The sequence below is a fragment of the Loxodonta africana genome, chromosome 2, assembly GCF_030014295.1.
Source record: "Loxodonta africana isolate mLoxAfr1 chromosome 2, mLoxAfr1.hap2, whole genome shotgun sequence".
In the NCBI taxonomy this organism is placed as follows: domain Eukaryota; kingdom Metazoa; phylum Chordata; class Mammalia; order Proboscidea; family Elephantidae; genus Loxodonta; species Loxodonta africana.
In genome coordinates, this window is record NC_087343.1 from 218897880 (window position 1) to 218969968 (window position 72089).

Consider the following 72089-nt stretch of genomic DNA (forward strand, 5'->3'; position numbering starts at 1 on the left):
AGGAATTACAGAAGGCAGTGGTGGTTCGGTGGTACAATTCTCGTCTTTCATGCAGGGGACCTGATTCAGTTCCTAGCCAGTGCACTTCACAGGCAGCCAGCAGCCAGCTCAGTGGAGGCTTGGGTGTTGCTATGATGTTGGACAGGTTTCAGTGGTGCTTCCAGACTAAGACAGAGTATGAAAAAGGCTTAACAATCTACTTTCAAAAATCAGCTGATAAAGGAAAACCCTATGGATCACAACAGTTCAATCCCCAACCAGTCATGAGAATGGCACAGGTCTGGGCAGCATTTCATTCCCTTGCAGATAGAGTCACCATGAGTCAGAGCTGACTTGACAGCAGCTAACAACAAGGAATTACTACCCCTGACCCTGGACTAACCTAGCAGCAGACTCAGAACTCACCTGAGGGTCCTCAAGACAGGGAATCAGCTCCCAAAGTTTCCAGGGACCCCACCCTCCTCTTATTTCCCCTTTTTACCACCTGCCAAGTCCAAGTGGTCTTTGTAAAACTCAGTTCTGATCACATGTGTCACCTGCTTAAAACCCCTCAACAGCCTCTACAGGAGATAGCTCAGATTCCTTCACAGGAGGTACAAGACCCTCTACTATTTGGCCCTGCATTTCCAGGCTCCTCTGCTACTGAAATTGGCCTCCTTGACTAAGACAGTGACACACCAGATGAGTGCTGACCCTTCACACTCAGTGCTCTGCTGCATCTCCACGTAGGGCATGGGCTATTGGCTTTCCCTGAACACCCTTCCTGGATTTGACTCCTACTTCATCTTTAAGACCTACCTTAAGCACTACTACACCTGAGAACCCCCCTGACCCTCTCCATCCTCCAAGTCCTTTCTCCCAACCTTTGCTCCCATTTGTGGAATATTAGGTACCCTCCACCATCCTCCACTGAGCCCTGGTGGTGTAGTGGTTAAAAGCTCGACTGCTAACCAAAAGGTCAGCAGTTCGAATCCACCAGCCACTCCTTGGAAACCGAATGGGGCAGTTCTGCTCTGTCCCATAGGGTCACTATGAGTCAAATCAACTTTATGCAAACAGGTTTTGCTTTAGTTTTCCATCTTCCACTAGTGTTGTCTACATTTCTCAATCTATTCTGTTCTTTTCACAGGGTGATATAATTATGCTTTTATATTTAACAAGCTGAGATATTAAGAAACTAATTATTGTTCTGCTTTCATTTTTTACAGGAAGTGGCAGTTAGTACATAAACGAGGAGTCAACAAACTATAGCCCACAGGCCAAATACAGTCCACGGCCTGTTTCTGTAAATAAAGTTTTCTCAGCACATAGTCACGCCAGTCATTTATGTATTGTTGATGACTGCTCTTGTGATGGCAGAGTTGAGTAGTTGTCTAGATGGCTTACAAAGCCTAATTTACCATTTGGACTTCTACAGAAAAAGTTGCCAACCCCTACTGTTGTTTGTTAGTTCCTGTCAAATTGACTCTGACTCACAGTGTTATACATAACTCACATGACTCACAGTGTTATACATAAGTATAACAAAACAAAATATTGCCTGGTCCTGTGCCATCTTCATTTGAATCCATTGTTGTGGCTATTAGGTCAATCCATCTCATGGATGGTTTCCCTCACTTTTGTTGACCCTCCACTTTATCAACCATGATGTCCTTTTCTAGCGATTGGTCTTTCCCAATGACATGTCCAAAGTAAATGAGTCAAACTCTCACCATCCTTACTTCTAAGGAGCATCCTGGTTGTATTTCTTCTAAACTGATTTGTTCATTCTTCTGGCAGTCTGTGGTATATTCAATATTCTTCACCAACACCACAGTTCTAGTGCATAATTTCTTCTTCTGTCTTCCTTTTCCATTGTCCAGCTTTCACTAGAAGATACTTTTCCTCCAGCCTCTCTCAGGAACATCAGGCAGAGCAGCAGGCTCTTTAGTTCTGGAATACTTTGTCGCAAGGAGGTAAACAATAGTTTTGAAGCTTCAAGGACTACTTGTAAAGAGCCTCCAACCCAGGCTTTTGTTGGGAAGAAGCAGCCCAAGAAGGAAAAAGTGCTTCATGGAGAAGGAAAAGGGACCCCACCCTGGAAGAGGCAGAGTCCTAGATTTGGAGGCATTCCCAATGTTTCTTGAAGTCTATGTCAATATAGTTTAACTGCTCACTCACTTCTTATGGCTTGTGGCCCTCAAGAGAACTCTTTGGAAAAAACTCTTCAAAAGTAGAAGATTTCTGTCAAGGACTTTGAGATTCATAGGAATCCAGTGTACGAAAGAGGAGATTCAGTATTTGTTCCTCAAGGAAAGGATCAGCCCACAGAGAGCCAAAAGAGAAAGGCACAAATATGAGCCCTTCCATCTTCAGATACCCAAGTCTCTGGGTGGGGGCACCAGCCTCTGGGGTTGGCTCTGTCTTTGTAGCCAGAGGCTCCATGAACAGGATTGTCTACCCACAAGAAATCTCAATTCCACCATGACAATAGCCAAGATCCAAATAAAGAGCCATTCAGATATCACTGCTCCCATTAGAAGACGTTCTGCTTTCCAGGTTAGTAAATAACTACATTAAACCTACAAAAGTTGGAACCTGTGTAAGGAGGACACCTGTCAAAGAAGGAAAACTCAAATATTTTCCACTAATAGTAAGCGATAGAAAAGTGATAAGCCTGCAACCTGCCAAAGGTGGAAAACTTGTGAGATCTGGAAAAACAAGACAGTCCCACCTAGTTCCAGCTCTCACAAGGTTTCACCGTAGCAATTTCAAGTCAGAACAAGAGCCTCCAGGAACTCTTCCTTTGGCTACCCGAAAAAAAAAGTCGTTGTCATCAAGTCAATTCTGACTTATGGCGACCCCGTGTATTATAGAGTAGAACTGCTCCATAGGGTTTTCGCAGCTCTAATCTTTACAGAAGCAGATTATCAGGCCTTTCCTTCATGGAGCCACTGGGTGGTTTGAACCACCAACCCTTAGGTTACTAGTCCAGTGCAAGCCATTTGCATCACCCACGGACGTCATTTAGAGGCTACACCGGCAAAATTGCAGCTCTTTGCCAACTTTCTGGAGTCCAGATTGCATAGACAGAGCCACATTTGCTAAGAGCAAGCCTTGGAGGGTGAGTCCAGCCATCTCAATGGCTGAGTCAGATCAGTCAACATTCTCAGCTTAAAACCAAAAACTCGTTGCCGTCGAGTCAACTCCAATTCATAGTGACCGTATAGGACAGAGTAGAACTGCCCCAAAGTGTTCCAAGGCTGTGATCTTTACAGAAGCAGACTGTCACATCTTTCCCCTGTGGAGCAGCTGATGGGTTTAAGCTGCCAACCTTTTGGTTAGTAGCCGAGCTCTTAACCACTGTGCCACCAGGACTCCTTTTCTCAGCTAAAGCATGAGCTTATTGGTCTGTCCTTTCTAGATGCCTGCCTAGAAATATTTGGGGGTTATGATGGAGAACCCATTCATCTTCAAATATCCTGTTCCCAGGGAGGGCATGCAGCCCCTGTCTTCCGGCCAACCCAAGAGCACTTCCCCAGGATTTCAAATTATTGACAGACACACGGTCATTTATCACATCGATGCCATCTGCTCTGAAGCTTTTTACGCAAGGGAATCCCACAAATTCACACATTGCTCAACAGAAGAAAAAGTATCCCATCTTCCCTTTCCCCAAGGGAAACCAGAAACTACGCTTGTTTTTCTGAAACAGTCATACCTGAGGGCTTTCAAAGGAACCGGAAAGGTTTCTCTTCATAGGAATTCAAGACAATGACAATTTTCTACATGATAGGACTTGAAACTGCAGATATGACTGCTCTGTTATTCAGAAACTTCTTAATTGCCTTGGCTGTTCTTCACCCTTGCTTCCAGTAATTTTATTATTATTGTTGTTTTGTTTTGTTAGAAAATGTTTTGGTGTGTTTTCAACAGTTGTCATGGAGAATTGGCACCACAGAGACCTTCTGGGGAAAAAGTACTTCAAAGACTCATGTCCTCAAAACAAAACAAAGTGTGCAGGAGAAAAAGAAAGGAAATTTGAAGACAAAAATATTGTGATAAGCTCTATAAATTAACTTCTCTCTTTGGCAACTATCTTGATGCCCACCATCTGCCATCACCTACAAATTATTGGCTTTTCTTACAATGTTATGATTAGACGGATACAAAGTTTTAACAAACTAACAAAGCATAATTAACACAAGTGTTAAGTACTTGAGAAACAGCTGCAAATGAAAGCTCTGATAATTGGGAAATGCACCGAAAATCACGTCTACACACGAGTGTTTGGAAGCACCTTCGTATGGAGACTATTTAACAGCTCAAAGGCACAGGCTGATTACCAGTATCAAGAGACTGTATTTCATAACTTCTAAGCAATTCTAGACAGGATGACTACTGAATAATCCACAAAGTCATTCAACAAGTACATACGAGTTCCATAATGTTGGCCATGTTTTCCCAAGTTAAGATCAAAGCATACTGCATTTTTCACAAATCAAATACATTCAAGTATAAGGTCATGAACTCTATCTCTTTCAGCTGTAAGCATCAGCTGTATATTTGGAGCCAAGCTAAAAATGGCATTCTTTGTACATTAAACAAAATGGCACCACGATACCGTGCTCTGGAAGAAAATGGAACTTATGCTCCAAGATTTTGCAATACAAATTAATAAAATTACTATTCAGAAAGTTCTAGAAAGATGGTGCATAATTCCAAAAGTCATTTGCTCTTTCTAATATGATACAGCTTTAAGAAAACACACCGAATAGATGAAAATAGAAAAATCATATGATGATGTTTGTGAATCACGCATCCCTTCCTGATGTTCTTAGCTAGCGTTGAGTTGGCCCCCAAGTCATGACGACACCACAGAAAAAAATGCTGCTGTTACGGATGATAACATTTTGAGCTATAGGGTTTTCATTGGCTGATTTTCAGAAGTAGACAGCCAGGCATTTCTTCCTAGTCTGTCTTAGCCTGGAAGCTCCGCTGAAACCTGTTCAGCATCATAGCAACATGCAAGCCTCTGCTGACAGATGAGTGATGGCTGCACATGAGGTGCATTGGCTGAGAATCGAACCCAGGTCTCCTGCATGGAAGACAAGGATTCTACCACTGAACTAACCACCACTGCCCGGTACATCCCTTCTTATGCCTTTCTAAATGTTCATGGGAAATACACAGTCTTCCTTTTCTTGTTGTATGTCCATCTATCTGCCTGTCTTGGACAGACAGGAGTCACCTGCACGTTATATATGCTCTTCTTTGGGGCCCTTCGCTTTCTTTCCTTCTCTTCCCAACTCATCCCTGACTTTTCATGGCTATTGATTAATCTCAACATTGATTTTCCTTTCATTTTTTTCTCTTCCTTCTCTTTAAGAAGTTACTCGAACATTTTTCCTTATTTACATTCTGCTTTTAGAAATTTATATCATTCATTTCAAGTCTCACCTGACCTTTTTTTTTTTTTTTCCATTAAGTTCCAAGTCCCACTGGAAAACCATGAGGGAGAGGCCGGCAGGAGAAGAAAAGAATGTTAAAATAGGAAGTGAAAAAAGAAAAAGCTAGAATATAGCCAGGAAAATAGGCCTCATACAAGCTTTCTAGATCTTCATCACACCGACGTGAGACAATTTGGAAAGTCACAGATAACCTACCAGGGGAAGAAAGATCATTTTCTCACACTGCCACAAGAAAGGGTTTGGTTTTATTGAACCACATAGCATTGGGTGCTAATTTTAACTTCTTTCTTCCCCACCTGTCCCCAAGCCCTTTGATACAAATTGAAGACTCACAGTAACAGGGATGGAGGAGCCAGCACACTCCCTTCTGGCTCCTTTTCCAGCCTAGGCTGGAAACCTCTTCAGAGACTTTCCAATCTCTGTTCTTGCCCACCTACTAGCTATCCATTCCCCGTCGGGCTCATCACACCAACGGAAACTCTCAGGTGGGTGGCCACACATCACAGCATCAGCCAGATCCTACCAGCAGGGATAGTTCTGGTGAGCCCCGCTCTCTTCTCCCCAGGTGTATTCGTTTCCTGTTGCTGCTGTTACAAATTACCACCGATTTAGTGGCTTACGACAACTCAAATTTAGCCTTTTACCATCCTGAAGGTCAGAACTCTGAAACAGGTAACTCGGGGCTAAAATCAGGTATCAGCCAGCCTGCGTTCCTTCTGGAAGCTCTAGGGGAGGATCCATTTTCTTGCCTTTTCCAGCTTCTAGAGGCTGCTCATGGCCCCTTTCCCCATCTTCAAACCCAGCAGCAGCAGGCTGAGTTCTCTTATCACATCTCTCTGGCCCACCTTTTGCCTTCCTCTTGCACTTTTATGGACTCTTGTGTGGTAAAAATGGTTAATGTGCTCAGCTGCTAACCAAAAGGTTGGCCGTTCAAGTCCACCCAGAGGAACCTTGGAAGAAAAGCCTAGCAACCAACTTGCAAAAAAATCAGCCATTGAAAACCCTATGGAGCAGTTCTACTCTGGCACTCATGGGGTTGCCATGAATAGGAATCGACTTGACAACAACTGATTTGGGTCATTTGGGTTTATTTGTTTGTTTTTATGATTAGATTGGGCCCATTTGGATAATCCAGGTTAATGTCCCCATCTCAAAGTCCTTAACCTGCTCGCATCTGCTGAGTTCTTTTGCCATGTAAGGTCACAGGTTCTAGAGATTAGGACATGAATGTCTTCTGGAAGCCATTTTTCAGCCTACATAAGAAAGGCTGGGTGATTTACTTCCAAAAATTAGCCAGTGAAAACCCTATGGATCACAATGATTCAATCCATAACCAATCATGGGGATGGCGCAGGACCAGGCAACATTTCCTTCCTTTGTGCATGGGCTTGCCGTGAGTCAGGGATTGACTCCACAACAGCTAACAACAATAACAACATTTTGTCTGTTATACCAGGCCCATAATTTAGCCAACTCGGGACAATTTATAAAACCACCAAGCGAAGAAGAGCAATAATAAAAAATATTCCTTTGTGGGCTGTGAAAATAACAATGCTATTTACCCGTTGTCTTAGCTGTCTAATGCTGCTATAACGGAAATACCACGAGTGGATGTCTTTAACAAACAATTTATTTTCTCACAATTTAGGAAGCTAGAGCCCAAACTTAGGGCACTGGCTCCAGGGGACGGTTTTCACTCTCTTGACTCTGGGGGATCATCCTTGTCTCTTCAGCTTCCGTTTCTCAGTTCCTCAGTGATCTTCATGTGGCATGGCGTCTATCTTCTCCTGTCTGTGCTTGCTTGCTTGTTTGCTTTATCTGCTTTTTTAGATCTCAAAAGTGATTGGCTTAAGACATACCCTACACTGACATGGGCCATTAACATAACAAAGAAAATCCTGTCCCCAAATGGGATTACGTCTATAGGTATATTGTTGTTATTAGGTGTCATCGAGTTGGTTCTGACTCATAGCGGTTCTGAGTCAAAGCAACCCTATATACAACATAACAAAACACTGCCCGGTCCTGTGCCATCCTCACAACCATTGTTATGCTTGAGCCCATTGTTGCAGCCACTGTGTCAATCCATCTCAATGAAGGTCTTCTTCTTTTTCACTGACCCTCTACTTTACCCAGCATGATGTCCTTGTTATCCCTCCTGATAACATGTCCAAAGTATGTGAGCTGAAGCCTCACCATCCTCACTTCTAAGGAGCATTCTGGCTATACTTCTTCCCAAAAAAAAAAAAAAAAACCCAAACCCAATGCCATTAAATCAATTCTGACTCATAGTGACCTTATAGGATAGAGTAGAATTGCCCCATAGGGTTTCCAAGGAGCGGCTGGTAGATTTGAACTGCCAACCTTTTGGTTAGCAGCCATAGTTCTTAACCACAACACCACCAGGGTTTCCATATTTCTTCAAAGACAAATTTGTTTGCTTTTTGGCAGTCCATGGTATATTCAGTATTCTTCACCAACATGATATTTCAAATGCATCAATTTTTCCTTGGTCTTCCTTATTCATCACCTAGCTTTCGCATGCATATGAGGCAATCAAAAACACTATGGCTCGAGTCAGGAGCACCTCAGTCTTTAAAGTGACATCTTTGCTTTTCAACACTTTAAAGAGGCCTTTTGCAGCATATTTGCCCAATGCAATATGTCGTTTGATTTCTTGACTGCTGCTTCCATGAAATCCTTTACCACTTCAATCTTTTTTCTGTTTATCATGATGTTGCTTATTGGTCCAGTTGTGAGGATTTTTGTTTTATGTTGAGTCTATCAGCATAGGGGTAAGGATTTACAACACATATTTTTTTTGGGGGGGGGGGACACAATTCAATCCATAACACTCCCTGAAGCTACACACTTCAAGGTATTTTAGGCTTCATGAGCAAGCTGCTTTATGCTCAGATGAATTCTTCTCTCATTTTTGTCTTTCTGTTGGCCTCAAGTGGCCAGATTTCCATAACTGCACAGAGGGGGCAAAAACCCAAGCTCTGTGTGCTGGAGTGAAACAAGCTAAGTTCTGAGCCCCTCTTTCACTGGGTCCAAGGTAAGCATGGCCTCAGCTCTTGTGGTACCTGGCAACTGCCCAGGAACCCAGGAGGCCACCTGCTTATAAAAAGGCCTGATAGGGTTGCCAGATAAAATACGCAACTCCATAAACTATTTGGGACATACTTACACTAAAAAGTAATTCATTGTTTATCTGAAATTCAGTTTTAACTAGATGTCTTGTATTTGTATTTGCTAAATCTGGTAACCTTGCGTGGGGTTTCTCAGTGAGCCCCTGGTGGATTTATTCCAAAGCCCATGTAATAGAGCTTCTATACTCATCAAGTACGAGAAAGGAAGACCCTATCTTAGTTTCCAAAATGTGGTCCACAGTACAGTCCTTCACAGGGACATTAACAGGTGATCATGAAATCTGGAAAAGGCTGGATAAAATCATACTAAACAGGTTTCTTAATAAGTGACTTCTCTGAGCTACTACTATGCTAAGGTACCTGGTGAATTCCAGAGAAAGGAATAAATACACTATGCATTAGTCCGGACTCTGGTGGCAAGTGACAGAATACAATTCAAATCACCTTTGGCAAAAGGGGGATTTATAAGCTGGTGAGGAGTCCCTGGGTGGTACAAATGGTTAAGCACTCAACTACCGGCTGAAAGGTTGGTGGTTCGAAACCACCCAGAGACATCTCGGAAGACAGGCTTCCTGGTGGTCTGCTTCTGAAAGGTCAGTCATTGAAAACCCTATGGAGCAGTTCTAGTCTGCACACATGGGGTCACCATGTGTTGGAATCCTCTGGAGGCAATAACAATAGACTGGAGGGTTCAAACCAAGGAAAAGGCTGATATGCAGATGGCCTGAGGGCCACTTCCAGAACTGCCCTCACCATCCCCACCTTGGCTCATCTCTGCTTGTCAGCCTCCTTTTCTCCTCCTGCAGACCAGCCGTTTCATATATTGGGACAACATGGCCACCAGAAGCTTCCATGTTTGCATCCCACTCAGTATCCTCAGCATAGTGGAGCTGCCTTCCTTTCTTAATTCCCACTCAGTACATCCCAGGAGAGGACTGGACAGGCCTGCTTAAATGAAGGGACCACTCTTGCAGCCAGGGTGTTGGCACTGGGATTGACAGTCTCCATTAGAACAGTGTGGTTGAGGGAAGGGAGAGCCAGTACCCCAGAGAAAGAGCTTGCTTTTCCGGAACAAGAGTTCAGAGTGCTAAGAGAGAAAATAATCAAGGTGCAAGGAAGAAGACCAACACTGAGCTTCTTGTTGTCACCATGTGCCATCTACCCAACTGAGGCAATGGAGTGAAGATCGTTGCTGTCATTAGTCACGGTCAAGCCAGTTCCAACGCATAGCAACCTCATGTGTGTAGAGTAGAGTTCCTCCATAGGGTTTTCAAGGCTGTGATCTTTTGGAAGCAGATCACCAGGTTGGTCTTCTGAGGCATCCAGCTCTGTCTGGGTGGCTTCGAATGGCCAACATTTTGGGTAGTTGTTGAGTGCTCAACCATTTGCACCACCCAGGGACTCCTTGGAGTGAAGATAAAAGGATCAATTTACCAAAATGAAAAGGGCCCTTATAAATAATTAATCCAAATATAAAGAAAAAGGGCTGTTCGGGAAGAGGTGGGAGTCCCTCTTATGGTTTTTTACTACACTTTCCCCACTCCTTTTGTACAGCACTGACCACATGGCAGGATTAGGGGTAATAATCTGATTCTTTTGCTCACGCAGGGGTTCAGGCCAGACACTCAGACATCATTCAGGCTGTACTTCTTTCTTGCTTCCCCCACAATCACCAAGTCCTACCAATTCCACTTCTTGGAAAGCTCCCGGCCAGTCTACGTGTCTCCATCTGCTCTGCACTGACTCAGCCAGGCCCCACCAGTGTCCCCCAGAGACAGCAAAGCCTCTCAGCAGCTCACCATGGGATCGGTCTTCCCCTCTTCACCCAGGCTCCACATTGACGGCCAAGTAAGATCCCTCACGCAATCAGGAAATTTTTTAAAAATCCATGAAACCAAATGTTCTTCATAGCTCATTTGATCCTACAAGCTGACTGGAACTCATATGAGGCTATTTCTGGTCTTTATTCCACTTAATGAAATTATATATTTTACTAGGGAAACATTGATATGTTACAGGGCATTGCCCCAGACCCCAGGAGGGATGTCATATTATATAAAGTATATATATGGGAGCCCTGATGGTGCAGTGGTTAAGGGTTACAGCTGCTAACCAAAAAGTCAGCAGTTTGAATCTACCAGCCACTTCTTAGAAACCCTATGAGGCAGTTCTACTCTGTCCTACAGTATCATTGTAAGTTGGAATCGACTGGACAGCAACGGCTTTTGTTTTGTTTTGTTTTTCTGGTATTGAGGGCATTGGTGGTTCAGTGGTAGAATTCTCACCTTCCACATGGGAGACCAGGGTTCGATTCCCAGCCAACACACCTCGTATGCAGCCACCACCCATCTGTCAGTGGAGGCTTACATGTTGCTATGATGCTGAACAGACTTCAGTGGAGTTTCCAGACTAAGACGGACGAGGAAAAAAGGGTTGGCTATCTACTTCTGAAATCTGGTCGATGAAAACCCTATGCATTACAAGGGTCCAATCTGCAACTAATTATGGGAATGGCGAGGGACTTGGCAGCATCACTTCCATTGAGCATGGGGTCTCTCTGAGTTGGGAGCTGACTTGAAGGCAGCTAACAACAACAACATGCTGTATAACTTTTCTAAGATCCAAAATTCGGAATTCCCAAACACATCTACCCCAAATGTTTCAAATAAAATATTTTGAACTTATATTCCTAAATTGTAAAGCTGATCACATCACTACCCTCACTCCTGGCCTCAGAGAACCCCAGCTGCTTACAGAGTAACATCTATACCCCCTTCTTAAGGCTGCGATATTCTTCACAGGCAGGCAGCTGCCAATCCCTCTAGCATCCTTCCTCTTAACTCCAAGCCGACTAGAGCATTGAGATCTTGTTTCCCAAAGTGTGGTGTGAATACCGATAGAATCAAGTCAACATTCACTGGACACGGAAGGAGTATCTTTTTAAACAGTTAAGTATGTGCTTTCATGTAGGGGTGGTGGTAGTTTAGCGGTAGAATTCCGCCTCCCATGCAGGCGACCCAGGTTCTATCCCCGGCCAATGCACCTCATGCGCAGCCATCAGCCATCTGTCAGTGGAGGCTTGCATGTTGCTCTGATGCTGAACAGGTTTCAGTGGAGCTTCCAGGCTAAAACAGACTAGGAAGAAAGGCCTGGAAACCTACTTCTGAAAATCAGCCAATGAAAACCCTATGGATCACAACAAAACATCATCCAATCCTCAAGCAATCATGGGGATGTTGTAGGACTGGCAGCATTTCTTTCCATTGTGCATGTGGTCACCATTAATTGGGAGCCAAATCAACGCAGCTAATAACCACCATGTGTTTTCATGGCATGCAATAGTTGAGAGTGGCCCTTGGGCCACTGAGAGCAAGATGATATCCTTCACTGAAATAGGTGGACACAGAGGGAGGAAGGGGTTTGATGAAAGTAGGTCATAATAATATCTATTATTTACTTATTCGTTCATTCATAAATATTTATTGAGGATTCTATGTACCATGTAGTATTCTAAGCACTTGTATACAGCAGTGAACAAGACAGATAAAATCTCTGACCCGGGAATCTCATGTCTTCTCCCAACATCCATCCATGAAACTGTGACAAACTAACTTGTTAGCTTAAAAACAGGCTAAAGTCTCAGGCTCTTCACAGTTCTTAACAGTATTTTTAAAAGATGTCTTTCTTAAGACCTTTATACAGAAAATTTAAATTTGGCCCATGGAGCCTTCCCAAATGCTGAGAAAAAATTTAGTAACAAGATAAAAAAATAATTTTAAAAACCTTCTCCCTGAGTTGAAAAGCAACTGAATTCCGAAGAAATATTGTAGAAATTAACTTACTATCTTATGATTAAATACAATATTTTTTTCCCGTTTCTGGGATGGTTTGATTTACCAATTTGTGGGTAGATCAGGCTGACAGAGAATGTCCTGTGTCCACACATGTTCCTGTCATGTGTTCCTATGCTTTTTAAGCACACAGCCAGACCAAATTTCCCAGTCAGTCTTGCAGATAGTTGGACATGTGATTAAGTTCTAGCCAAAAGAATGTGGGTGGAAGGATTATACGCCACTTCCAGGTCTAGCCCACAGAAATTTTCTATGTGAGCCTCCATCCACACTCTTCCCACATTTATTGCCTGGATAGAGAGGATTCTAAGGCCCTAGAGGATGGCACCGCCATTTGACAGAAGAATTACTTGAATTCCTTGAATTACTGTGTGGAGCAGACTTCCTCCACCTGCCCCCCCCAAATTTCCACCACCAACACGACTTCACATGAGTAAGAAATAAACTTGTATTGTGATAAGCCACTGAAATATCTGGGTTGTTGGTAGTGGCCTAACCTGACTAATTCAAACAGTTGCTATATGTGGATCTCAGAATTGGCATTCACACACACACACAAATACATCCTCATAGATAAGTGACACAGAGCGTTGCAGATAGAGATGCCAGGACACACCACCATCTGCTACTATAATTAGTCTTCTCCCCTCAAATATTGCAGGTCCCTTGAATATACTAAAGAATGTCCCAGATAAAGGTATTATACTTTCTGTTATTTTTGGCAAGTTATTAAAACAACTATAATTTGGATTACAGAGTTTCCATAAGTGGCCACTCTTGCCTAGGGAAAAATACCATAAAATGCTGTTCAGATTTTCAACAAGGAGGCTCGAATTTTCAATGAGAGGAGATACTCATGCCCCAAACCCTTCTCATAGATATTGGGAATTCTGTGTCCATGGATTTTGTTTTGGAGCTTTATGCAACAAAGCATTTCTTGGCATCTTCCTTATTGATTAAATGGTCTCCTTTTTGGAAGCTTCAGTGAACATCTGGTGTATGGGTTGAACTGTGTTTCAAAAAAAGACATGCTCAACTCATCAGACATGGAAGGGACTGGACAATGGGTTGGAGAGAGATGCTGATGAAGAGTTAGCTACTTGTATCAGGTGGACACTTGAGACTGTGTTGGCATCTCCTGTCTGGAGGGAAGATGGGAGGGTAGAGAGGGTTAGAAACTGGCAAAATTGTCACGAAAGGAGAGACTGGAAGGGCTGACTCATTAGGGGGAGAGTAAGTGGGAGTATGGAGTAAGGTGTATATAAGCTTATATGTGACAGACTGACTTGATTTGTAAACATTCACTTAAAGCTCAATAAATATTATTTAAAAAAAAAAAAAAAGACATGCTGAAGTCCTAACCCCCAATACTTGTGAATGTGACCTTATTTGAAAAATTGGATCTTTGCAGATGCAATCAAGTTAAGATGGAAGTCATTAGAATGGGCCATAATCCAATGACTGGTGTCCTTAAAGAAGAAAAGAAGAGGCACAGAGACAGAGAGGGAAGAAGACCACATCTACAATCCAAGGAATAGCAAGATTGCCAGGAACTATCAGAAACAAGGAAAAGGTAAGGAGGACTCTACCCCTAGAGCCTTCAGAGAGAGCGTGGCCCTGCTAACACCTCGATTTTGGACTTGTAGCATTCGGAACTATAAGAAAATAATTTTCTGTTGCTTTATGCCACCCAGTTTGTGGCTGCTTTGTTACAGGAGCCACAGAAACTAACACACCTGGCTAAAGGTAAAAATGAACTACTTATTTGTCAGCTTGTCCTCCTGTGATGATTTGCATTTTGTTATCATGCTAGAAGCTATGCCACCAGTATTTCAAATGCCAGCAGGGTCACCATGGCGGATGGGTTTCCCAGAGCTTCTAGACTAAGACAAATTAAGAAGAAAGGCCTGCTAACAACTTCTGGAAATTATCCAATGGAAACACTATGTATCACAACACAAAATTGTCAGATATAGTGCTGGAACACGAGCCCCCTAAGTTGGAAGGCACTCAAAAATACACAATGGTTGCAACAATGGATGCAAACATACTGACGATCATGAAGATGGAGCAGGACGAGGCGATGTTTTGTTCATAAAGTTGCCATGAGTTGGAGCAACTAACAACAACAACAACAAAGGTAAAAATACAGCCAGTCTCCAGTCCCAAAGGAAAACTTTTGCATGCTTTGGTATTTATTTAAACCAGGCCCCTTAGTCCAAATTCTCTGAACCAAAACACATCTTGATGAGTGGGAAAGACACTGACCAAGTGCCTGGTCTTTAGTCCTACAGCTATTCAAGTAATCTTTCTAAAATGGAATTAATAAAAATGTCATGCAGCAAACACTTACTGAACTTATGCTACATAGAAGGCCCTGTCCTCCCCATTTGGAAAGATACTAAGATAAGAACTAAGATAAGTCCCTGCTTTTTGAGAGAGAACACCAATCTATCTTGTACTTTGCAATTTACAAAGCATTTCTCAAATGTTCTCTGGTTGTCCCATTCCCAAAAGTGCCATGAAGTAGGCAAGTGTTGCTATCTGTTTTTACAGGCAAGGAAATGAAGGTTTAGAGAGCACAAGGGACCTGCCAAGGCCACATGGCTCATGAATAGCTGAGCTGAGACAGAAAACAGATCTGGCTCCATCCAATTCAATGCTTCTCCACCTTTCTACATGAACATGGACACCTCGTTACGACTAATCCACGGTACATTAGTCAGTACACCTACACCTCACTTACCGACTATCTCCTTACCTGCCTTTGTGTAAAAAATCTACTGTCTGACTATTCTGTGTATTAATGAGGTAGGGTCTGGCAGTAACAAAGTTCAAGGTGCAAGTCGAGGGTAATGTTTGCTGCAGTGGCATCACTAGGATTGGTGCCACCCAGTGTGGAAACTCATGGTGCCACACACCCCTATGAACCTTCTCCGGTACCAACCCCAGCCTGCGCAGAGGAAAAGCCCTGGGCTCCTGGGACTCAGCTCTTGCAAGCGAGCGCAGGTGTCCAGCTCCCAGCGGCTGGCGGGGGCTTCCAGCTCAGGGTGGTGCAGGGTGGCTGGTGGCGTGGTGGTGAGGGGCAAGGCAGGAGGGCTGGCAACCCATCTGAGAGTGGGGCAGACGAACAGGACCGGTCTCTGACCTCCGGTTGGTGCTTCCATGCAGTCCCGCCCTGGGCCTGTGCTCGCTGTGTTCAGGTCCCTCCAGTGTGTCCGACCTGCCAGGCTCCGCAGAGCTGTGCTCTGGAACCAGCCCAGTGCTCCAGCTAACTCCCAACTGAGTGCGCTCGAAAGCCAGAGGGAAGAGGAGCCGAGGGAGTAGAAGGAAAGAGGGAGAAGCTGTGGATGAGGAGCTGGGAGCAAGGAGAGGGAAGGGGGAGAACAAGAGCAAAAAGGAGGCGGGGGTTGGAGCGGACCTACTCCAAGGGGCACATCACCTACCAGCCAGGTGGGCAGAAGAGCGCAAGGGGGCACCCTGCACCCCCACATCCCCGTCATCTTCTATTTTCACATAACAACCTGGTCCCTGGAACTTAACCACGTCAATGAGTGAGAAGTGGGTATAATCGAAAAGAACTTAAAATTTTAAAACCATACTAATCATATCTCAACCAACAAAATCCAAGACGTGAGGTTTTGTCTGTGTATTTTACACATACACACACTCACACATACATATTCCCTCACACATATTTACACACACATACACAGACACCCATACACCCACATATGTACTGTGATTCATACCTATACAGACACTCATATAGTCACACACATACACTCACACACGCTGACACATACTCACACATACACACACTCACACATATACACAGATACATACATACACAGTCACACATATATGCACACGTTCACACACATGCATACTACCACACATACAACATACACACACTACACACATACACACTCATATACACATACACACACATACATAGTACAAACACATACACACGCACACACACAGACATACACACTCACACATATACACATTCACACATATATACATACTCACAGTCACACACATGCTTACACATACATGCACACATTCACACATACATACATACACACGCCCTCACATATGTTGTTGTTAGGTGCCGTCGAGTCGGTTCTGACTCATAGCAACCCTATGTACTACAGAACGAAATATTACCCAGTCCTGCACCACGCTCACAATCGTTATGCTCGAGCCCATTGTTGTAGCCACTGTGTCAGTCCATCTCATTGAGGGTCTTCCTCTTTTTCACTGACTCTCTGCTTTACCAAGCATCATGTCCTCCTCCAGGGACTGGTCCCTCCTGACAACAAGTCCAAAGTATGAAAGATGTAGTCTCACCATCCTTGCTTCTAAGGAGCATTCTAGTTGTACTTCTTCCAAGACAGATTTGTTCATTCTTCAGGCAGTCCATGGTATGTTCAATATTCTTCGCCAACACCACAATTTAAAGGCATCGATTCTTCAGTCTTCCTTATTCATCATCCAGCTTTCGAATGCATGTGATGCCATTGAAAATGCCATGGCTTGGGTCAGGTGCACCTTAGTCTTCAAGATGACATCTTTGCTCTTCAACACTTTAAAGAGGTCTTTCACAGCCGATTTGCCCAACGCAATGCATCTTTTGATTTCTTGACTGCTGCTTCCATGGGTGTTGATTGTGGATCCAGGTAAAATGAAATCCTTGACAACATCGATCACATACACGTGGACACATTCACACATACATACACACACTCACACATATACACAAATACACACATAAACACACTCAGACATGCATACTCACGCACTCACATATACACGCACACACACACATACACATATACATCCATACACATACACTCACGTATATATACACACACTCACACACATACACACTCTCACATACACACACACATATACTCATGAATATACATACATACATATTTACACGCACAAATACACACTCAAGGAAACCCTGGTGGCGTAGTGGTAAAAAGTTACAGCTGCTAACTTTTTGGTCGGCAGGTGGAATCCACCAGCCGCTCCTGGGAAACTGTATGGGGCAGTTCTACTCCGTCCTGTAGGATCGCTATCAGTCGGAATCAACTCAATGGCACTGGGTTTGGCTTCTTCATTTTTGAACACACACTCATACACACACACTTAGTCAGGGAAACATAACCCCCTCAATCCCACCCTTTGAATTTTTTAGAAAATCGCCTCAACTCTTCACTTTATGCAGCACATGTTTGCAGTCCCTCTTGGTGTGGAAACACAGGGTTAAGTCAGTGTGTGTTTCTTCAGTGAGGATCCCCATAAGATGACCTGCAGCTAACATCTCTTGCTGACGTGCTGCCAGCTTGGTCATGCAGTGACACCTTGACTTGGGATTCTGACTTTCCCTGGGGACGAGCTGTGGCTTGCAGGTTTGCTGAAAGACACAGATGATGGCAATGACGGGGCACTTACAAGGCCAGCACCTTCCCTCACCAGAGCCGAAGACTTCTGCTCATCCACTTCCGCTCCAGCGCCCGCAAAGCAGACCGGGGCCTGTTCATGCTGACGAGATAGGGCAGCGGGTCACTTGGCTGCAAGCCCAGAAAGGGAGGGTGCCTGAGACATTCTCCACCATCAGCCACAGGAGCTCATAAGAGGGATTTCTTGAAGCAGGTAGATGGCTGCGAACTGCCCAGGGATAGGGGAACATACCTCATCAGCAGCACTCTTTTTCCTGCTTTCCTCAGTCTTCTCTGTACAACCACCTACCTCTCATCCCAATCTTTTAGCCCATGATTCCACATCCCACCAAGAGAGTTTGAGAACCTTTGATATTTGGTACCAACAGTTTGGTTTTCCAAGCTGGGAAGCTTGTAACTAATGATCCTGGGTTAGAAATGTCACCACAAGCTGAATTAAAAGGCATCTAGCCCAGAAGTGGCCAAAATCAATAGCTCGATGTGTGCTAGAACTGAAGGAAGACAGAATTGAGTAATAGATGCATCTTCCAATCCATAGAGGACTGTCGTGTTATTCAGGCAGCAGAGTCTACCTTAGCCTCATGGAGGAACAGGTCACAGAGGTCATACCTGCAGGACTACAGAATGAGGCCTTAGCTCCTTCAGCTGGAGGAAGAGGCCGTGAGCCAAGGAATGTAGGTGACCTCCAAAAGCTGAAAAAGGCCAGGAAACAGATTCTCAAATAGGGGAACTTGGTAAATGACAGTTGGTTTTATAAATCAGAAGGGAAAAGTTGGATAGTTACATAAATAGGGCTGGGATAATGAACTATACATATGGAAAAAGATAAAATTAGATCCCCAATTCACATCATACCAATGCCAAAACAAACAAACCAGTTGCCATCCAGTGGATTATGATTCATGGTGACCCCATGTGTGTTAGAGTAGAACTGAGTGCACAGGATTTTCAATGGCTGAGTTTTTGGAAGTAGGTCACCAGACCTTTCTCCTGAGATGCCTCTAGGTGAGCTCAAAGCTCCAACCTTCATCCTCAGAAGCCAAGCAGAGCAAGGGGGGAGTGGACAAGTGGAGCTGGTTGAGGTGTGACCCACTGTCCTGAGACTCCTCAAACTCGGCATCTTATTTGACCTGTTACACGGTCCTTCTTTTTGTCCTGTATTTGGGATTGGAACTCATTGACTCATTTGTATCTGTAGGCCCCTGAAGGCGTTGTCCATTCCTGGGACAACTCTTGCCACCAAATGAGTAGCTTCCAGCAGGACAGACTTTCCGAAAAATTGAGCACTAGCTGGAGAATTTCTACACTGCTCTTCTTTACTGCTCTTTAACTCCATAATGAAGGCAGGGACATCACCTTCCGAAAGAACCTGAGCCCCTTGAAGGCCAGAACAATGCAGTCTACTTTTTATAAGCCTGCACCTCCTGGCACAGTGCTGCTCAGGCAGGGTGAAGGCAATGGATTCCCAAGGGAAGTGCCCCAATCTCACTCCCCTCCCCAACCTCCTCACCCACCTAGAGACTCAGGGGCCGGCCAGGAGGTAGCCCACTTCTGAGAGGGTTTCCACAAGTGGGTGGATATCCATGCCCCATTCCATGTGACCCCACTGCCCTGGTCACCCCAAGGCAGCCATGAAGGAGTGAGCCTGGTATAAGAACTCCAACCAAAAGGAACAGCTGATACGGAGGAGGGCCAGTTGGCCTAGTCATTCCTTCTCTATGGGCGGGGAAGGGAGACTCACAGAAAGGCACTGACACGACTTTTAACCAGTTGCTGTTGAGCCAGCTTCACTCATGGCGACACCATGTGTCTCAGAGTAGAACTGTGCTCCATAGGGTTTTCAGTGGCTGATTTTTCAAAAGTAGATCACCAAGTCTTTCTTTTGAGGCACCTTTCAGTTAGCAGCCAAGCACGTTAGCCATTTGCACCACCCAGGGACCAATACTAGGGGGAGCAAAACAGAGACATGCCCACAGTAAGGCCAGAACTGAGACCACTACGCCCAAGCTCCATAGTCTCCTATATACCCCTACAGCCAGTTTCCTCTCACATAGGCACCCTGGATGAGCCCCCACTCCTTCCTGACCACATCGTGAAATAAGAAAGGCTCTCGTGCGGCAGTAATACTGAAGCAGTGACGTGGGCAGCAGGGAAAACCCCAAGGAAGTCTTAGAAACAAGAGGTGCTCAGCCATCTGAGGAGTTGTCAGCAGCTCCAGGGGGAGGGGCATGTCAACACTGTCAGCTGAAGTACTCTGAGCATGTTCCCTGTAGCGGGTTGGAGAGGGCCCTTCCCAAAATTCAGGTCTACCCAATACCTCAGAATGTGGCCTTATCTGGAAACAGGCTCTCTGCCGATGTCACTAATTAATGTGAGGGCACACTGGATTAGGGTAGGCCCTAAATGCAATGAGTCCCTGCATGTACAAACAGTTAATGCACTCAACTGCTAACCAAAAAGTTGAAGGTTCAAGTTCACCCAGAGGCACCTCAGAAGAAAGGCCTGGTGAACTACATGCAAAAAATCAGCCAGTGAAAGCCCTATGGAGCACAGTTCTACTCTGACACATGTGAGGTTGCCAAGAATCGACTCAACAGCAACTTGTTACTGGTTAAATTCAACGATCGGTGTCCTTATCGCGAAAGGAAAGAAACAGAAACACAGAAAGGAGAAGCCTACGTGAAGACGGAGGCAGATATGGGAGTGACGCATGTACAAGCCAAAGGATATCAAGGATTGCCGGCAACCACCAGATGCTAGGAGAAAGGCATGGGACAGATTCTCCCTCAGAGCAGCCAGAAGGAACCAATCCTGCCAACTCCTTGAATCAAGGCTTCCAGCCTCCTGAACTGCGAGAGGATGGATTTCTGTTGTTTTAAGCCTCCCAGGGTGTGGTAATTTGTTACGGCAGCCACAGGGCACTAATACACTCCCTGTAATTGGAAATCACTGGGCCACAACAGTTGCAGCTCACTAACCTCGCTCTTCATTTATCTCAGTCCTCCCCCACTTCCCACACAGCTTACTTAACTTGTAAATGCCTCACTAGATCACTGTACTTAAAACAAGGGCAATTCCGGAGTTGTGCTCCGGCCCCACACACCCTACCTCTCCAATGCTATTTGACGTTGCTCCATCCCCTCGCCCGCCAGCTGACAGGGCAGCTAAAAGAGAAGCTGATGCGTGCTGACACAGCAAAGCCGCGAGACGAAGCATCACGAGTTGCAAATGGTGGCACTTGGCCCCCAACCTCTGAGCCAGTCAACAACATTAATCAAGAACCACCAGGCGTGATGTCCAGAGGTAGAGAAGAGCAGCCAGAAGAAAACCAGCACTGTGAGTGTCTTCGAGGGACTTAGTCTTCTGAGGGTGAATGCCCGACATCACTTCTTTCTCATGACATCATCTTAAAATATTGTAAATGTGTGTCTTAGTTACTTAATACTGCCATAACAAAACAAAAATACCTCAAGTGGGTGGCTCTAAAGACAGAAATTTATTTTCTCAGCGTTCTGGAGGCTAGAAGTTCAAATCAGGGTTTTGGTCGTGTCAGTTCCTTCTATGGGACTCTTTCCTAGTTTCTGGTGACTGTCAGCAATCTTTGGTGTCCCTTTACTTGCAGATGGAGCCCTGGTGGTGCAGTGGTTAAGAGCTCGGCTGCTAACCAAAAGGTTGGCAGTTTGAATCCACCAGCTGCTCCTTGGAAACCCTATGGGACAGCTCTACTCTATCCTATAGGGTTGTTATGAGTGGATATCTACTCAACAGCAATGGGTTTGGGTCTTTTTGGGTGTACTTATAGATGGGTCCTCACTTGGCCTGTTTATGTATCAATTCTGCTCTCTTTATAAGACACCACTCAGAAGAGATTAGGTTTCGAACCCACCCTACTGTAGCATGACTTCATTAAGAAAACCCTTATTTCCAAACAGGCACAGGGGTGAGGACTTCAACATAAGTTTGATGGGGGAGGAGGGACACAATTCAACCCATAATAATGTGTATTCAAAAAGAGTAGAAAGACACGGCCATAAGTACGGATGGTGAGCGTTAAATACTCACCTGTAGAACCAGAGTAAACGATGTTATAATGAATAGAATGTAGCATACAATGGCTATATGCTCTGATGATGAAATACAGTGCAGCTATAACAAAGAGAGGAATGATACGGGACGTGTATAGGAAAAATGGAATAAGCTTTCTGATTGCCTTATGGGTACTAACTAGGAGTAAAAGGATACTAATTCAAATCAGATTCTGGGAAAGAGGGAAGGGGGAGGGAAGAAGAGGTTAATAGCTAATTTGATATTGCTCAGAGTAGTAATTTTAATATTGCTCAGTATAAACTGCATGGTAACAAAAGAGACAAATGTTGTTGTTGTTGTTGTTGGGTGCTGTCGAGGTGGCCCCACTTCATGGCAATCTTATGTATAACAGAACAAAACGTTGCCCGATTCTGCTCCATCCTCACAATTGTTTTTGTTTGAGTTCATTGTTACAATCTCATCTTATTGTGGGTCTCCCAATTCAAATAAGCCAACTCAAAAAATAAAATTTCTAAGACCATCAGGGAAATGTAAACACTGACTAGATATTTGCTAATATTATAAAATACTATTAATCTTTCATAAGAGTTAAGAGCATTATAATCTTCTTTAAGTTCTTGTCTTTTCTTAGCTTTCAGATATATATTGATATATTTACAGATAATATTTCAGTAAAACCTGTGAAAGCCAGAACCTGTGTAAGGCGGAAATCTGTCAGAGAAGGAAGACTCAAACATTTTCCACTAAAAACGAGTGATAGAAAAATTGTAAGACTGCACCCTGTCAAAGGCAAAAAACGTGCAAGACAAAGAAAAACATGGCAGTCTCGTCGAGTTCCAGCTTTCACAGGTTTCACTGTATATAATTTCTGGACCTGTTTCAAAATAACTTTTGAGGTGGAGGGTGGGGGATCGGAGGGGTTAGAAGACATGAGATTGGCCATGTATTGATAATTCCTGATACACCGCTCTCTAATTTTCTACGAGTTTCAAATTTTCCATAATAAAAAAAAATTTTTTTAATCATGCTTAACAATAATTTTCAGTGACATGAAAGATGCTCATGACACAGTATTAAGCAGGAGAAAACACTAAGAGCCAACCTATGCAAATCAATATATTCTATACCAAAATGTTCACTGTGCCTGTCCTGGATGGTGGATTATTGTGGGTAAATGTCATCCTTACGCTACTCTTTAATTTTTCCAGCTTTCTACAATGGGCATGTGTAACTTGAACAGTTATGAAAAAATAAACATTTATGTTAGTTTTTATGAATAGATTAACTTTGCCATCTGGAAATACTACTCTGGGAACCTCAGCAATGGCTAGTGCCATCCCAGGTTGCATCTTAGCGCTTAGAATTCACATTTGACTTGACTGTTCAGCGTGTCACTTATTTTTAACATGAGACATTGCAACATGTACTGAAGGATGTATTTATTTATGTTTCCAGAATTCCATGCAGTATTACCAAAGGATTTTTGTTGTCTTGGTCTGGGATTACCAAAGGAACACAAAAAGTCCAATAATTTCACACCTTTGACTACCTGAATGTCCCCAAAGGAACCAGTTGCCATCAAGTCAATTCCAACTACTGGCGACTACCTGTGTGTAGAGTAGAACCGTGCTCCATCGGGTTTCCAATGGCCGGTTTTTCAGAAGCAGATCACCAGGTCTTTCTTCCATGGCAGAGCTGGGGGGGTTTGAATGGCCAAACTTTCCATCAGAGATCTACCATTTAACCACTTGTGCTGCCCAGAGACTCCTCCCCAAAGAAACAGAACCTGACAAATAATTATTATTGGGTAAGGAGACTTGGTGACACAATGGTTAAGCGCTCAGCTGCTAACGGAAAAGTTGGCGGTTCAAACCCCCCTGCGGCTCTTTGGGAGAAAGACATGGTGATCTGCTTCCATAAAGATTACAGCCAAGAAAACCCTATGGGACAGTTTTATTCTGTCACCTGGGGTCGCTAAGAGTCAGAACCAACTCAGTAGCACCCAACAACAACGAATCACCGTTCTAGAAATTTCATTGCCAGCATCGACTTCGGCATTTTACCTTTTTTATTTTGATAAGAAATATGATCCAGAGAACTCCACACGCCCCTCTAACGCCTTCTCCACAGTTGTTGCAGCATGGGTGTAATATGCCTGGCAGTGGCTGTCCTGGAGGCTACTTCCTCAGAGATCTTGAGCCGCACCAAGCTCCTACGAACAGGGAACATGTTTTCCAGCAGTGTGTTTGTAGAGAAGGAATTTTTATGTCAGTAACGATCAGTGGTTTAAACTCACCCAGTCATACTGCAGAAGAAAGGCCTGGCAATCTGCTTCTGTAAAGCAGCCAAGAAAACCCTATGGAGCAATTCTACTCTGTAACACATGGAGTCGCTATGAGTCGGAATCCAAGTGATGGCAACAGGTTTGGTTTTGGTTTTTGGTTACCTTCTTAGGAATCTTTCTTTAAAATCACATGAAAGAAATGCTGATAGTCTTATGTTACCCGCCAGACTAGAAAGTTCCGGAAGGGTTCAAAATGTTAATAAAGCTATCACAGTACCTTTTCCACTCTCAAGGAGTCACTTACACCCTGGGAGGATCTGGCTAAATATTTTGCTCCATAATCTCTTGGATTTCTTTATGGTTTTGTTGTTTTTCCTATTTCTTCTATACTCTCTGAGGATAACTTGATCTTTCTGGTAAAATCGTCTTCGCTTGTGAATTTCTTGGATTTCCTGCTTGGAGATTATCGCCCCAGCATTTCCATATCACATCTGCACATTGGTGTTGTTCCCAATGTTTATATTTCTTTCCTTCTCTCCCCAGTGGCTCTCAAATGTCTCTTCCAATCTCAGCAAGCCACCCTCTGGAGCTTTAAGTTCCTTTTTATCCATGGGAAAATAGAGACACCAAGAGGATAAGTGACTCGCTGAGAAGCTGGCCTTCAAATTCATTTACGTTTTCCTCTAGCACATGTCTGCCTCTCCTTAACAATGATAGCTCACACTCGACCCAGCATGTTCCGTGCTGACATCTGAGGAGGCCTCCTATAAACACACTCGGTCATTCCAGAGGGGAGGCCAGCTAGCTCCCCCTACCGGGCTCTGTTCCCAGCCACAGGCATGTCTGTGGTTGGACACATCTACTCTGGGATCAGCAAGGGGATGAGTCAAAGTCGCAGACTTGGAATGTCTTTCAAAATAAATTTCACAAGGTGGAATTGCAATTTACAGGGGTCCCATATATGGGAAGCTAAACTTACAAAAGAACAACTACCTGTGAAGGTAAGAGAGAAGATCATCACTCTTCAAGACACTGGAAGAAAAGCTTAGACACCCCCTCCCACCTCCCTGACTTTCACCCAATGTTATGGGTTAGATTAAACCCGTTAAAACCCATTGCAATCAAGTTGATTCCGACTCATAGCAACCCTATAGGACAGAGTAGAGCTGCCCCAGAGGGTTTCTGAGGAGTGCCTGGTGGATTCGATCCGCCAACCTTTTTGGTTAGCAACGATAGCACTTAACAGCTACACCACCAGGGTTTCCTGGGTTAGATTCCAAACCCAAACCAAACCCAGTGCTGTCGAGTCGATACCAACTCATAGTGACGCCACGTACAACAGAACGAAACACTGCCCAGTCCTGCGCCATCCTTACAATCGTTGTTATGCTTGAGCTCATTGTTGCAGCCACTGCGTCAATCCACCTCATTGAGGTCTTCCTCTTTTCCACTGACCCTGTACTTTGCCAAGAATGATGTCCTTCTCCAGGGACTGGGACCAATCCCTCCTGACAACATATCCAAAGTACGTAAGACGCAGTCTGGCCATCCTTGATTCTAAGGAGCATTATGCTTGTACTTCTTCCAAGACAGATTTGTTCATTCTTTTAGCAGTCCATGGTACATTCAGTATTCTTCGCCAACACCACAATTCAAAGGCGTCAGTTCTTCTTCAGTCTTCCTTATTCATTGTCCAGCTTTCACATGTATATGATGTGATTGAAAATACCATGGCTTGGGTCAGGCACACCTTAGCCTTCAACACTTTAAAGAGGTCCTTTGCAGCAGATTTACCCAATGTAATGTGCCCTTTGATTTCTTGACTGCTGCTTCCATGGGTGTTGATTATTGATCCAAGTAAAATGAAATCCTTGACAACTTCATCTTTTCTCCATTTATCATGATGTTGCTCATTGGTCCAGCTGTGAGGATTTTTGTTTTCTTTAGGTTGAGCTGCAATCCATACTGAAGGTTGTGGTCTTTGATCTTCATTAGTAAGTGCTTCAAACCCTCTTCACTTTCAGCAAGCAAGGTTGTGTCATTTGCATAACGCAGGTTGTTAATGAGTTTTCCTCCAATCTTGATGCCCTGTTCTTCTTCGTATAGTCCAGCTTCTCAGATTATTTGCTCAGCATACAGATTAAATAGGTATGGTGAAAGGATACAACCCTGACACACACCTTTCCTGACTTTAAACCACTCCGTATCCCCTCGTTCTGTCCAAACAATTGCCTCCTGATCTATGTACAGGTTCCTCATGAGCACAATTATGTGTTCTGGAATTCCCATTCTTCGCAATGTTATCCATAATATTTTATGATCCACACAGTCCAATGCCTTTGCATAGTCAATAAAACACAGGTAAACGTCCTTCTGGTATTCTCTGCTTTCCGCCAGGATCCATCTGACATCAGCAATGATATCCCTGGTTCCATGTCCTCTTCTGAAACCAGCCTGAATTTCTGACAGTTCCGTGTTGATATACTGCTGCAGCCATTTTTGAATGATCTTCAGCAAAATTTTGCTTGTGCGTGATATTAATGTTATTGTTCTATAATTTCCACATTCAGTTGGATCACCTTTCTTGGGAATAGGCATAAATATGGATCTTTTCCAGTTAGTTGGCCAGGAAGGTGTCTTCCATATTTCTTGGCATAGACAAGTGAGCACCTCCAGTGTTGCATCCATTTGTCAAAACATCTCAATTGATATTCCATCAATTCCTGGAGCCTTGTTTTTCAACAATGCCTTCAGAGCAGCCTGGACTTCTTCCTTCAGTATCATCAGTTCCTGATCATATGCTACCTCTTGAAAAGGTAGGCTTACAGATTGCTTTGTATCTGTTTCACTCTCCCTTGAAAATATACACAAGTTTCAGCCTGCCAAAAGGTCTTGTTAACCCATCTCTTCTCACTAGGAAGTAGAAAAGAAAAGAACTAATGGAAGCCAGATACTAATCTGCACAAATTGTCCCACATCCTGCCCAAGGCTTTCTTTGAGTCTTATCATGGTGGTTTTTGATTTAATATACCTAACTCCAGGTACCCTTGTTAAAACTGCCATTAAGTTCATCCAACAAAATAGAAAGACTTGCTATCACCCCAGTTTCTAAAAAAAGTAACAAATGTAATTAGGGTCTTGTGATCATTAAGGATGTGTGTCAACTTGTCTGGGCCGTGATTCTCAGTGGTTTGGCAATTGTGATGTAGTTTGGCAGTCATATAACGATGTCATCACCTCCATGATGAGATCTGGAACAGTGTGGTCACCTCCATGATAGGGCCTACTGTGAGTAGCCAATCAGTTGAAAGGAAGTTTTCTTGGGGGTGTGGCTTGTACCCAATATGGGTGGACTTTCTGGCAAGGCTCTCAGGCTTTCGTTCCCGCTGGCTCCTGTTCGTCTGACCTCCAGTTCTTGGGACTTGAGTTAGCAGCTTAGCTTACCTGCCATCTTTCCTGTTGATCTTGGGATTCATCAGTCTCCACATCCTGTTGGCCGGAGCCCTGCTGTCTGACCTGCCGATCTTGGGTTCAATAGCCCATGCAGCTATATGAGTCAGAAGCCTCCAGCCTGACCCATGGATTTGGGACTTTCCAGCCTCTACAACCACACGAACCATGTCCTTGATATAAATCTGGAGCCCTGGTGGCACCGTGGTTAAGAGCTCAGCTGCTAACCTAAAGGTCAGCAGTTTTGAATCCACCAGCCGCTCCTTGGAAACCCTATTGGACAGTTCTACTCTGTCCTGTAAGGCTGCTATGAGTTGGAACCGACTCAACAGCAATGGGTTTTGTTGGTTTATATATATGTATCTCTATGCTTTACTGGTTTTCCTTCTCTAAAGGACCCAGCCTAAGACAGGTCTCAAGTGATTGCTTAAGCAACAAGATTCAGTCATATTTTTGTTGTTGTTGTTTTCTAACTTTTTATATCTTTTTCTCTAATGATACTTTTTCTTTCAGCTGCAAATAGCTTTCTCATTAGCAGACATTTCTGAAATAGAAGGGTTGTTTGTTTCAGGCTGCAGGACAGAGACAAGCATTAGTTAAAAGGCTCCAAAGGATTTTGCAAACAATTTCCACCCATTCTTCCAAAGCCAAAGGCTGCTTGTATAACATTTGTGCAGAATGCGTGGGCTCCCTACACAAACGTTTCCAGAAATGTTTACTTTGCAGAAGTAAGAGTGTAGGTGCACAGCTCCCAACTGAAAAGTTCCACATGTCCACAGGACTGCTGGATTGTTGAGCAGACCCCCATGCACCCCTCTGTAGACAGCCCTGCTGTCTCCGAGCCTGAGTCCTCTGACGAACTGTTCTGCTGTGATTCAGTTCCTCTCCATTGACCACTGCTTCGGTCCCTGAGTGGGATCATATGAGTCCCTGGGTGGTGCTAATGGTTAAGCACTTGGCTACTAAATGAAAGGTTGGAAGTTCAAGTCCACCCAGAGGTAGCTTGAAAGAAAGACCTGGCAATCTGCTTCCGAAACATTGGTCATTGAAAACCCTGGAATACAGTTCTACTCTGATACACATGGGGCCTCCATGAATTGCAATTGATTCAATGGCAACTGGTTGGTTACTGGTAGTCCTTTTGAATTGTCGTCAGAGTCAGGACTAACAGATTAGTCAAAGGCAGAGTACAGATGGGTTCTCCAGCTCTTTAAATGTAGGCAGTCCAACCAAGTCCAAGAACGGAAAGGTCCTGGACAGTCTTGGGGCAGGAATACTGACAATTCCATAACTGGTTTGTTCATCATGAATCAAACACGCCACCCAGATTGTTCTCCAGATTCGCTTCACTTATAATCCCAGTGTTTTAAGAATATTTAGATCTACATGTTGTTGTTAGTTGCTGTTGAGTACACCAAAACAAAATGTCAGCCGGTCCTATGCAATCTTCATGATCATTGGTATAGATCCACCTCTGTATGTCAGTTTGTCATACTGTGGTGGCTTGTGTGTTGCTGTAATGCTGGAAGCTTTGCAACCAGTATATCACACAACAGCAGGGTTGCCCATGGTGAACAGATGATAATGGAACTTCCTGGCTAAGACAGACTAGGAAGAAAGGCCTGGCAATATCCTTCTGAAGATCAGCCAATGAAAACCCTATGTATAAGAACAGAACTCCAAACCAAAACCTGTTGCCATCAAGTCGATTCCAACTCACAGCGACCCTATAGGACAGAATGGAACTGCCCCACAGGGTTTCCAAGGCTGTAATCTTTACGGAAGCAGGCTGCCACCTCTTTTTCCCATGCAGCGCCTGGTGGGTTCAAACAACTGACCTTTTGATTAGCAGCCAAGTGCTTTAATCACAGAGCCACCAGGGCTCCTAACAACAGAATATTGCCCAATAAACTGCTGGAAGATGAGTCTCCCCAGGTTGGAAGTCACTCAAAATACCAGTGAGGAAAAGCTGCCTTCTCGAAGTAGAATTGATCTTAAGGATGCAGGTGGAAGAGAGACACACACACAATGGAGTATCACTCAGCCACAAAGAGAATCAAGTCCTGACACATACCACATGGTAGATGAGCCTTGAAAGCATCATGCTGCGTAAAATGCGTCAGCCACCCAAGGACAAACACTGTGATTCCACTTCTGTGAAATGTCTAGAATAGGCAAATGCATACAAACAGAAAGTAGATTTGTGGTTACTGGGGGCTGGGGGGGAAAGAGGAATGGGGAGTTACTACTTAATGGGTATGGTTTCAGTTTGGGGTGATGAAAAGTGATGGTTGGGGTGATGGCACAAGACTGTGACTGTAACTAATGCCACTGAATCATACACTTAAACATGGTTAAAATGGCAATTTTTAAGTTCTGTACACTTTACCCCAATAAAAATAAAAAAGAATACATTAGCTATAGGGTTGCCAGATATGTTGTTGTTTCAGATAAATAACAAACTTTTTTTAGGATAAGTATACCTCATGCAATATTTGGGATACAGTTGAACTAAAAAAATTGTTTGTTGCTTACCCGTAATTCCCATTGAACTGGGCATCCTCTAGTTTATCTGGCAACCCAGATAGATAGCATCTTTGAGTTACCTTAAACTCCCAGGGAAAGAGTTTGGTGCCACAAAGCAGGCTGCGTGAATTTCTACGAGGCTGGGGCAAAAGGCAGGGTTTCTTGTTTGGCATCAGATCGTCAGTGCTCCCAGGATGAACAGCAGAGAAGTAGTTGCCCTGGGAGAAAGCAAAACTCTGCCATTTTCTATGTAGGTGTTGTGGATTGAACTGTGTCCCTCAAAAACATGTGTTGAAATCCTAACCTCCATACCTATGGATGTGATCTAATCTAATGTAATATAAGCACTTTCCATAATGCAATCTAATGTGAGGTAATCAATCAGGTGAGGTCATACCAGTGTCGGGTGGGTCCTAAACCTCATCACTTCTGAGTTATGGAAACAGCAGCATAGAGACAGAGACACACACAGGGGTAGACAGACACCAGAGAAGGATCGCCAAGAACCAAGAAATGCCCCGAATTACCAACAAGGAAGGAATTGACATGGCCAAGGCCTTGATTTGGACTTTTAGGACTGTGAGAAATAAACTTCTGTCCTTTAAAGCCACCTACAGGTAGCACTTTTGTTTACAGTGCACTAGGAAACTAAGAAAAAAAAAGAAAGAAAGAAACTAAGACAGTAGGTAAAATACGTCTGTGCTGTAATTTCTCTAACACCTGTGTTGTGATTGAAATGCAGAGTTCATCTTCAGTGTGTGCCCATGACTGGATCACTCTGCCTGAGATGAGAATAATCATCCTAGACAAAAAAAAAAAACTTTTTTTTTTTTTTTAGACTGTTCAGAAAAGGCAGAGCCACTGCACGGGCCTGTGACCTGCGCAGCCACATGGGCCCCGTGTTCAGAAGGGCCCACACTTGCCTCAACACTCTGCTGTTCAAGTCTCAAAATTCTTAGCAAGTTTTGAACAAGGGCCCTGCAAAATATTTTCATTTTGCACTGGACCTCACAAATTATTTTGCTGGTCCTGAGGACAGGTTCATCTAATGACACAGAAGCAGGCCACACAAAATGCTGTCATCATCCAAAACTGAACGACACTTGGATCTGTTCTTTACTGCTCTCACTTTTTGGAGATTTGAGCCCTTTTGCCCCTGGCACTTCTTCTCAGTCACTAGCTGGTGTTTCCAGCACTGCTTTGATTTCATTAGTGTCTTGCTGGTTCAAAAGATGGTTTTAATTTTGCATGCACTCTATGAGCTGTTGTCTGGATCCTCTTCCATCCTGGCATCAGGAAAACTTGGTATAGAATTTTCTGTGTGGCTCCACAGGGCTGCAGTTATTAAAGGACAATTGTGGCTCAGAGAAATTTAAAGGCTGGGCAGAGATTTTTCTTAAGCTCCTTGAATTAGAAATTTTAGGTTATTTGATTTCCCACCAATAGCTTATTCCCAAATCTCCCTGCCATCGGCTGCATTTATTTTCCAGTCTTCATTTTTTCCTCCCTTCTCACATAGGTTTCCCTGTTCCTTCCCCCTCCCCTTTAGAGCTTGCTTTCTAAATGTGCCTTGCTGTGTCTGATACATCCTTCTCCATGTCCTGTTGCTGTTACTAACCCTTCCATCATTCCACCAGGTCCCATGGCAGACCCACTGTCTGCTCATACCTTCTCTAAGGAAGAAGAACCAGAGATGAAATTACAATTCATTTGCTGCATGAGTATCCCTTTTAAACGTCTTGTCAAGGGCACTAAAGCCAAAGGTTAGCAGCGACATTTTGAATGTTGGCTTTCCCCTGCCATTCCATGTTGTCTTAGGCTGGGCTCTCCAGAGAAGCAAACCCAGTAAAGCATATAAATATATAGAGAGAAACTTATATCAAGAAAATGGCTCACGCGGTTGTAGAGGCTGGAATGTCCCCAGTCCGTGGGTCAGGCTGGAGGCTTTTCCTGATTCACATAGCCACAGGGGCTGGAGAACCCAAGATCAGCAGGTCAGAGAGCAGGGCTCTTGCTCACAGGCTGTGAAGACCCACGAATCCCAACATCGTCAGGCAAGTAAGTAAACTGCTAGCTCAAGTCCCAAGAACCAGAGGTCAGATGAACAAGAGCCAGCTACAGGATCCAGAGCGAGCAAAAGCCCACAAGCCTTGACAGAACATCCACTTATATTCAATGCAGGCTACACTCTCAAGGAAACTCCCTTTCAATTGATTGACTATTCACAGCAGATCCTATCATGGAGGTGATCATATTATATCAAATCTCACCATGGAAGTGATCACAACATCATATGACTGCCAAACTACATCAAAACTGCCAAACTACTGAGAATCACAGCCCAGCCAAGTTGATGCACAATCCTAACAATCACACATGTCTATATCAATCTCTTCAGTGACTATGCCTTTCCAAGAGTGTCAGAAGAGGAGCACAGAGCTCTGGCTTGTAGCCTTTGCTCTGTGACCTTGGGTCACCCCACAAGTACACCCTCATAACCACTAATAGTCATTTTCCATTGCCTACCCACCCCCCCAAACCCCCCCAGCCACTCTGTGCTCTGTCTCTATGGATTTGCCGACTCTGAATATCTCATAAAAATGAAATTATACATGACCTTTAGTGCGTGGCTTCTTTCACTTAGCATAATTTTTTCCAAAGTTCATCCATGTTGTAGCATATATCAATACTTCATTCTTTTTTATAGCAAGTAATATTCCATTGCATGGATATACCACACTTTGTTTATCCGTTCACCTGTTAACGGACAAGTGGGTTTTTCCCACCTTTTGGCTGTTGTGAACAGTGCTGCTGTGAATACATGTGTACACGTATGTGTTTGATGTGTACACGTATTTGTCTGAACATCTGTTTTCAATTCTTTGGGGTGTACACTGAGGAGCAGAATTGCTGGGCATCCCATCATTTTAATCATGCAGCAAACCTTCCTGATATCTTCTATTTCAGGGTATTCTGTGCAATATCTGCTCATACTTTTAATATCTGCTGGTCTTTTACAGCAAGCTTTTTCTGTAAAAGACCAAATAATAAATATGTTAGGCTTCCTGGGGCCACAGGGCTCTGTAGCAACTACTCAATTCTAGCTTTGGAGTGCAAAGCAGCCATGTTAGAAGTCTATCGTATTCAAATAAAACTTATTTTGCAAAAACAGGCATTGGGTAGATTGTGCCCCCAGGTCATGGTTTGCCAGCCTTGCTCTAGGATAAACACAGAGTGTGAGGCCTCTTCCCAGTGCCCCATTTCCTGAGGATGTACAGCCTTCAGCCTGACTTCCTTGCTACCAATGCAAATGAGCAAGGTAGCTCACTAAGAACTTCCTGAAACTGTAGATCAGCTCCTGGTGGAAGTGGCTGCATCATGTTCTCTAATGATTATTTGGGGAAAGTTAGGCCACCATCTCTCTGGGATGGTTTTATGCTGAAAGGCTGATCGGTCCATTGATTAATCTCTCAGTGCCCTTTCTAACATTCACCCTTTCTGAGATTTATCAGGGGAGGAAATTCATTCATGCTACAATCACTTATTGAGTCCTTACTGTATGCCAGGCACTATGCCAAGTTCTGGACATTCACGTTGATGCATTCCAAGAGATTTTTTTTTTGCATACTTCCACAAGAAGCTCATTACCTGTACAAAGCAGACAATGTCATAGCTGGCCAGGGCTTTGCTTCCTCAAAAATACCTAAACCTCACCAGCATTATTATACACAGGGGCTATACTCCCTCCATTGTTGTTGTTAGCTGCCAACTCATGGTGACCCCATACTCAACAGAATGAAGTGCTGCTCAGCCTTCTTGCACCATCCCCATGATCAGCAGTAGATTGGACCTTTGTGATCCATAGAGTTTTCACTGGCTGATTTTGTTGATGTAGATCATGCTTTGCAAAGTAGAGGGTCAGCAAAAACGAGGAAGACCCTTACTGAAATGGATTGACACAGTGGCTACAACAATGGGCTCAAACATAACAACGATTGTGAGGATGGTGCAGGACCAGACAATGTTTCGTTCTGTTGTATGTAAGGTCGCTATAAGTCGGAACCAACTCGACAGCACCTAACACCACCACCACAGGACCCAGCAATTCCACTCCTAGCTCTATACCCAAGAGACTTGAAAGCAGTGACATAGACACAAGTATACCAATGTTCACTGCAGCATTATTCACAATAGCCAAAACGTGGAAACGGTACTAATGCCCATCAACAGATGAATGAACAAAATGTGGTACAAACATACAGTGGAAAATCGCTGAGTCATAAAGAGAAATGAAGTCCTGATGCGTGCACCGCATGAATGAGCCTTGAAAACATGCTGAGTGAAATGAGTCAGTCACAGAAGGACAAATATTACATGATTTCATTTATATGAAATAGCAAGAATAGGAAAATGTATAAACATGTATTTTTTTATCGTTACCAGGGGCAGGAAGAAGAGGGAAGTGGGGGAGGGCATTCAGGAAGCAGTGAGTTTCTGTTCATGGTGACGGAAAATTACACAACAATTACGAGTGATGGTTGCCCAACATGATTAATGTAATTGATAACAGTAAATTGTGCATGTGAACGGTGCTGAAGTGGCAAAAGTTGTTTTATATATATTTCTACAACAATATTTTTTTTTAAAAGACTATTGCTGGTGGGGATGCAGAATAGTACAGCCACCGTGGAAAACAGGATGGTGGTTCCTCAAAAACCTGAAAATAGAACTACCATATGACTCAGCAATTCCACTCCAAGGTGTATGCACAGAAGATTTGAAGGCAGAGACTCAAACAGAGATTTGTACACCAATGTTCACTGCAGCACTATTTACAATAGCCAAAAGGTGGACACAACCTAAATGCCCATCAATGAATTAATGGATAAAGAAAATACAGTACATACGTACAATGGAATACTACTCAGCCACTAGGAGAAATGAGGTCTTGATACATGCCACAATATGAGTGGGCCTTGAAGACATTATGCTGAGGGAAATAAGTCACGGAAGAACAAATATCGTGTGACCTCACCTGCATAACAAGACAGGAAAAGGCAAATGTGGAGAGACCAAAGTTTATCAGTAGTTGCCAGGGGCAGGAGCGAAAGAAAACGGGAGAGGAGGGTGGTTATGGCTTACGGAGCACTAAGTTTGTTTACAGTGACGGAAAAATCACATTGATCAAGGTTAGGGTTGCACAGCTGGTTAACGTAATTGCTGTCAAGAAGTTGTACAGCTGTAAAAAGCTGAACTGGCAAAAGTTGTGCAGTAAATATATTTACAACACACACACACACACACAAAAAAAAAACCAAAACAGTAGCTGCTAAGGGTGCTTAGGTAACAACTAAATACCTCATATGATTTGGTACCTTGGTTTGGAGGTTTAGGGTCATGGTTTCAAGCAAGGCTTCAAAGCGGTTCATTTGGTTCAAACCCTTGCTGAGAGTTTGTATTTCTAACAAGTTCCCATGCGATGCTAATGCTGTTCGTTAGGGAATCAATTCTGAGAGCCACTAGTAGAGCAGTGGTTCTCAAAATTTATTATAATCAGTCCCTCTTGGCATCCATGAGACTCTTCCGGTCCCATGTGCAAAAGATATAAGCAAACTTGTACCCGAGAAAGTTCGGAATTTTTATGAAATCAGTAGTCATATGCTCGGGAAAGAAAGATTAGAACATTGACTTCTAACATTCCATACCAGTGAACAGTTCCGGGGATTATAAAATGCACAAAATCTAGTGAAATATCAGCCCGGAGAATAGAAATCCTTATTTTGCAACACTTACGAAGAGATCCCAAAACATTCCGGTTTTTTACAAACCGTCTAGTCATCGAACACCCTGTTACAGAAAGTCACCAGCCCCCCAGGGTTCCAGGCAGGCGCCAGCATAGGGCTGTGTGCTGTGGGACGCCCCTTAGGGAGGGGGCCGTGAAAGTGGCACAGAAGGGTCCCCTTTGGGTTCCATGCCCATTCCTACTGCTGGAGCTTCTGGGGGTTTGTGGCTTTGTATCTTCCCTAGAGGCCCCCGGTTTTGCCTCGGGTCGTAATGGGTGGGCATCCTTTTAAGTTAATTATCAAGAAAACCAAAAGCCCACAGAGCTCAACGTCCCATTGAAGGTCACACTGAGCTCCTTCCTCCCCTCAGCCCATCCCTCTCTCCCTTCTCCTCCTCCACACACGCTGGCAATTAGGAAATCTCAAATCTGTAAAAATATGACGGTAGCTAACGCTTCTGAGCACTTAGTAGGGTGACCAAGTTGTCCTGATTTGCCTTGGACTGTTCCAATTTGAACACTGAAAATCCTGTGTCCAGGAAACCCCTCAGTCCCAGGCAAACCAGGACAGATGGTCACCCAAACCATGTGCCAGGCACAGTCCTAGGGCCCCGTGAGGCAGGCACTGCATTGCTTCCTTTTTTCAGGTGCTCTCCAGCCACATTCACGCTCTCTAATGGCTACATTGACCCCAAATCTTTTTGCAGAGCGAAGATGGCTGGTTACAAATAGCACTGCTTTTCTCCCGCAGCAGTTCCCAAGTGGTATGCAAGCGCGTTGGAACCTCATAACTGGCAAGTCAGGTACTTGGCCATGTTTTAAAGAAAGACACTGAAACTCAAAGAAATGTAGTGCCTTAGCCAGGGCCACTCACTCCACTTGCCAGCGGTTGAGTGAAGACTTGCATCCGAGTCTCCTGACTTCAGATCTGTGTCCCCCACCCCGATCCCCCGCAGGCTTGGCGCCAGCTTGTACTGCGCATGCGGGTGGGATGGCCGCTCCTCCCCCGGAAGCCCCACCCTCCCGTGATACCTGAATTTAGAAGGGTGGGGCACGGTGCGAAAGACGATCATTAGGACAAGTTTGCGCCACTGGCCCGGGAATCCCTTGGTTTCCTTACAGGGACCACCTTCTCCCCACCTCTGTCCTGGTGCCGTTGATGTAATGGCAATCAAAGCCAACGGTAACATTAATGATAATAAGGAGACGGACCTCCCCCCACACCCCCCAAAGCCACCCATTCTGTCCAGGGTATCTGTAGAAACCCATGACCAGGTCCAAATGCGGCTCTATTTCCTGATCTTTCGTTGTCCTTAGGACCTCTTGCTTATCCTACTTTCATGCTTCCACCAGCTGGGTGGAGGCCCCCTCCTGCCTCCCCTGTCACTTGGGAAGTCAGACTGGCACATGGGAAGCGCTGGGGCTGGCAGCCAGGTGGTGGTGAACCTCCTAAGGCAGCGTTGTGCACAGGAATCCTCTCTGGTTTCCCTCCTGGGCAGGGAGAAAAGGCAGTTTTTCTCTCATCTTACAGATTCAGAAACTTAGGGACTCTGCCAATGCCTGGGGGAGCCAGGTTGATGCTGTCCCCTTTCCTGAGGCTCAGCCCTACTCCCCACCTGGTTCAGCTGTAGGATAAAGAGAGCTCAGGCTGCACTCTTTGTGGATAAGTCTGGAATATACTGTGGACTGCCAGAAGAAAGAACAAATCAGCCTGAGAAGGAATACAACTGGAATGATCCTTGAGAATGGTGAGACTTGAGTGCACTTACTTTGGCTGGACACATCCTCAGAAGGGACCAATCTCTGAAGACAGACATCATGCTTTGTAAAGTAGTTGGTGTTAGCTGTAGTAGTGTGGATTCCCACTCGTGGCAACCCCACATGTGCAGAGTAGAACTGCTCCATAGGGTCTTCAAGGCTGTGACCTTTTGGAAGTAGACAGACAGGCCTGTTTTCCAAGGTGCCCCTGGGTGGGTTTGAACCACCAACCTTTTGGTTAGTAGTCCAGCAGTTAACCATTTGCACCACCCAGGGTCTCCTTTGGTAAAGTAGAGGGGCAGCAAAAATGAGGGAGACTGTCCATGAGATGGATTGACACATAGCCACAACAATGGACTCAAACATACCAGTGATGAAGAAGGTGGCACAGGACTGGGCAAAACTTCACTGTGTGAGGCAGAGCTGACTCAGGCAACTAATAACCACAACAACCGTCTACAGTCATGATTGCCTCCACATCTGCCCTTTCTTCTCTTCCCCCACCTTCTGACCTCTTAAATCTTCCTTCAGCGTCTAGGACCTCCTGGGGGAATCTCCAGGAATGACTCATCACAGGACCACATCGGGTGGAGCTGGAACATTTCTGTTAGGACACAAGGTCCTGTATAAACTGTACCCTATTTTGCAAGCTCCCATGTTCAGCACCAGTCAATCTCTTGAGTGTGTGAGGTGGAGGGAGGCATGAGTCAGGGAGGCGGCTTGCATAAGCCTTGTCAACGCAAGACAAGCGAGGAATCAAGAGCACAGATTTGACAAAGGAGCTACATGTCATTAACAATTGGAAAGCATCTTTGCTCTCCTGGGAGATCTGAGGTGAAGACCCAAACCCTGCAAACAGTCTTCCCAGAGTCTCCTGCTGTCATGGATTGACTTGCATCCCCCCAAAATATCTCTCAATTTAGCTGGGCCATGAGTCCCAGTATTGTGTGATTGTCCACCATTTTACGTGATTTCCCTATGTGTTGTAAATTCTATCACTGTGATGAAATGAGATGGATTAGTGGCAGTTACCTTGATGAGACTTGCAAGACTAGATAGTGTCTTAAGCCAATCTCTTTGAGATATAAAAGAGAAGCAAGCAGAGAGACAGGGGAACATCATACCACCAAGAAAGCAGTGCCGGAAGCAGAGCACGTCCTTTGGACTTGAGGTTCCTGCACTGAGATGCTCCCAGACCAAGGGAAGGCTGATGACAAGGACATTCCTTCAGAGCCAACAGAGAGAGAAAGCCTTCCCTTGGAGCCAGCACCCTGAATTTGGACTTCTTTTTAGCCTACTGGACTGTGAGAGAATAAACTTCTCCTTGTTAAAGCCACCCGCTTGTGGTATTTCTATTATAGGAGCATTAGATGACTAAGACGCCTGTCCGAGTAAGGGGTAACAGCAGCTAAAATGGGAATGGGGGCACTGAGTCAAGTAAGTCAACCAGAAAAGAATAACTAATGTACAATCTCGTTGTTATTGATGTTGTTAGGTGCCGTCAAGTCAGTCCCAACTCATAGCAACCTGTGTACCACAGAATGAAACACTGCCCGGTCTTGGACCATCCTCACAATTCTTGCTAGGTTGGAGCCCTTTGTTTTAGCCACTGTGTCAGTCCATCTCATTGAGGGTCTTCCTCTTTTTCTCTGGCCCTCTACTTTACCAAGCATGATGTCCTTCTCCAGGGACTGGTCCCTCCTGACAACATGTCCAAAATATATGAGATGAAGTCTTGCCAACCTCACTTCAAAGGAGCATTCTGGTCGCACTTCCCCCAAGACAGATTTGTTCATTAGTCTGGCAATTTGAGGTATATTCAATATTCTTTGCCCACACCACTATGGAATGCATCAGTTCTTCAGTCTTCCTTTTTTGTTGTTGTCCACCTTTCTTGTGCATATGAGGCAATTGAAAAGACCATGGCTTGGGACAGACACACCTTAGTTATCAAACCGACATCTTTGCGACTTTAAAAGGGTCTTTGGCAGCAGATTTGCCCTGATATAGTGCAGCTTCAATATGGTCACAGAAGTGACAGTGAGCACTTACTGGGAACCCAAGCTGAGACAGGCACTATGGTCATAACTACGTTAGGTAGGGACAGTAGGCACAGAGAGGTTAAGAAGCTGCCCCAGGTCACACAGCTGTTCAGGGGTAAAGCTGGGATTTGAACCACAGCTGGTCCCAAGGTCTGGGCCCTTATTCTTTTATCCTGCCTTAGGCAAGGTTGTCGAGCCCACGAGCCAACACTTCTCCATAACACCAAAAAACAAACCTGTTGCCATTGAGTCAATTCCAACTCATAACCACCCTATAGGACAGAAAAGAACTGCCCCATAGGGTATCCAAGGAGTGGCTGGTGGATTTGAACTGCTGACCATTTGGTTAGTAGGCAAACATTTAAACCACTATGCCACCGGCTCCCATTCCCTTTCCCTAACAGTGAACAAGGTCTAGAACTAAAACTGTGGGGCTGCCAGCCTTAGAAAATGATCCCCAAGTTGATGTCTGGGGCCCAAATTAGCTCTGATACCCACTTCAGCGAGGAACCAGCTAGGGTCCGAGCCGCGCTGCAGGGACAGAGCTGCTGAAACCCCCAGGGTCTCCCGCCAGCAGGGCTCCGGCGTTGAGGGGACACGACCGTGAGCAGACTGGAAGCCAGACTGAGGGGGAGTGGGGGAGGGTATAGACCCCTAGGGCCGACCGTCCAGAGGGTCTGCAATTAATTAAGACGGAGGGGAGCACTGAATAACCCTTTTGTGGACCAAAGCACTCGGTTGAAAGCCCACTGACAAACCCAACAAAGCTGACTTCATGGTTTCTTATGAGAAAACCGTTAAGAACTGAAGAAACGCGTTGTTCCCAACCTTCATGTGAACACCCAAGATACGATTACAAAGTGCGGCGCCTGGTTACAGCAAACACCGCCTCTTTTAGTCCAAGGCTGTTCAGGTGTCGAACAGCCAGAAATAACACATTACAGCCCAAGACAGAGCCTAGGGTGCCCCCCAAAAAAACCCAGCTGCCATCAGGTTGACTCTGACTCCTGGCGACCCTATGTGTGTCAGAGTAGAATTGTGCTCCATAGGGTTTTCCACGGCTGATTTTTTGGAAGTAGATTGCCAGGCCTTTCATCCAAGGCACCTCTGGGTGGACTCAGGCTGCCAGCCTTTCAGTTAGCAGCTGAACACATTAACTGTTTTCACCACCTTGACACACCCTATTGCATGCCTAGAACTGCTTTCTCATTGTATTTTATCCATTTCAAAAAAAGACATCCATACATCATCCAAATGACTAGGCACCAGACAAGACTAGAAGGCTGGGTAGAAATCACACTGAAAGCCTCCACCAGGTGGATTTCCCCGGGCCTCTCTTACTTTGGACTTTTCAGTCATACAAAGCAGTTGCCATTGAGTCAACTCTGACTCATGGTGACCCCACGTCTGTCAGAGTGGAGCTGTGTTCCATAGGGTTTTCAATGGCTGATCTTTCAGAAGTAGATTGCCAGGTCTTTCTTCCAAGGCAACTCTGAGTGAACTCGAGTCTCTAACCTCTCGGTTAAAAGCCAAGCACATTAACTGTTTGCACCATCCTAGATTAACTAAATCCAATGATGACTATCTTTATAAGAGACAGAATAGGACACACACACAGACACAGAGAAGAATGCTGCGTGAAAGAGGGGGCAGAGATCGGACTGAAGCGTGTACAAGCCAAGGGATGCCAAGGGCTGCTGGAATCACCAGAAGTTGGAAGAGATAAGGAAGCATCCTTCCCTAGAGCTTTCAGCGGGAGCATGGTCCTGCTGACACCTCGATTTCAGACTTCTAGCCTCAGAACTGTGAGAGAAATTGACTTCTGTTGTGTCAAGTCACCACAGTTGTGGAATCTGTTATGGCAGACCTTGGAAACAGATATACCAGGTGACCGCCAGGTGTAGCCAAGGCTGCAAACCAGTGACATGTCAGGGGTTAGCAAAATTCTTGTTATGTGTAGTCAGACCCTAGACTGGGAATGAGCAGAAATGCGCAGGCCCAGCCCAGTTGGACTCCTAGGACACGGCCAAGATGGGCTGGAACTCAGCATGTATGGGCGGGACTCTGTGCCCTCGGGTCCTCCCTCCTTCTCCTCCTCCCCTCCCAGTCCAGTGTCAGACCCTGGCCGAGAGCCTGCCAGACCCATATGGGGGACAAGCCTAGGTAGGTGCACCATGAAGGACTGAGGGTTTGAAGGCCCAGGTGGACTCAGCCCAGCACACATGGCAGAAATATCTTGACAAAATCACTGCATCTCCCGATTCCCAGCTTCCTCATCTGTTAAATGGGGATAAAGACACTGTCTTAGTCATCTAGTGCTGCTATAACAGAAACACCACAAGTGGATGGCTTTCACAAAGAGAAATTTATTTTCTCACAGTCTGGAAGGCTACAAGTCCATATTCAGGATGTCAGCTCCAGGGGAATGCTTTCTCTCTGTGTAAGGTCTGGAGGAAGGTCCTTGTCATCAGTCTTCCCTTGGTCTGGGAGCATCTCAGCGCAGGAACCTCAGGTCCAAAGGATGCGCTCTGCTCCCGGCACTGCTTTCTTGGTGGTATGAGGTCCCCAGCTCTCTGCTTGCTTCCCTTTCCTTTTATCTCTTGAGAGAGAAAAGGTGGTGCAGGCCACACCCCAGGGAAACTCCCTTTACCTTGGATCAGGGATGTGACCTGGTAAGGTTGGTGTTACAATCCCACCCTAATCCTCTTAACATAAACTTACAATCACAAAGTGGAGGACAACCACACAATACTGGGGAATCGTGGCCTAACCAAGTTAATACACACATCTTGGGGGGACACAGTTCAATCTATGACAGACACCTCTCTTCATCTCTATCACAGAATCATCAGGAGGGTAAAAGGTGACGTTGATATGACAGTTGTATGTGGACGATAGCTATTCCGATGTCAGTTTAGCTTTGTGGCTCATATGTGGAAATCTCAGGAGAGGGTAAGGCGAGTTGGGGAGGAGACGTCACTGGCCCAGCTTTATCCCTTGCCCACTGGACTTCAGGCCTCTGGCAAAGTGGAGCCTCTGTCAACAGCGCCATTGCTAACCTCTGCTGGTCCTATGTCATAAATCTGTCAAAGAGAACCAGCAACAGCCAGCCTGCTTCTGTGGCAGCAGTCTCAGCCCGTGACGTCCACTCCAGGCCACCCCTCGTGAGCATACTGCACCTATTCAGTGACTCAAACACATGTGAGTTTTCTTCGTCTTTTGAAGTTCCGTGGGGTTACCTTTCCCGACACAAACCCCAGCCAGGCTCCTGGCCTTCTTCCAGTTGCCGTCAAGTCTATTCTGACTCATGACGACTCCATGTGTGTCAGAGTAAAACTGTGCTCCATAGAGTTTTTGTAGGCTGATTTCTTACGGGTAGATCGCTAGGCCTTTCTTCTGAGACATCTCTGGATGACTGGAACCTACAACCTTTGGTTAGCAGCCGAGCATGTCAACTGTTTGCACCACGCAGGGATTCCTTGGTCTCCTGGAGTGAGGCTGAATTTAGCCAGTGTTCCCCTAAGCACATGCTGATGGGTTCAGGGATCAAGTCACTGGTGTGAACCCCAGGGGATCTGGGCCAAGCCCTGCAAGCAATCCCCCACTGCGTATATGGGGCCAGTGTCTGTCCACCCCGAGACACTGGCTCCAGTCCCCCAGGCCTGCCGGCATCCTTGTGACTGGCTCCTGCATATACTTGAAAACGCCCAGTGTATGAGTCGATGCCTGGCAGTGCCATCACCCCTGTATCTGAGGATCTGAGTGTGCCGTGGTGCACGGTGCATTTGGTGGCTCTCAGATCAGATTAGCCTGGTGAGAGCATGCCCTGTGCCATCCTTGGGAAGAAACCACCTGAGAGGGTGGCACTAGAGAGGCAGGAGGGAAACTTCCCTGCCTCATGGATGTGCCAGACCCACAGTGAGCTAGCTCAGTCCCAGTGCGGCCACTTACAAGCTCTGTGACATTGAACTCGGCACACACTGTCTCTGAGCCTCCATTTCTTCATCTATAGAATAGCTTAACAACCCCTACTTTTCAGAGTTGCTGAAAAGGTTAGCGTTAAAACACAGAGCGGCACGGTGGTGGTTCAGTGATAGAACTCTCCCCTCGCATTCGGGAAACACAGGTCTGATTCCTGGCCTACGCACCTTACGCACAGCCACCACCTGTCTGTCTGTGGAAGTTTGTGTGTTGCTATGATGCTGAGCGGGTTTCAGCAGAGCTTCCAGACTGAGACAGACTAGGAAGAAAGGCCTGACAGTCCACTTCCTAAAATCAGCCAGTGGAAGAACCTATGGATCCCAGTGATCCGATCTGCAGCTGATTACGGGGATGGTGCGGGATCGAACACAGTTTTGTCCCCTTCCGCATGAGGTTGCCATGAGTCGGGGGCCAACTGGACAGCAGCTAAAAGCAACAACAGGGGGTAGAATGTTGTCACGGCCCACTCCTCACCGCACCTGCCGCTTTGACAACAAATGAATTAGTCTACCTTCCTAGAACCCTGAGTGAAAACTGAGGCATTATCAGGTGAGGAGGAGCCCTGGTGGCCCAGTGGTTAAGAGCTACAGCTGCTAACCAAAAGGTCGGCAGTTCAAATCCACCAGCCGCTCCTTGGAAACCCTATGGGGCAGTTCTACCATGTCTTACAGGGTTGCTATAAGTCAGAATGGACTAGGCAAGGGGTTTGGCTTGGTTTTGGATCAAGTGAGGAAGAAATGCCCAAGAGATGCCTCTTGGCGCCCTCTGTCTGTCAGAGCCCATATGTGGACGTTGGCCAGCATGCATTTAGGTACTTCTCTTTCTCTTTCTTTCTCTAGATGAGAGGAGACCTGTCCTGGTGAGGAGGCCCACGGAAACCAACCACGCAGGTCAACCCCTTTTGAAAGTTGCTGAGAGTAATAGAAATGGCAGATTGCCTGTCTTGAATTAAACGGAATAAGCAAAGCCAGAACCTCATATGAAGGTACTTACGAGGCACACAGCTTTGTGCACTTTTCTCAGCATCTTCAACCATCACCACGATTTATTTCCAAAACATTTTCATCACCCCAAACAGAAACTCTGTACCCCTAATCCTCAGCTTCTTTTAAAGTCACCTAGCCTGTGGTGAGCTCTTGTCTGGAGAATGAACTTGCCAGAGTCCTCTTCAAATACACAGAGCAAGGCAATCTGCACACACAAGGAGCCTGGGATGACTCCATTTCCACATTTCATTCTTAAAAAAACTTCTTGACCTTCTCCTGCTGCATACCGTTCTTATTTTAGACGTGTAGTGAACTGAAGGCACAAGTCATAGTTCTATAAGCAGTTTTCGGGGGATTTTTGGTTATTGTTGATGTTGAATGGAATTGTTTTGCTTGTTTCTTTCACTTCCTCTTTGGGGAAACCCAGGAACACGAGTTCCCCTTTTCCAGGTATTAGAAGTACGTCAGTGCAAGTCTGAATAAGGGAAAAGAAAAGTGCTGACTAAGAGGCTGATTGAATGGGTTGACGAATTGCATCCACTTGAGAATTATGAAACTGTGGCTCATCATTATTTTCTTTTGTCTTATTCTCCAAAATGTCCACAGAATATGAGTAAGTCTGTGTGTGCTAGATTGAATTGTGTCCCCAAAAAAGACACGGTGAAGTCCTAACCCCTGTACCTGCGAACACGACCTTGTTTGGAAATAGGGTCTTGGACGATTTTATCAGTTAGGTCAACATGAGGTCATACTGGAGTAGGGTGGGTCCTATACCTATATGACTGGTATCCTTATGAAAGAGGAGAAGGTACATGGAGACAGAAAGACAGAGGGAAGACAGCCATGTGACAACAGAAGCAGAGATTGGAGCCACAAGCCCAGGATCGCCAAGGATCTCCAGAAGCTAGGAGAGAAGCACGGAACAGATTCTCCCTCAGAGCCTCAGAAAGAAGCAACACAGCCAACACCCTGAATTTGGACTCCTGGCCTCCAGAACTATGAGACAATACATTTTTGTTCTTTTAGGCCACCCAGTTTGTGGTATCTTGTTACAGCAACTCTAGGACACTAATGCAGACTCTAAATGATATCTGAGTGCCTGGTGATGTGTGGAGAGAGACTGAAGAGGAGAGAGACCCTCAGTGGCCCCATCACCACGAGAAGCTGACCCGGGAATCCAAGCTCATCTTTAGAACACAGAAAGACAAGGAACACAAAGTCACCCAGCCAATGAAAGGCAGAATAAGTCTCCAAGGCCACGTTGGCCTGTTAAACCTCAGCGCCTCACTGCAGCCGCGTTCTGCTGGACAGCTCACTGATGAGGGCCAAATGCACCCATAGCAGCTCTGTGCCTTCTCTACCCCCACTAGGATTGGGGGCCTTTGTGGTTAAGAGCTACGGCTGCTAAACAAAAGGTCAGCAGTTCAAATCCACCAAGTGCTCCTTGGAAACTCTACGGGGCAGTTCTACTCTGTCCTATAGGGTCGCTATGAGTTGGAATCGACTCAATGGCAAAGAGTTTGGGTTTGGTTTGAATGCCTGGAGTGTGAGTAATAAATCCTGCATATGAAGAGGACCATTTCTGATCTATTGGTTTATGACACCTCAACATTGTTCAGAAAGAAAATGTAACCTCATCAGATAAGAACGGTCACAGATTTTTTTCTCCAGCCCAGGGTACATTAACAGAAGCGCCTTAACGGCTGTGTACGCAATCACAGCCCGACAGCAGATATAAAAATAACACCACAGGTAGCTTTACATTACAAAACCCATAAATACCATCCACTATGAGGGACTGGGTGCATAATTTCACACAGAACCACAAAGCCACATTCCTGATGGGGTCTTCCTGGTGCGCTTTACCTTTTTTGTTTTTTTAAAGCAAGATGCCTGGAGGGACCCCGGAGGTCATGGTCCCCAGACCTTCTGTTAGCCCAAGACTGGAACCATTCCTGAAGCCAACTCTTCAGACAGGGATTGGACTGGAACAGGGGATGGAAAATGATACTGGTGAGGAGTGAGCTTCTTGGCTCAAGTAGACACATGAGACTCTGTGGCCAGCTCCTGTCTCAAGGGGAAGTGTGAAGGCTGAGGAGGACAGAAGATGGCTGAATGGACACGGGAACACAAGGTGGAGGGGAGTGTGCTGTCTCATTAGGGGGAGAGCAACTAGGAGTACATAGCAAGGTGTATATAAGATTTGTAAACTTTCACTTAAAGCACGATAAAAATAAAAATTAAAAAAAAAAAAAAAGAATGACTCCAAACTCCCTTATGGAATCCTTAGGAGCTTAAAGTAATTGCATATTTTAAACCCATTCACTTATGAAATTTTCCCAACCTCTCCTTACTCCCATTTTCCATTTGGAAGATGGGTTTTAATGTCCACCCACTGACTATTCCTACATCCTCTGGTTCTTCTTTTCATCCCCAAAATCAGGAGCTTTCTACTTTGATGGGTTTAGTCTTTCTCTGATGCCCCAATCAACCACTGGAGCCTCCCTGGCAGGTGATTTTCTCCCATGTGTTTGCTCCCCAGGAGTTCACCTCTAAAAGAACCAGTAGTATTTTAACTGCAGGACACAGAGCCCCTTGTGCAATGTAGGAGAGGAAGATGTAGCAATGGATGGGCCAAGAGGCAAAGAGCGAAGACCCGGTTCAAACAGACACTTGTACACCAGTGTTCATTGAGGCATTATTCACAATAGCCAAAAGGTGGACACAACCCAAGTGTCTACCAAGGAATGAATGATGCACAAAATGTGGTACATACATGCAATGGACTATTACTCAGCACAAGGAAAAATGAAGTCCTGCTGCATGCTACGACATGGATCAACCTTGAAAACATCATGCTGAGTGAAATAAGAGACAAAAGGACAAATACCATATGATCCCACTTTTATGAAATATCTAAAAAGAATAGGCAAATTCAGAGATCAAAGTTTACTAGTGGATAGTGGTGATGGTTGTACAATATGGTGAATGTAATTAAAGTCCCTGAATTGTACACTTAAAATGGTTAAAATGGCAAATGTTTTGTTATATATATTATCACAATAAAATGAAGCACTCACACACACCTGCAAAAAAGAAAAGAGTGAAGACTTGGGAGTCAGACAGAGTTGGCCCAAGCCCCAGGTCTTCCCCTTCCTGTGTGACTGTGAGCAATTACTCTGTTTTCTCATCTGGATTGTTGTTGTTTTTGTTGTTGTTAGTTGCCATCAAGTCGATTTCAACTCATGGTGGCCCTGTGTGTTACAGAGTAGGACTGCTCCATAAAGTTTTCTTGACTGTTATCTTTACAGAAGCAGATCACCAGGCCCATCTTCCACGGAGCCACTGGGTGAGTTCAAATCTCCAACCTTTAGGTTGGCAGCCAAGCGCAAACCATTTGCGATACCCAGGGTCCTTTCTTGTTTGGGTAGTTGAGGTGAAATGAGGTCATGAGTATAGAGCATTGGTCACTTGTCCAGCCCAGGAAAGGACTCACTAACAGTGATGAGCATTAACACCAGTGCAGGGAAAGGCTGGAGGGAGACTCCACGAAGAAGTATGAGGCTTCCCAAGGCCCAGTGGCTGCATGAAAGCTGAAGGCACTTCCCAGATGATCGAGCTGGCAAGTTGGAGGGGCCCCACTCTCCTGAAAGGGCCCCCTGAGAGTTCTTTTTATTGGTCAGCTCTGAAGCAATGACTTTGGAGCTAACTGCAAAGAAGCAACCACAGACCACGATTCCAGAGAAGTCAGTCTTTTCAAGCAGCAGGACCACACATGAATCCCCTTGGAACCTGTCTAGAGCCTTAAAAATCTTATGCTATCCAGAGGCTGCCAACAAAAATGCTTCCCATAGCATTACAGTATGAACTTCAGAAGTGAAAGGGGAGAAGTCATTGAATGAGCAGGACCACCCGCCAGACAGTGACAGCGGGTAAAATGAGCTGTTGAGGAGACACACGATGAAAAGTGTCCACAGGGAAACTGTGACATTGAATATTAAATCGCAAAGGATTTGTGGCCCAGATAAATACCATAAGCTAATATCAGCCCAAGAAAGTATGATTCACTGAATGGAAATAACAAGTTCACACTGATGCTTATAAACAGGTCTTTTAATCATATCTTCCAAAGAAACAAACTTGAGAGCTGATTCTTCAGTGCAGTCCATAAGGTGAGGAGGCAGCAACTGACTTGAAATCTTTGGGCACCTATCCCTGCTTCCAACAAGCAAAAATCATTCTAGTGAATCCAGACAGGCCGAGCCAGCAGAGCCCAATACCAGAAAAAACCAAACCTGTTTCCATTCAGTTGATTCTGACTCTTGGCGACCCCGTGTGTTACAGAGTAGAGCTGTTCCACAGGGTTTTCTTGGCTGTAATCTTTACAGAAGCAGATCACCAAGACTTTCTTCCATGACTCCCCTGGGTAGCTTTCAACCACCAACCTTCAGGTCAGGAGTTGAACGCAAAACATTTGCGCCACCAAGGAACCTTCAACAGAGCCCAGTCAGGTTTAACTTGGTTGGAAACAAGACAGAAAGCACGTGGGAGTGGGGGCAGGAACAGACGGTATATCTTCCCCTCTTATATGAGGCAAACACTACTGATAAAGATTCAAGAGGTCAAAAGAAACTATGAAGAAAATGGAAGAATGTTCTGCTTAAGCATCCTACCCAACAAGAATGGAAAATGCAGAGGATGTGGATGGGCTCATTAAGGAAAACTTGGGGAATGTACAGAAGCGGAAGAGTAGAGTAAGCCACCCATGTTCCCACCACCCAAGCCACTGTTCACCCTTTTTTAATTTCCTTCTAGACCTTTTTTTTTATTTAATATATTTATTTTGCATGCTATAGGTACTTTTTCACTTACTATTACACCATAACATCTTTCACATTACCACCTACACTTAACAATCATAGTTTTTATGGCTGTATAATATTTCATCAAGGGAATACACTAATTTGCCCTTATCTATACCTCTGTTTTCACATACTTCCATCGTTTTGATTTCCTCCTAGTAATAAGCACACAAAGTCCCTGGATGGTGCAAAAAGTCAAGTGCATGGCTGTTAACCAGCTAGAGGTTGAAGTCCACCCAGAGGTACCTGGGGAAGAAAGGCCTAGCAATCTACGTCTAATATTTTCTCCACTTATCATGATGTTGCTTATTGGTTGAGTTGTAAAGATTTTTGTTTTCCTTATGTTAAGGTGTAATCCATACAGAAGGCTGTAGTCTTTGATCTTCATCAGGAGGTGTTTCAAGTCCCCTTCACTTTCAGCAAGCAAGGTTGTGTCATCTGCATAACGCAGGTTGTTGATGAATCTTCCACCAATCCTGATGCCATGTTCTTCTTCATATAGTCCATCTTCTCAGATTATTTGCTCAGAAGAAAGATTGAATGAGTATGGTGAAAGGATACAATCCTGACGCACACCTTTCCTTATTTTAAACTATGCAGTATCCCCTTTATCTGTCTGAACGATTGCCTCTTGGTCTACGTACAAGTTCTGCATAAGCACAATTAAGTATTCTGGAATTCCCATTCTTCGCAATGTTATCCATAATTTGTTGTGATTCACATAGTCGAATGCCTCTGCATAGTCAATAAAACACAGGTAAACATCTTTCTGGTATTCTCTGCTTTCAGCCAAGATCCATCTGACATCAGCAGTGGTATCCCCTCATTCCACATCCTTTTCTGAATCTGGCTTGAATTTCTGGCAGTTCCCTGTTGATGTACTGCTGCAACCATTTTTGAATTATCTTCAGCAAAATTTTACTTGAGTGTGATATTAATGATATTGTTCAGTAAATTCCACATTATGTTGGATCACCTTCCTTTGGAAGGGGTGCAAATATGGATCTCTCTCAATCCGTTGGTCAGGTAACTGTCTTCTAAATTTCTTGGTATAAACGAGTGAGCATCTCCGGCATTGCATCCTTTCGCTGAAACATCTCAGTGGGTATTCCTGGAACCTTGTTTTTCACCAATGCCTTAGTGAAGCTTGAACTTCTTCCTTCAACATCATTTGCTCTTGATCATATACTACCTCCTGAAATGGTTGAATGTCCACCGATTCTTTTCGGTACAGTAACTCAGTAAATTCCTAGAATATAGGCTAGAAAACCCTATGGGGCCACTCTACTCTGTCATATAGGGTCTCTATGAATCAGAATCGACTCAACAACATACAACAACAACATAATTTATAAATAGATATTTTGGGCATCCAAGCTCAAAACTTTTTACTGGTAGGGGTGGATGGTCAACTATGTCTGGAGAGTAACCTAGACTAATTTACTTGCTTCTCAAGCCTGGAAACTCATCTTACTTGTTTTCATATTCTCATCGTAAAAAAAAAAAAAAACCAGTTGCCTTCAGATTGACTCCAGCTCACGGCTACCCCATGTATTTCAGAGTAGAAGTGTGTTCTGTAGGGTTTCAATGGTTAATTTTTCAGAAGTAGATCATCAGGCCTTTCTTCTGAGGTGCCTCTGGGTGTACTAGAACCTCCCACCTTTAGGTTAGCAGCTGAGTGCTTAACTGTTTGTACTACCCAGAGACTCCATTCTCATCAGTACTTGGAGGAAATAGATGAAAGAATGAATGCGTTAGAGGCTTTAATAATAGGCTTCTATTAATTCAGAATTCTCAGTATGTATATCAAGAATTTTTTATACCATCTTTTTTTTTTTTTCATCTATCCAGGATATAGATTACCTGCAGTTTCTGATATGACAGCTGAACCTCTTACCTCTTTTTGGCACGGCCTTCACCTACTCCTCTTTTGTAAATTTTGTGTGTGTGTGTGGCTTCTTAAAAATCTAGAAGAGAATTCCACCACAAAACCTTTCACCCACCCAACTAGCATTTATTGAATACCTGTTGTCTGTACCTGTTGGACCAGGTGCAGAGACCATGGTGACAGGAAGGCCTCACTCGTCTCTGGGTGACCGGGTGGGACCAGGTCACCAGCCAGCTACACAGACCAAGCCTAGCTCACCAGTGCTATCAGAGAGGAAGGGAAAGACTGTGCACTAGTGGCTAAAAAATGAAGCTGTGATTCCCACTGAGAGCATCAGGAAACAGGTCTTGGAGCTGTGCCCAGTGAATCTGGATGACATTGAGGAGGGAAGAAGAGGGGTGAGGGCATTCCAGGTGAAGGGGATAGCACTGACAGTGAGCAGGTGGGGCAGGAAAAATAAGTGTGTCCAGGAAACACCCAGAGCCCAGTAGCTGGAACGGAGGATACATGGAGGAGGGGTTGGATGTAGGGAAGAACGGTGGGTTGAAGACAGATCGTAAAGGGCTGTTGGGCCAGGCCAAGGGTGTGAGACTTCACTCAGGTGGCCATGGAGGCCCCTGACGCAAATTTAAGAGCTGTGGGGCTGCTGCGACCCTCCCCAGTGAGGCCTGGGCTCTTCTTAGAAGCCATTTCAAGGCTTGGCCCTAAATAGGCAATGTTTCAAATAGAAAGAGAACCTGGTCTCCTGGGTCAGCTCATTGGAGAAAGTAAAAGCAGTGTCTTAGTCTCCTAGTGCTGCTGTAACACAAATACAAGTGGGTCGTTTTCAATAATAGAAATTTATTTTCTCACAGTTTAGAAGGTTAGAAGCCCAGATTCAGAGTACTGGCTCTAGGGGAACTCTCTCTCTCTTTCTGTTGGCTTTGGGGGAAGATCCTCGTCGCTTCAGTTTCTGTAGCCCCAGCGTTCCTTGGTTCCTTGGCAATCTTCATGTGGCATCTATCTTCTCCCCCATTTTGCTTGCTTCTGTGTCTAATCTGTTCTTTTAATCACTCCGAAATAATTAGGTTTAGGGCATGTTTTAAGCTTGCATGGCCTCATTGACATAACAAAATCCCTGTTTCCAAATAGGATTACATCCACAGGTATAGATGTTAGCATTCCAGCACATACTTTGGGGTACACAATTCAATCCATAACAAAGGAACAGGAAGAAGAGGAAGCGCCTGCCTCCTTAGCTCGACGCCATCATTCTTAATATCAAGACAATTAAAACCTGGCACTTTGGGTACTTCTCCTAATTCCAGCATCTTTCTCCACCTTTCTTCACTCGTGTCTGTCTCCAGCTCTCCCTTTAGCCCTGCGCCCACCTTGGGGAGCTCAGCCTTCTCCATTTTGTTTCAGGGCAGGCCTGTCCTGACCCCCAGACTGTCATCATATCTGTCTCCTCTGCCTGGACTGTTCAACTCATAAGTTTTTCCAGTTAGTTCATTTTTCTATCAAATCCAGGAACCCTGCACCTTTGAAGGCTAAGTGTGCTTTCTCAGAAGATGACTTTTGGCATGAAACAGCTTGTTCCCTTTCCTACGGCCTAAACAAGATTTTAGGGAAGTGAGAAAAATAGTTAGGCAATGGAGGGGAAGCAGACTTTGAAGAGAGTCAAATTTTCAGCAACAAGTGTGAGTGTGCTGCTTTCCTTTCTTGCCTGGGCTCCAGGTGCCTCCAAGGGCAGCAAGAGGTGTCCCCTGGTGGTACTCCCCAACTATCTTAGTCTCCTGATGTTGCTGTAACACAAATACCACAAGCGGATGGCTTTATAGGACAGAAATTTGTTTTCTCACAGTTCAAGAGGCTGGAAGTCCAAATTCAAGTACCAGCTCTAAAGGATGGCTCTGTCTGTTGGCTCTGGGGGAAAATCCTTGTCTCAGCTTCTTAGCCCTGCCATTCCTTGCTTCCTTGGTGATCTCCACGTGGCATCTGTCTTTCCTCCCATTTGTGATTGCTTGCCTCTGTGTCTCATCTGCTCCTTTTATATCTCAGAAGTAATTAGGTTTAAGACACACCCTACACTGATATGGCCTCATTAAGATAACAAAGAAAACCCTATTCCCAAATGGGATCACATCCACAGGTATAGGAGTTAGGATTCCAACACAGATTTTGAGGGATACAATTCAATCCATAACACCAACCCATAGGTTGCCCACGACACAACAGCGGTGATTGAGCATTCGTTACAAAAGCAAAGGTGATTCCAATACCCTCCCATTCTGTGAGTGGTTACTTTCTGAGTAGGGAAGTGTCATGGATTGAATGGTGTCCCCCTGAAATATTTATCAACTTGGCTAGGTCATGATCTGCTTGTGTGATTGTATGGTTGTCCATCATTTTATCATTTGATGTGATTTCCCTATGTGTTGTAACTCCTATCACTATGATGAAATGAGATGGGTTAGTGGCAGGTATATATGAGATACATGAGATTAGATAGTGTCTTAAGCCAATCTCTTTTGAGATATAAAAAACAGAAGCAGGCAGAGACAGGGGGACCTCATACTACCAAGAAAGCAGTGCTGGGAGCAGAGCACAACCTTTGGACCTGAGGTTCCTGCGCTGAGAAGCTCCCAGACCAAAGAAAGGCTGATGACAAGGACCTTCCTTCAGAGCCAAGAGAGAAAAAAAAAAGCCTTCCCATGGAGCCGGCACCCTGAATTCAGACTTCTAGCCTACTAAATTGTGAGAGAATAAATTTTTCTTCAGTAAAACCATCCACTTGTGGTATTTCTGTTATAGCAGCACTAGACGACTAAGGCAGGAAGTGTTCCATGTGCAAAACTTTCTGGCGTCATTTCTTCCTGCCACTTGTCCAGTAAGCAGCAGGTCATTTTCAGCATATCAAAGTGCTGGCAAAAGACTCTCTGCTTAAAAGCAAAGCAAAAATAAAGCCTGCCTTCTCCCCGTTGTTGAGTACAGAACCACTATCCTATTAGCGAGGTTTCCTGTAATTACACGGCCTCCTTTGCATCTGTTTTCCATTAGAAGCCTAAGTGTCAGCCCTGCTCCTCTGGCCAGCTGGTCTTCACACCCAGGAGAGAGCTTCCAGGGATGCCCGGCAACCCCTCTCCCTAATTATGGTGTCCATGCAATGCAAACCCCACCCCGCCAGGGGACTGCCCCACATAACTGGGGTAAAATGATCTAATAAAGCACCGTCTGGAGATTTTCCATATTCACCTAAGCCAAGGAGCAGGAGCTAAAGTGTCTCCGAGATTCCGCTGACATCAAATCTCCTGTACACCTATTTGCTAAGTGAAAACAATCCTCACAGCAAAACCTGTCTCCATCCAAAACCTGCAAGGAGGATCAAAAGAAGCAGAGTGACAGGCTCAGGTTTTCATTAAATCCTATTGATTCAAAGAAGGGTGTCTTGGGGAAGGGCAGACAGGAGGCCCACGTAGTATATTTCCATTTTACAATCCTATTTTTGCATGCTGTCTCTGGTTTCCACAGGCCTAGCCCTGGGTGGTGCAGTTAATGCACTCAACTGCTAACTGAAAGGTTGACAGTTGGAGTCCACCCACAGGCACCTCAGAAGACAGACTTGGCAATCTACTTCCAAAAAAGCAGCCATTGAAAACCCTTTGGAGCACAGTTCTACTCTGACCCACATGAGGCTGCCATAAGCCAAGGTCAGCTCCACCACAACTGGCTTAACTCTAGGTCTGTGTTATAACATCTTCACTTTACTGCTCCCACCTAGGTCTCAGGAATCTGGAAATATTAGTGTTGTCATGGACATGAGAATCATTGATGAGAGGCCAAGATGGTGCATCTTAGTCCCACTTGGCCTTGGGTTTCCCGGCCCTGCTTAATTATTCTTGGTGAAAATGGACCCACACAGCATAGGAAGGTATTGTGTGTCAGTTACCCATAGGAAAAGGATGGGGTCAAAAGTCATCCCAAGAGGAAATTTGGCCCCATCACCCCAGGTCTCCCATCTCTGTCTCCAGGAAACTCAGGAAACTCACAACTAACAAATCAGATGTTGGTACCATGAACCCTGAGTGCCCCAGAGTCTGGCTTAACCTTTGCACTTATCAGATGACACCCAGCAAGCGCTTGGAGTCATTTTCTCCTCAGTTACCCAAGGGTAGCCAAAAGGGAGTGTGAGACAACGAATAGCTTTCCAGGCTCTTGGTGGACATTTTATGGGCACATTTACTTGGTGTCTTTACAGCTTTCCCCTAAAGGCTGTTGTTATGGTAACAGATGGCTTTGCCTTTAGCTGTTCAATAAATAAAAGAGCTTTTTCACATTTTTTTTTTAAATCTCTCTCAAGCTTCATCTCAATTTTCTCAGGGAAAAAGTCTCAATAACATTGGCCCGGTCTTTTAAAACAGATTAATTGGCTGTCATGAAATTTTCTAAATCAAGTACAAAAATCATGAAATACATGATTCTCATCAGAGCAAAATTTGTTTTCTGAAAGGGGGCCTGATTGTCCCAAAAGGCTCTAAGAATTTAATATTATACTTTTTGTGCCTTTTTTTTTTTTTTTTTTTGGAGGGGCGGGGGGCCCAATAGTCTTCTACTGCCTATAAAGAACAATTTTTTTCAGTAATCTGATGTCTTAGGGTTCTCTGGAGAAACAGAACCAGTAAAATACATACATGTGTATGTGTGTATGCATTTCACATATATATGTCTTTATATGCGTGTGTGTGTGTGTATACATATATATGCATATATATTCCACACATGTACATATAGAGAGAGCGAGACAGAGATTTACTTCAAGAGATTGGCTCATGCAGTTGTATGGACTGGAAAGCCCAAAATCTGTAGGTAAGGCTGCAGGTTGGAGACTCCTACAGGCTTGTGTCCTAAGATCCGTAGGTCAGGCAATGAAAACAGTGCAGGGTCAAGAGAGGGAGCTCTGCCAAAACATCTATTTTATAGTCTGAAGGCAGACCACACCCTAAGGAACTCCCCTTTCAACTGACTGATTGATTTAACATCACATTATGGAAGGTGATTACATTACATTAGACTGCATTATGAAACAGCAATTAAACTAGTATTTGGTAAAAGCCAAGTTGACACATAAAATTAACCATCACAACTGGGAAACTGCCCCACCTGCTTGAGGAGGCCACCCACCCCTGCTGGAGAAGTGCCCCTTGATTAGTCCCTCAGAAGGAAATGCCTTGTTTCTCAGTGTCTAGGATGACTTTAAAATATTTTACCTGCCTACAGTGCCTAGCAAGTGCCAAGCATTCGTTCATTCATTCCTTTGTCAATGCATCTGACGTATTTATGGAGGGTTTCCTCTTTGCCAGGCACTGTGCAAAGTGCAGGAGTCACTAGGGGGTGCAAACAGTTAATGTGCTTGGCTGCTAACCAAAATGTTGGAGGTTTGAGTCCACCCAGAAGTGGGCAATCTACCTCCAAAAAAGCAACGATTGAACCCTATGGAGCACAGTTCTACTCTGACACACGGGGGTTTGCCATGAGTTGGAGTCAACTCAACAGCAGCTGTTGCTAAGTGCTCCGAATACAGCGGTGAACAAAACAAAGTCCCTGCCCTCAGGGAGCTCACATTCTTGCGAAACAGACTGTTGTTGGCTGAATTGTGATTTAGCGTTGGGTGGAAAATAGAAATTGTAAGCAGTGAACTTTGATATTTAGCTGAGGAGATTTCCAAACAAAGTATTGAAAGCACAATCTCTTTTCTCCTTGTTGCTTACAGCAAAGAAGATAAGTTGAGAACAGAACTGTTAAGCAAAAAGGGACCAGAACTTTATTAATTGAAAAATTCTCAGCCTATCCACACTGTAAAAAAATGCTAAAGCATGCTCTAGAGGGAAACCAAGAGTGTGGTTGGACAACGTTCGGCTACAGAGATTAAGCTTGTGACTGACTCAGACTCAGTCATCTCAGAAGAAGCCAGGAACAGAGATGGGATTATCCAGGAAGGATCTGTACAGAGCTCTTATGTCTAGTGGCATGGATCCCCTTGACATACATGAAAGACTCACAAATATAAGGACAAAGCCTATGATTTTGCTCTGAGCAGTTGAGTGAAGATTGAGGCCAGGTTGGGATGGGGAATAAGAGCCCATTGTCTGCAACATCTTATAGATTCTGAAATCTAGGTTGGCAGCAGTTTCTCCCCAAAAACTCCCTTCATGTTTCAGAATTGGCATCCCCCAGTGACGCAGCAGGACATGTGTCCCTCAAAAGGGCAGGACTATTTCCCAAGGGAAAAAAAAAAAGCCAGGGCATCTTCTTCTAACTGAAGTTGAATGCATCAGAAAGTTGTGTAAACTTAAATCCCAGCTCTTCCAAAAATCTCCCTTGAAATCCTCCCACCACTTCCAAACTGCCTTCGTAACAACTTAAGGACTTTGGGCCAATATTTCCCAATCTTGGTTCTTCGGAATACAAGTTCCATGACTGATAAATATTTATTATATGGCAAAAATTTTGTTTTTAATTTTTAAATAAAGAGTGCTGTCATGGTTAAAGGAGTCCCTAGGTGGCACAAATAGCTAAGTGCTTGGCTACTTAAGGTTGATGGCTTGACTCTATCAAGAGGTGCCTCAAAAGAAAGGCCTGGCAATTGATTTCTGAAAGATTACAGTCATTGAAAACCCTACGGAGCACAGTTCTACTCGGGAATATATGGAGCTACCATGAGTCGGAGTCTATTGACAGCAACTGGTTTGGTTTTTTTGTTTGTTTGTTTTTGTTTTGTTTTTTCTTTCTTGAGTAAGTTTGAGGAATGCTACATTAAACAAAGTTGAGCATGTTCCTTTACTGCAGGACTTCTCAGAGGCTTTAATGTGCTAATGTGCACAGTGACACTGTACTGCTGGGTACAAGATATGTATCACTTACCAAACTTCTCTTTTCTGAATGCCAAGTAATTTTTTTCCTCTAAGTAATTCAGGAAACACCGCTCCGGAACAACAGTCAACAAACAACAGCTCATGGGCCAAATCCAGCCCCCCAGTCTGTTTTGTGTGCTCAGCAAGCTAAGAATCTTTTTTTTTTACATTTTTTAATAATTGAAAAGAATAAAAGAAGATTTCATGACACTTGAAAGTTACATGAAATTCAAATTTCAAGGTTTATAAATAAAGTTTTATTGGAACACTTCCATACTCATTCGTTTATGTGTTATCTATGACTGCTGTCAAGCAGAGTTGAGTAGCTGTGACAGAGACCATATGGCCCACAAAGCCAAAAATATTTATAGGCTGGCTCTTTACAGAAGAAGTTTGCCAACCCCTGCTCTAGATATTCCGCAAAATATAGCATTAAAATATGTGCTTTGTCATTCCTTATTTCTTCACTGTTACTTGTATTTCTTTGCTTCTATTCACAACTCTATAAAGAGGAACTGTGCCCTGCCTGGGCAGATTAACCAGTAAGCACGGTACACATGGGCTTACAGTGAACAAGGTACAAACGGGCTTAACTGTGTTTAGTTACTTACCTGCAGCGCACAATTTCACATGGGTTTCACCATATCCTTGATGTGGTGAAAAAACAGGTGAAATTTTGCACTACAGATTAGTAATTAAGCACAAGTAAGCCTGTCATAACTTCCTTATTAGGTAGTCCATCCCCGTCCTGTAATTTTCTCTCTGCTACAACCTCACACAGTTCTGAGCACAAAGATGGTGCTCAAGTATCTCTGTAGTGGTTTTCTTGCCAAGTCTCTGATATTTGTTAACAGTTGCCATCGAGTCAACTCCAAATCATGATGACCACATGTGTTTCAGAGTAGAACTGTACTCCATAGTGTTTTCAAAGGCTGATTTTTTAGAAGCAGGCTTTTCATCCTAGGCACCTTTGGACGGACTCAAACCTTCAACCTTTTGGTTAGCAGCCAAGCATCTTAACCATTTGTACCACCCAGGGACTTCCTGATATTTGCTAGGTAGAAGCATTTTTCAAAGAAGGCCACTAGGAAGCACATGGACAGTGGTCGCTATGAGAATACATCTGTCGGGGAAATGAAGCCAGCCAGTGTGGCTTCCATGCTGTGCTGTGTGGAAACATCCCAGCATTGAGAGTACCTTGGCCTCTAGGTGTACAGATTCTTGGTCATTTTTCTTCTAGGAAAGAAATTTAAATTACATGATTGGCTTATACGATATATCAGTTTCAAGCACTGAACACCTTCGCTGTGAACTGGAGATAATAGTACTACCCCAGTTTGAGGTTGTTTTGAAAGTTAAGTGAGAGCAGTTGAAAGCGACAACACAAATTTAAAATCTCTTGTAAATGCTTAAAACACTATAATGGTAACTTAGGAACACCATCCTAACTGTTGTGAGGTCTAGGGCAAGACTAAAAATAGAGGCCGTCTTAGTTACTTCATGCTGCCATAACAGAAATACCACAAGCGGGTGGCTTTAAAGAAGAGAAATTTATTGTCTTACAGTTTTGGAGGCTAAAGGTCCAAATCAGAATCTCAGCTGTGTCAATTCCTTCCTTGTCAGTAGCCCCAGGCATTTCTTGGTTCCTTAGCTTGTAGATGATCCTCACATGATGTCCATCTTCCCCCATGTGTGTGTCTCTGTGTGTTCTGTTCTTTATATAACTTGGAATTTGTTAGGACCCACTCTACATTGGTATGACCTCGACTGATTGATTGATCACATTAGATTACATAATGGGGGGTGATCACATTATATTACACTACATTGCATTATACCACATTGCATCCACATGTACGGGGGGTGGGATTTCAACACATATTTTTGGAGGACACAATTCAATCCATAACAGCCACCATCTTGTAACCAGGAAGGTAGTCAACCTGAGGACAAAGACAACTCATGAAGTAGGGCAGGGCAGTCAAGGGAATCACAGAGAAACAGACCCAATTATACCTCACTAAATCATACCTCAAACCCAATGTAGCAGAAGCAGTTCATGGTCATCAAATATTCCGTGTGCTTACCTATATCTCCCAGTCTCCCTTGCTGTTAGGTTGGAGCTGTGGGACTCATTCTGGCCAGTGGACTATAAATGGAAATGGCACATGTCACCTCTTGGCTAAAGTAGTTAAGAGCCAGTGAGCCACCTCCATCACTCTCCCCATCCTGGGATGCACTTAGTAGCTATGCTTTGAAATGGCAGCATCACAAGAGGGCAGGATCTCTGGACTGGGGATGGAGCGGAGCCCCACCGACTTGCCCTAGATTGTCAGTGAGCAAGAAATACACTTTGTCATTTTATGCCTCCCACTTTTGGTGCTCACAACGCTGATTAATGCACTCACTCATCCCTAAACTTTTAAGTTGCCAAGGCCACTAAAGGTTAAGGTTAAGCTAGGTTTTACTTGCAGCTGAAAGCAACCCCACCTAATCCACTATTTTCTCCATTTTTAAAAACTTAGAAAACTAAGGCTAAGTGAGGTATAATTACTTGCTCAAAGTCACATGGCCAATATGTGACAAAACTGAGCTTCCAGTGCTATGAGCTATAATGCCAGTATGTTGTGCACAGACTACCTCCATCACAGCATCACAGTCACATGGGACACACATTAAAAATGCAGATTACCTGGTCCCACAAATACTGATCAGTCTACGTCTAGAGAAGGGCCCAGAAATGTGTGTTTGAACAAGCTCCCCAGTGAGTGTTTACATTTGAGTTTGAGAAGCAGTGGTCTAAACTAAGAATTCTCATCAATATGCACAGTGACCCATACAAAGGAAATCATTTAAAATAAATTCATCTAAAGTACAAACATGGATCAGTTGGCTATTCTCCATGAAACACAGTGTTTGCAAGTGTTGATAAACACAGTTAGAAAAAAAGTAATCAAACTTTATAACCCTTGGTAGTTGAAGTAAACAAGGATACTCTCTACTGAGCTTTTTTTTTAACTTTGCCATTAAGACAACAGCAATCTTAGTTGCAGTGATTAACTGCCATTTACATGATAAACATTTTCTTATATCCCTGAATTATAAATTGTGTGTTGAGTCAGAAGTCATCCACTAAGAAAATATTTTTTTTATTAAGACAGAGAAATAGATTTTATTGCCCAAGAAAACAGAGCCTGGGGAGATGCAAACAAAATCACAATCAGACATCACTTCACCCCTACTAGAATTACTCTGATCAAAAAAACGGCAAACAACAGATGTTGGTGAGAATGTGGAGAAATTGGAACTCTTACCCATTGCTGGTGGGAACCAAAATGGTACCGCCACTGTGGAAAACAGTTTGGTGGTTACTCAAAAAGTTAAACAGGGGATAGGGAACCAATATGGCACTATAGACAGAAGCATCACACCGTTCCTCCACAGCAAAGACCTGAAAAACTAAGTAAAACAGAGACAAATGTCAATCCTGGAACCCTAAGCATCAAATGAAGAGATAGAGAACTCAACCAAGCACCAGACGGAATAAAAACTGACAGAGAACAGAGAGTGAAGAGAGATCAAATACAATGGTGGAATTAGGACATTTCTTGAATCTAGGATGCAAGATTGTACCAGCCAGATACCAACTTAGGAAATGAACTCTCAAGGACTATCCAAAGCCAAAAGAATTACAACAGGGAGCCAGAGAGGTTAATCTGTAAATGACAACAACTTCAGAATAATAAAAGACAGAATAAACGGTATAGGTATAGAACTTTCTAATGGACAGGAAGGCAAGACGATACCAAGTAATAACAGAGTGGTTCAAACCTAGGAAGATAAGGGTAAATTTCAAAATAACCAAAAGAAAGTTAGCAAGCCTATTCATCAAAATAAAGAAGAAAAACATAAAATTTCAGTAAAATCAAAACCTACAAAAACAAAATAAAGGAAAAAAAATTCACAAACAAAAGGAACTCAGCACAGGATACTAAAAAGAATAAAGAAAACATCAGCACCACAAAAAAAGCACTACAAAATGACAGCAATAAACCCATACCTATCAATAATTACACTAAATGTAAATGGCCTAAATGCACCCATAAAGAGACAGGGAGTGACTGAATGGATTAAAAAACAGGATCCATCAACATGCTGTCTACAAAAGGCACACCTTAGAAACAAATATGTAAATTTATTAAAAATCAAAGGATGGAAAAAATATATCAAGCAAACAGCTATCAAAAAAGAACAGGAGTGGCAATACTAACCTCAGATAAAATAAACTTTAAAACAAAATGCACCATAAAAGACAAAGAGGGGCACTATACAGTGATTAAAGGAACAATCCCTCATGAAGACATAACCATAACAAGCATCTATGCACCTAATGGCAGGGCTCCAAAATACATAAACTCTAACAGCACTGAAAAGAGAAGCCAACAGTTCCACAATAATACTAGGAGGCTTCAACACACCACTCTTGGTAAAGGACAGAACATCTAGAAAGAAACTCAACAAAGATACAGAAGAGTTAAAGGGCACAATCAGCCAACTTGACCTCTTAGATATATGTAGAACACTACACCCAACAGCTACAAAGAACGCATTCTTTTCCAATGCACATGGAATGTTCTCCAGAATAGACCACATCTTAGGCCACAGAGCATCCTCAATAAAATAAAAAATACTGAGATAATACAAAGTATCTTCTCTGACCACAATGCCATCAAAGTAGAAATTAACAACAGGAAGAGCAAGGAAAAAAATCAATTACATGGAAACTGAATAACACCCTGCTTAAAAACCACTGAGTAACAAGAGAAATCAGAGATGGAATCAAAAAATTCCTAGAATCAAATGAGAATGAAAATACATCATACTAAAACCTTTGGGACACAGCAAAGGCAGTCCTCAGAGGTCAATTTATAGCAATAGGTGCACACATCCAAAAAAGAAAGGGGGGGGGAACAAAATCAAAGCATTAGCTATACAACAAGAACAAATAGAATGAGAACAGCAAAAAAAAAAAAAAAAAAAAAGCCCACAGCCACTAGAAGAAAGGAAATAATAAAAGATCAGAGCAGAAATAAATGAAACAGAGAAAAGAAAAACAGTAGAAAGAATCAACAAAACAAAAAGTTGGTTCTTTGAAAGGATCAACAAAATTGACAAGCAACTGGCCAAACTGAGAAAAAGAAAACAGGACACAAATAACCCAAATAAGAAATGAAATGGGGGACATTATAACAGACCCAACTGAAATAAAAAGAATCACAGCAGAGTATTATGAAAAACTATACTCCAAAAAATTTGAAAACCTAGAGGAAATGGACAGATTTCTAGAAATACATTACTCACCTAACCTAACACAAAATGATGTTGAAAATCTGAACAGACCCAGAACAAGAGAAAAGATTGAAAAGGTAAGTTAAAAATTCCCAACAACACAAAAAAGCCTTGGCCCCAGTGGCTTCACTGGAGAATTCTACCAAACACTCAGAGAAGAGCTCACACCAGTACTGCTCAAACTATTTCAGAAAAGGAAGGAGTACTCCCAAATTCATTCTATGAAGCCGACATAGCCCTGATACCAAAGCCAGGCAAAGACACCACAACAAAACAAAATTACAGACAAATATCGCTCATGAATATAGATGCAAGAATTCTTAACAAAATTCTAGCCAATAGAATTCATCAGCATATCAAAAACATAACACACCACGACCAAGTGTGATTCATACCAGGTGCAAGGATGGCTCAACACTAGAAAATCAATCAACGTAATCCACCACATAAATAGAACAAAAGAACCACATGATGATCTCAATCAAAGTAGAAAAGGCTTTCTGTAAAGTCAACACTCTGTCCTGATAAAAACTTTCAATAAAATAGGAATAGAAGGAAAATTCCTTGACATAATAAAAGACATCTATACAAAACCAACGACCAACATCATTCTCAATGGAGACAGGCTAGAAGCATTCCCCCTGAGAATGAGAACAAGACAAGGATGCACTTTATCACCACTCCTATTTAACTTTGTGCTGGAAGTCCTAGCTAGAGCAATAAGACAAGAAAAAGAAATAAAGGGTGCCCAAACTGGTAAGAAAGAAGTAAAACTATCTATATTTGCAGATGATATGATACTGTACATAGAGAACCCTAAAGATTCCAAGAGAAAACTACCAGAACTAATAGAAAGATTCAGCAGAGTAGCAGGATACAAGATCAACATATAAAAATCAGTTGGATTTCTATACACCAACAAAGAACTAAGAAAAGGAAATCAGAAAAACAATGCCATTTATAAACCGCACCTAATAAAATAAAACACTTAGGAATAAATCTAAATGGGGACATAAAATACCTATACAAAGAAAATTACAAAACACTACTGCAAGAAACCAAAAGAGACCTACTTAGATGGAAAAACATACCATGCTTATGACAGGAAGATTCAAATTTGTAAAAATGTCAATCCTACCCAAAGTGATCAATCCCGATCCAAATACCAACAGCAGTCTTATTAACAAGATGGAAGAACTAATCATTAACTTTATATGGAAAGGAAAGAGGCCCTGGGAAGTAAAGCATTATTGAAGAAGAAGAAGAAAGTAAGAGGCCTCACACTACCTGATCTTTGACCCTACTATTCAGCCACAGTAGTCAGAACAGCCTGGTACTGGTACAACGACAGGCACATAAGCCAATGGAATAGAACTGAGAACCCAGACATAAATCCTTCCACTTACAGTCAGCTGATCTTTGACAAAGGCCCAAAGCCCATTAAATGGGGAAAGGACAGTCTCTTTAATAAATGGTGTTTGCAAAACTGGATGTTCATCTGTTTAAAAAAAAAAAGAAAGAAACTGGACTTGTTCCTCACACCATATGCAAAAACTAATTCAAAAAAAGAACTATAAAAATCATGGAAGAAAAAATAGGGACAACACTAGAAGCCCTAATATATGGCATAAATAGGATACAAACCATAACCAACAATGCACAAACACCAGAAGATAAACTAGATAATTGGAATCTCCTAAAAACTGAACAATTATGTTCATCAAAAGGCTTCACCGAAAAAGTAAAAAGAGAACCTACCGACTGGGAAAAATTTTTGGTTACGACATATCCAACAAGGGTCTAATCTCTAACATCTATAAGGTGCTGCAACACCTCAACAAAAAAAAGACGACCAAATTTAAAAATGGGCAAAAGATATGAACAGACATTTCATCAAAGAAGACATTCAGGTGGCTAACAGATATTTGAGGAAATGCTCAAGATCACTAGCCATTTAAAAAAAAAAAAATCAAAACTGCAGTGAGATACCATCTCACCCTGACAATAGTGGCACTAATTAAAAATTCAGAAAATAACAAATGTTGGAGATGCTTGAGAGATTGGAACTCTTATGCACTGCTGGTGGGAATGCAAAATGGTACAACCACTATGGAAAATGATATGGCACCTCCTTGAAAAGCTAGAAATAGAAATACCATATGATCCCCCATTCCACTCCTAGGAATATGTCCTAGAGAAGTAAGAGCCATGACACGAATAGACATGCACACCCATTTTCATTGCAGCATTATTCACAATAGCAAAAAAAAAAAAAAAAAAATGGAAACAACCTAAGTGCCCATCAATAGATGAATGGGTAAAAAAATTATAGTACCTGCACATACTGCAATACCATGCAACGATGAAGAACAATGATGAATCTGTGAAACATCTCACAACATGGATGAATCTGGATAGCGTTATGCTGAGTGAAGTAAGTCAATCACAATAGGACAAATATTGCGTAAGACCACTATTATAAAAAGTCAAGAATAGGTTTACACACAGAAAGAAACAATCTTTGATGGTTACGAGGAAAGGGAGGGGTGGGAAGGGAAATCACTAACTAGATAGTAGATACAAGTGGTAACTTTGGTGAAAGGAAAGACAGTACGCACTATAGGGACAGTCAACACAAAATAACCAAGGCAAAGTCATAGAAACTTCATAGACACATCCAAACACCCTGAGGCACTGAGTTACTGGGCTGAGAGCTAAGGACCATGGTCTCTGAGGACATCTAGGTCAATTGGCATACCACAGGTCATAAAAAAATGTCTTACATCCGACATTGTTGAGTAGTTTCTGGGGTTTTAAAACCTGCAAGCAGCCATCTAAGATACATCTACTGGACCCATCTAGTCTGGGGCAAAGGAGAATGAAGAAAACGAAAGACACAAGGGAAATATTAGTCCATAGGACTAATGGACCACAAGTACCAATGCCTCCACCGGCCTGAGCCCAGAAGAACTAGATGGTGCTGGGCTCCAACCACCTACTGCTCTGACAGGGATCACTACAGAGGGTCCTGGACAGAGCAGGAGAAAAACGTAATACAAAATTCAAATTCACAAAAAAGACCAGACTTACTGGTCTGACAGAGACTGGAGGACCCCTGAGACTATGGCCCCCAGACACCCTTTCAACTCAGAACTGAAGTCACTCCCGAAATTCACCCTTCGGCCAAAGGTGACACAGGTCTATAAAACAAACTACAACACAGGTGAAGAACGTGCCTCTTAGCTCAGTCATGTAAATGAAACCAAGTGAGCAACACCTGCCCAAAAGCAAAGATGAGAAGACGAAGGTGATAGGAAAACAGGACGAATGGAAACAGGGAACTCAGTGTGGAGAAGGGGAGAGTGTTGACATCACAGGGATTGCAACCAATGTCACAAAACAACTCGCGTATAAATTGTTGAGTGAGAAATTAATTTGTTCTGTAAACTTCCACGAAAAGCACAATAAAAAAAAAAAATTAAACATAAAATTACCATATGACCAGCAATCCCAATCCCGGGCAGTCGTTGTTGTGTGCCATCAGTCAATTCCGGCTCATACTAAGCCATAGAGTTTCCTAAACTGTAATCTTTATGGGAATAGATGCCACGTCTTTCCTGCTGTAGAGTAGCTGATTGGTTCAAGCAGCCGACCTTTCAGTTAGCAGCCAAGCGCTTAGCCGTTGTGCCACCAGGGCTCCAATCCTAGGTGTATGCCCAGAAGAAGTAAAAGTGGGAACACAAACAGAAACCTGTACACCAATCTTCACCATTGCAGTTTTCACAACAGCCAAGAGGTGGAAACAACCAAAATGTCCATCAACAGATGAATGTATAAACAAAACAGAATATGACGCAGCCATAAAGAGGTATGAAGTCCTAATATATGCTATGACATGGATGAACCTTAAAAACATCATGCTGAGTGAAATAAGTCAGTCACAAAAGGACAAATGGTGCATGATCGCATTATATGAAATACCTTGAATAGGCAAATGCATAGAGATTAAAATTCATTAGTGGTTAGCAGGGGCAGGCGGGGGGGAAGGAGGAGTCATTCATTAAGGAACAGTAAGTTTTTGTTAATGGTGGTGGAATAATCTGGAAGTGGATAGTTAATGGCTGCCCAACATGGTGAATGTAACCCATGTCACAGAATTGTACTTGTAAAAAAAATATTGAATTTTTTTATTTGGTTATATATATTGTTATCACAATGAAACAATCAAAAAGAAAGAAAAAAAAATCCAAAGAAAGCAAAGTCTGGACCGTGTCTGGTACATGGGTGGCCCTCAAGAAGGATGTGACACCCATTGAAATACCCAACTCTTGCCACTCCAAGGCCTAACTACGTAGAAGCATAGAGCACCTGCAAAATTTAAAAATAAGTAAATTAATAAAAATAATGCACGAACATAGTCAAGCTTTCTTGCCATCCACCAGCTCAGGCTTTCCAGGAAGACAGTTGGGGTGGCAGAAGAAGCAGTAATGCTGATTTATTTCATCTTGGGCCTCTCTTGATTTACTGTCCAATTAATACACATTGGACTTGCAATACTGTTTAAGGAACCCTGAAAAGGGAAGGGAGAAAAGGAACACCCTTGGACAAAACTTCAGCTGCCAAGTTTCGATTTGAGACCATATGCATGTCTTTGTGTGGGTTGAACTCTGTTTTCTCTGGGCTTGGTGGATTATTTCAGTGCCCAAATTTTCCCCCAAAACGTCAGACAAGTTTACCACAGCAATTAAGCTGTCTGCCATCTGCAAGAGACTTGGCTTAAGGTTTACTGAAGTGAAATATATTTTGAAAGGAAAAAAAATTAAGACTTTCAATGTTTTGCATATCAGTCAAACCCAGCAACACTGAGCCTTGGAGAGTCTTAAGAGAGACTTGCTCTCCCCAAAGGAATAGTTTAGCATTGGCACGCTGAAATTTCATAGCCCAAGGAACACTCTAAAAATGAATTACGCCTTAAGAAACACTGGGCCTGATTTTGGGATTAGCAAAGTGAAAACGTTTCTAGAGAATTCAGCCAAGTTGTTGAGATTAACGCCCTTTATCTTCCTCCCAAATGGCAAGTTATTTTCAGAAAACCAGACCTGAACGTTAACTGAATTTCACATTCCTATCCACCGTTTCTTTAAGATAAATAAGTGCCAAAAATGATGACCCTGAAACCTACAGTTTAGTAGTCTGGGAAGTGCCTGTGAAGTCTCGCATTTTCTCAGCAAGGTTTCCTGGCTGAATCAAAGCTTTCATGAGAAAGGGTGAAGAAAGAGGAGGCGTCTTTATTTCTGCAGCACTTGTGCCTGGGAATATTATCATTATTTCCAGTTGCCCGTCTATAGCCTGGAGTTTACTTTTGATTTTTTTTCTTGAGAAAAAATATTCCAAGAAACAAAGTGCATAGTTGAATTTTCTCCTCTAAACAAGGAGAAAAACGACTTCCCCATTTTTCCCTTGGAATGAATGACGAGGTTTTTCTCACCGTAAAGCAGAGGGGAGCTGATAAACCAGCTGTCTGGGGTGGGCGTGGGGGCGGAACCCTTGATGTACAGCAATTGCCAGTTTTCACGGTATAAATATTCCCGCAGTGTCTGGTGTCAAGCTATCCACAGTTTAACAGCCGGGTCGCAAAATTCCTGAATATTTAACAATTGGCTTTTAAAAGCTGGTTCCAATCAGCTTTGGCTCACCACTGTCTCCAAAACAATTAATCACTATTATTATTATTACCCACAACATCTTACTCATTCAATATGAATGAAAACGTTATCAGGCATTGACAAAAATCCAATGGAAAAGATGTGCTGTTGTTGTTAGTTGCCATTGAGTCAGCTCTGACTCATGGCAGTTGCAAATACAACAGAGCAAAATGGTGCCCGGTCCATCTTCGCAGTCACTGATATGCTCAAGTCCATTGTTGTGGCCACTACGGGTCTGGTCTTCCAGCACCATATTGGACAATATTCTGTTGTGATCCATAAGATTCTCATTGGCTACTTTTCAAAAGTAGAACACCAGGCCTTTCTTCCTAGTCTGTCTTAGTCTAGAAATTCCACTGAAACCTGTCCACCATGGGTGACCCTGCTGGTACTTCCAATACGAGTGACATAGCTTCCAGCATCATAGCAACAGACAAACTGACAGAAAGGTGGTGGATTAAAAGAGATCAGTCTGAGTATTCTCTCCTCTCCTGGATACAACCTTTTAAGATAGTCACACTAAATGAAAGTGTCCACACTACGATGGTATCAGGCATTGGAACCATATGATATTGGGATGGTGGAGAATCAAGGATGTTTAGTGTAGAATACAGGAGATGTGGAAGGACAGGAAAGCTCTTTACAGGTCCATAAGAGTTGTCATTTCTAAGAGGATTTAGGAGTTACTCCTTCTTGTACCAAAGATCAAAACTAGGTCTTCTGGGTATAAGATATAAGGAAGCAGAGTTCTGATCAGCATAGGGAAAAGCTTCCTAAAAAACTATTAGACACAGTAAGTTGTGAAGGAGCAGTGGTGGGTGGTTCGGTGGTAGAATTCTTGCCTTCCACGTGGGAGGCCCTGGCTCGATTCCCACCCAATGTGCCTCATGCACAGCCACGACCCAACTGTCAGTGCAGGCTTGCGTGTTGCTCTGATGTTGAACAGGTTTCAGCGAAGCTTCCAGGCTAAGACAGACAAGGGAGAAAGACCTGGCGATACCTACTTCTGAAAATCAGCCAATGAAAACCCTAAGGATCACAACGGTCTAATCTACAACCAATCACGTGAATGGCACAGGACCAGGAAGCATTTAGTTCCGTTGTGCATGGAGTCACCATGAGTCACAGGCCAACTCAATGGCAGCTAACAACAATTAGTTGTGATATGACAACGTGGGGGAAGTCAGCACTACATGACCAAGGCAAGGGAAGACACCGAGGGGTATTAAGAATGGAAATGGGAAATTCAGGGTAATAGTGGGGAATACTGACTCATTGCGGGGATCACAGCCAATGTCACGGAACAATTTGTGTATAAATTATTGAATGGGGAACTAATTTGCTCTGTAAACCTTCACCTACACCACAATAAAATAAATAAATAAATAAGTTGTAATATGAGACAAGGTGAGACCAAAATAATAATAATAACCTCTTACTCATAATACTTGCATCAATGTGAATGAAAGAGTGGGCTCCTAAAGATGGTCATAATTCACAACCTGAGGAGGAAATTAAGAATCAGTAATAAAAGAGGTGATGGAGTGCCACAGACTGCCTTGGACATATTACTGCAGTCACAAGGAGGACCAGAGGCTACTGAGGTTGGCTCAAAACAAATTTATTCTACTCCTGGGGAAATGTTATGATAAAGATTCTATATATTCCATCACAATCCACCTGAGATGAAAGCGTCATTCATTCATTCAAAGATCATGTAACATTATTTTGAGGGAAATGATAATTTCTTCTCTGGGGTTTGTTAACAGCTGTGGAAGATTCAAGAGGGTTCCAGAACAAGGTGGACATGTTCCATCTACGTTTGTCCATCCACAGCCCTCCCAACCACCTGCATTCACGTCTCTCACCTAACACCGCTGCCTGGCTTGGACCCATCCTCTCTCTCATTAGTATCTATATAGCTTTGTAGCAATGCACCACAACCTATAAAATTGATCTGTAGACCTCATAATTTCACCTGAAATGAGAAGTTCTTTCAGGTAGTGTTTTTGAGCTGCCAAAGGCAACCGCAGTTGAGATCATTACCCAGACATTTCACGCTCCTCTGAATTGACCTTGAACTGGAACTGACCTTAAACATGAGCCATGGCAGACCAGCTTAGCCACACAATCATTTCCACATGCCCCTCCTCCCTCCCCACACAGTATCCTCCTGAGTGTTGGGAGGCGAGCTCCCTCCGGCAGCCAACCTGTCCTCAGATCCCCAGCTGCAGTCTAGGGGTGGACACTCCTGGCCAGTGAGTGCTGCCCATTAGCTTGCCTTCTACAATGCATCACCCAGCCAAGGAGCTGTCACACCCAATGCCTCCTGGCTGAGCCTGCTCCTGCTGACTCACACAACATGAGAGAGCATCTCTACTCAGAGGTTATGTGTTCAGTTAGGGTCTTACCCTCTCAAAGATGGCGGGCATGTTACCCACGCAACTGCGGGAGCACTGGGTTCTTTTAGGCTACTGGGGGTGAATGGAAAACAAAACCTTACTGTGAAGGTATTGAACAGCCTCCAAGTCACACAGCCAGGACCAGCCCAGAAAACCAGAGTGTTTTCTAAGCACACACTGTGTGGACCCACACCTGCCCCTGGGGAG

General features: G+C 43.8%; 1 long non-coding RNA gene across 1 annotated transcript; it reads right to left on the reverse strand.

Moving 5' to 3' along the window:
• Positions 1 to 19536: 19536 nt before the first annotated feature.
• On the reverse strand, positions 19537 to 47032 carry LOC135230393 (uncharacterized). The gene is made up of 2 exons (XR_010321063.1): positions 37789 to 47032; positions 19537 to 24189 (listed from the first exon to the last, which is right to left on the reverse strand). It is a non-coding gene; the product is annotated as an uncharacterized LOC135230393 (long non-coding RNA).
• Positions 47033 to 72089: the final 25057 nt, after the last annotated feature.